The following is a 71,635-nucleotide window of genomic DNA, read 5'->3' on the forward strand; positions in this document are numbered from 1 at the left end:
GCATTGTACGAACATTGTGTAAAACATACATGTAGGTTCAAACATACACTCATACACATAAAAGAAATTTTAGGAAGAAAAACTTTTTAACAATACATGAGTCCGTAATGACGAGGAAAAAAAAAAAAAACCAAAAAATAACACTGCCTTAAAGGCAGACCAATATAGTTTGTAACTATTAGACACAATTACTGCACCAAAATCTTAGTCTGAAAATTGGTAAAAGTACCAGGCACGGTGGCATACACCTTTAATCCCAGTACTTAGGAGGCCAGATGCAGGTGGATCTATGTGAGTTTGAGGTTAGCCTGGTCTACAGATCAAGTTCCAGGACAGTCAGGGCTACACAGAAACCTTGTGGGGGGGGGGGGGGGCGGGGGGGCGGGGATTGATAAAGGAAGGAAAAATCCTTGAGATAGAGTTACAGCTCAGTGGTGGAGTGCCTATCTGCCATCTACAAGGCCCTAGGTTTGATTTCCAGAACTGAAAAAATGAACAAACACGGGCCTGGTGAAGTGTGCACATCTTTTACCGAAGCACAGGAGAAGCTAAAGCGGGAAGTATACTTTATTTCAAAAAATAATTTTAAAAAGTCAGCTGATTGCACACATCATTAATCCCAGCACTCAGGAGGCAGAGTCAGGAAGGTTTCTATAGTTCAAGGTCAACCTGGTCTACATAATGAGTCCTAGGACAGCCAGGACTACATAGAGAGACACTGTATCAAAAGAAAAAACAAAGTCATAGTCAATAACGTGAAACTTTATTTATTTATTTTTTTACAGAAGTTGCAATTAGTTGATAGGTAAGTATTGCTAGACTAGAGCCAGGCATCGTGGTACACACCCGGATCCCAGCACTTGGGAAATGAAGGCAGAGGATTAGAGGTTCAAGTCCAGCCTTGGCTACACACAGCAAGTGGGATACAGGAGACATCAAAAAGGAAAGAGGAGACATTTTGTAACTGCTAACTAGATCCGAGGTGAAGAGCGAGGCCCAATGGTGCAAACCTGTCATTCCAGCTGCTGAAGCAGGAGAATTTTGAGCAGGTTCATGGGGCTTCCTTGGGGAATTAGACACGTAGCTCACTAAGTAGCATTTGCCCAGAATGGCTTTAGGCTCCAGCACTAAAAAGAAATAGCTGATATCCAGCCTAACATCTCTGTAGCCTTTTAGCCAGGTATAGGCAGACATTTCTTTCCCGCCCAGCAGTTCCCAAATAACTGACACAGAGACTTAATATTAATTGTAAATGCTCGGTCGATAGCTCTGGCTTGTTACTAGCTAACTCTTATGCCCCGCCTGCAGGGCTTCAACGGGTTCTCGACCACCCTAAGGATGGAATGATAGGGACAGGAGATACAAGGAAACACACCAAGTCTGGATTCTGATCAAGGTGCAACTTTATTTTTCTCCAAGAGGGTTTATATAGTTTCTGCAGGATGGGGGGAGCAAGAAGCTGTCATCTGCATAAGGTGGGGCAAGCTAAGGATGTTTGCATAGGATGTTTACAGGGTGAAAGGGTCAAGGGCTCTGCCTCAATGTCCTGTTGCTAGGCAACCTGACTGTAAGATGATCTAGTTCCCTGTCTTATGGGGGGTCTGTATTTTTCCACTAACTAGAGATTCTATCCTTGTCCCTGACATCTCCCCCTTTTTAGTAATAAATCTAAGGGCCAACATAAACCAGGTTCGAATGGTCTAAAAGGAGGACTCTGAAAGAGGCTTTGCATGGAGGATTACAGAGGCCCTATCCCTCTAAAGGTTGTGAAAAAAGGTCCGAGAGGGAATGTCTCTCCAGACTCAAGCACCACAGGCGTCCCCATAGTGCAGGAATCAATGGACCGTGCAGTTTTTTGAGGGAGCGGAAATGGGTAAGCGCAAGGCTGTTACTGCACAACCGCTATGCAACAGGGCATATAATCCAGGCTCTCGGGATTTTGGGGTACCATGGTCCCCAGCCTGTGCAGTCCCAGCTGCACTCCAATCATGCCTTGAGCGAGCCTTTTTCCCACACACAGGTGCAGCCTCCCCCGAGTGAAGGGGTCTGTGTGGGGCATCTCTCATCAGGGGAAATTTCAACCCTGGAGTCCTGCATATCAAAGCAATGGTAATGAACCTGGATCTGCCTGGCTGGCAGGTCTGTTATTTGGCTTCGGATGAACCGAGTGAGCCAGGAAAGTGCCCATGGCCCAAAGACAAGGACCAGGAGCAGGCCTACAACAGGTCCTAGGAGGGAGGGAAAGAGGGTTGTTAGCTAAGGGAAGTTGGAAAACCAATTCTAGAACCACCCAAGCTCTTATTCTCCTTTTCTCTCTCTCTTTTTTTTTTTTTTCTGATCCTTTTCTAACCTTCCATACTGTCCCTTGACTATCTTGGTGTGGTCTGTAAAGAAGCAACATTCCTCTTTGAGCCCAGTACAAAGGCCACCCTGTTGTAGAAAGAGGAGATCCAGGCCTCTCCTGTTCTGTAAAACTACCTCAGCTAAGGAGGAAAGGGATGACTGGAGGGCTGAAATTCCCTCTTCAAATTGAGCAATATCCTCGTCTATGGACAGTCAAAGCTCAGATTAATGTTGGTTGGACAGGACCAGAGAGGCAATTCCTGTGCCTGTTCCCGTTGCTCCAACCCCCAGAAGGACTGCTAAGGTGATGGCAGTAACAGGCTCCCGTCAAGGCAGTCGTCTCAACACGGCTTCTCTTCCTAGAGATCTAGGAATTGATCTGAGGAATAAAAGGTTAGTCTAGGTGGAAGGGACCTAAATGCCCTGAGTGGCATCTCTGGTGCTACCCTGTTTGCTGTGCTACCTGCCAGCCACAGGCTATGTCAAGCTGGCCCAACACGGCTATGACCACCTGTGACACCAAGGCCAGCAGGTCCGACAAGTCTTTCTGACACCATGGATGAAAATTCAGCACTGCCCTTGGAAACATGACCCCTGCTGTCAGACTGGATTTGTGACAAGCAGTGTCACAGCCCAGAACATGATTGACTATGGGACTTGTATACTGTGTGAAAGGTCCCAAACACAGTTTGCTGTAAAGTTCCCACTGTCCCCCCCACAGGAACTCTGAGCAGAGTGATAACAGAGCTAAAGGGCTGGTGGGGGTTGCTGTGGGTGAGGACAATAGCCTGGAGGGCTTGCTGGAGGGACAGCATTTGAAACAGAAGAAGTTTCCTCAGGAGAGGGGCTATCTCTCCTGGGCAGATCAGGTATATTTACAGCTCTAACCAGGCGTTCTGGTAACCATCTGGGAGCAGAGTGTATCTGGTCAAGAATGCAGGCCGAACCTCGTCCCCAAATAAGGACCAGGTCGGGGCCCTTCCAATGCCCCGTGAGGGGATCTCGCCACATGGCTAGTGGCCGGGTGGCATCTGGAGAAGGGTGCCAGTGCCTGTCAGCGGCAGAGTGCCCTGCAGCATCTAAGGTGAGAAAGTTGAGAACAAACAGAGCATGGCTCAGTTGATTTCTGGGGGAGGAAAAATGAAGGTTAGAAGACTTGAGGCGAGCCAACCAGGTCTTTAGGGTCTGGTGGGCTCGTTCTATTATGCCCTGTCCCTGGGGATTGTAAGGTATCCCTGTGGTATGAATAATTTGTAGACTATCACAAAATTTTTTGAAGCCTGTGCTGGTATAAGCAGGGCCATTGTCTGTCTTTATCTTAGCTGGTTTTCCCAAGACAGAAAAGGCAACAATCAGGTGAGAAAGAACATCCTTTGTGGCTTCCCCAGCATGAGGAGAGGCAAAGATAAAGCCACTAAAAGTATCTATAGAGACATGGATAAATTTTTGTCTGCCGAATTCGGGGCAATGAGTAACATCTGTCTGCCAGATTTGGTTGGGAAGGAGGCCTCGAGGGTTGACTCCCAAGTGTGGGGCAGGGTGAGAAACAACACAAGAGGGACATTGTTTGACAATTTCTCGGGCCTGTTGTTTAGAGATCTTAAAAAGAAGACGGAGGGTCTGAGAATTTAAATGGTGGATCTTATGGGCAGTTTGGGCCTGTAGGACTGAGCCAACCATGACAGGGAAAGTTAGCCTGGTGGCGGCATCTGCCTGTGCATTGCCATCAGTTAATGGTCCAGGAAGATCACTATGGGCTCTAATATGGCCTATAAAAAATGGGTGTTGGCGAGTCAGGACAAGCTGTTGAATCTGGGAGAAAAGTGGGGTGGCGTTGGAGGTAGGCCTTATGGCTGGAGAGGTTTCTAACAAGGGGATGGAAAAGGCAATATAGGCACTATCTGTATAGATATTAATAGGTTGATCAGAATAGGTCTGAAAAACCTTTAAAATTGCTGAAAGTTCAACCAACTGTGCTGACCGGAAAGGCGTTAGGAAGGAGGTAGGGTGGCCTTGGGCCACAAAGGCTGCAACACCATTAGCGGAACCATCGGTAAAGACTGTAAGTGCACGAGAAATGGGACCAGTTTTTGTAATTTTTGGAAAGATGAAGGGATGTAGCCGGGCAAAATGGAGCAAGGGGTCATCTGGGATGTGATTATCCAAGGTCCCTGTAAACCCTGCCAAGGCAACACCCCACTTATCTAGGGTTTGGAACAAAAACTGGGTTTGATCCTTGGAATAGGGTGTGAGTATGATATCAGGGTCCTTACCAAAATATTGGCGAGAGGTCTGTCGTCCTTTCATAATGAGTGAGGCCACCTGTTCGGGGTAGACTGAAATGACTCTCGAAAGGGCAGCGGGCATGTGGACCCAGAGGAGTATCTTGCCTTTAAGTTTTGGTTCTTGAGCATGTTGCCAAAAGACTCCTGTGGGTGTGTGTGGTGTGGGCAGAACTATAAAATATAGAGGTATGGCATAGGAAATCTGAAAACAAGATTGTTGGTTAATGGCAATGGCTATCTGAATCAAAGCCTCGTTGGCTGCAGGGGAAAGCACACGGGGTGATGTGGGGTCAGGGTCGCCCCGGAGGATCTCATAGAGGGGAAGGAGAGAATCCGTAGAAAGTTTAAGATAAGGCCTAAGCCATTGGATATGGCCAAGCAATTGTTGGAAATCATTTAGGGTATGGAGATGGTCAGTGCGTAACTGGACGCGAGGAACGAGGACCCGGTTTGAATGGAGTTCCAACCCCAGGTAATTGAAAGGGTCCTGGGTTTGGACCTTATCTGGAGCAATCTGTAGTCCCAATCCATTAAGGGCTCTACTAAGTTCTGAAAAACATCGCTCTAGGGAGATGGGGTCAGGTGCAGCGAGGAGAAGGTCATCCATGTAATGTAAGATATATATCTGGGGCCAATTAAGTCTGACAGGGTCCACAGCCTGAGCCACGAATTTCTGGCAGAGAGTAGGACTGTTGACCATGCCCTGGGGTAATACCTTCCATTGGTAACGAAGCATGGGTCCCTGAAAATTGGAGCGGGGAAGGCTGAATGCAAAGTAGGCTCTGTCCTCGGGGTGCAAGGGAATAGTAAAGAAACAATCTTTAAGGTCAATGACCATCTTGTAAAATTTAGCAGGAATAGCCACAGGCGAGGGCAATCCAGGCTGAAGTGCCCCCATAGGCCTCATTACCTTATTTACTGCCCTTAAGTCTTGAAGGAGCCTCCATTTTCCTGACTTCTTTTTGATAACAAATATAGGTGTATTCCAAGGGGAATTGGAAGGCTCAATGTGGCCAGCCATAAGCTGCTCCTGTACAAGCATAGTGGCGGCCTGTAGCTTTTCTTGAGTAAGGGGCCACTGATCCACCCAGACAGGGGTCTGGGTCATCCAGGTAATTTTGTCTGCATGGGGTACAGGAGGGTCAGTGGCCACTACTAAAAACCCGAATATCCCAGCCCATGTCTATCCTCCTTGGGAACAGGCTGAATTGGTTGGACTCTCCCCTGAGCTGCCTTGCCCAAGCCTGTGCCAGGGATATAATTCATCCGTAGCATTTGTTGTGTGACTGTAGAGTTTGGGCTATATAAGATTACTTGCATTTGTGAAAGTATGTCCCTCCCCCAAAGATTAACAGGCAGGCCTGGAACCACAAAAGGAGTGACAGTCCCCTGGTTTCCTTCCTCGTCCTTCCAGGAAAGTGTCCTTGAACTAATTAAAGGATTATTAGACTGACCAATTCCTTTTAAATCGGTGAGGGATGGAACCAGTGGCCAAGCAGACGGCCAGTGAGACTGTGAAATGACTGTGGTGTCTGCCCCTGTATCCAAGATACCCTGAAACTTCTTTCCCTCTATAGTAAGGGTGAGAGTAGGGCGATCCTGAGTAACAGGCTGGACCCAGTAGGCGTCCGAGGAGCCCACTCCAGCTGACCCGCGAGGGGTGTTTGTAATTGAGGGATTATCACAGACAGAGGAGGGTAGAGGAACTAGCTGTGCCAGGCGCGTACCTTGAGGAATCGTGACCATGCCGTTTACAGCAGTGGCCAGAATCTTAATTTCACCTGTGAAATCACTATCTATTATGCCAGGGTAGACCTGGACCCCTCGGAGGGCCGCAGAAGCACGGCCAAGGACAAGCGCACAAACATTAGGAGGTAGGGGCCCTGTCACCCCTGTAGGGATGACCTGAGCCCCTTCAAGGGAGTTTAATACTGTTCGGCGGCGGCACACAAGTCCAATCCGGCACTGCCTGGAGTTGCTCTCCGGAGGGAGGAGAATGGAACTGGGGCGGGAGAATTTGTTGAGGCTGGGGAGTTAGGGGGTGAGCGGACCTCAAGGCCCCAGGGTGCGCTCTTGGAGGCATTGGGGCCAGGGGCTGGCCCCTTTGGAAGTTTCCCGGCACCCTCGGAGGAAGGGGCTGACCGAGATAATTGACTTTTGACCTGCATTCTGTAGCCCAATGACGGCCCTTGTTGCAGCGGGGGCAGAGAGTGGAAGGCAGGGGCCTCATAGAGGCGGCCTCCTGAGCTGGCTGGGCTAAGGGCGCGAGGCTGAGACCTTTCTGGGGACATTCCCTAGCGAAATGTCCGGGTTGTTTACAGAAGTAACAGGTGTGGGCTCCAGGCTGTTGTGAAGCCCTGAGGGCAGCACCTATAGCTAATCCCATGGCATGGGCGGCGCCAACACCTGAACAGAGTCTCACATATTCAGACAGGTCCGCTCTGTTTTTATGAGGGCGGAGGACTTCCTGGCAGGCAGGGTTTGCATTTTCAAAGGCCAAGTGTTTAACAAAGGTGCTTTCGTGTTCGTTCGGCCCAAAAAGTCTCTCAGCTGCATCATTTAAGCGAGAGACAAAATCGCTAAAAGGTTCATCAGGGCCCTGACGAATCTTTGCTAATGAGGTGGTAGCCGAACCCTTTTGGGGCAGGCGTTTCCAGGCCCGGACCCCCGCATTTTGAATCTGGGCCAGGAGGCCAGGAGGGAATTTTGCCTGTGCTGCATTTGTATCATAAGCGGGGTTGCCGAGGAGTTTCTTTAATGTCCAAGTTTTTGAGGACGGCTGTTCAGTATTTTTTTGAGCAACTTCTCGACAATTTTTTGTAAATTCTGTTTTCCAGAGGACAAAGTCACCCCCAGAAAGAGCCGCACGGGCAAGAAAATACCAGTCATTAGGGGTCAACCAATGTTCGCTCTGGTTTTCCATCAAGGCTAATGTAAAAGGAGCCGTAGGACCATACTGAGCACAGGCAGATTTCAGCTTTTCAACTAGGCGGAAATTTAATTTGTGATAAGTCTGACCTGGCGGGGGGTCCTCTGGTGATGGCTCTTCCTCCTCCTCCTCCTCCCCCTCAGTTTGATCTTCCAAACCCCCTGAGGGGCTGCTCTGGGCGGCCGCCTCGGATGAGTCCCCAGAGGTCTGGCTCCTGGTAACAGGAAATGCCAGGACAGGCTGAGGCTTACTCTTTTTGATTTACTAGATTTTTGAGATGGTTTTAGCGGACCGGGAGCCACCACTTCAAGGGCAAGATCTTTAAGTTCTTTGTCAAGAGTTTTCAATTCCCTTAAAAGCTCAACATGTTCCCTGCGAGTCTGGAGGGCCCGTCTCAGTGAGCCGAGATCTGGGACAGGGGGAGCCAACTCATCAAGAATAGGCCCGCAAAAAATGGGAAGACGGAGAAATATAGGGAGGGGGCATTGCGGAAGGGGGAACTGCCGGAGATTTTTGAGGTGGTATAAAAGGGCCCAAGGACTCCTGTGTTAAGGGGAGATTTTTGCAGGGGGGCCAGTCTGGATTATGGTAGCGGGCCGCCCCTTTCTCTAGAGAAGCCTCCTCGGTGGGGTCTAGAGGGGAGTTAGAGGTCAAATTATTAACAGAGGCATGAGGATGGGCAAAAGCAGACTCCTGGGGATTCCTAGGTTTAAAAGTTGTGAGCATCCCCTCTTCCATAGAGCGCAGGTCGTGAACCGAGGGACAGATTGAAGGCGGACCAGAAAGCGCTCGGGGGGGTCTTAGGGCAGGTAGAGGGGGAGCGAAAGGCTTCTTTGAAGATTTTTTCTCCTATATTAATAAGCTCTTGTATGTCAGGGGAATATTTATAGACCCTAAGAATATCAATAATCAACAAAGGCTTTAAGGTCTTTTTTCTTTACCCTAGTTCCTTGTATCTTGAGGGGCTCATTTAGGCCAGAAATAAATAACTCTCGTGACGAAGTTGCCTGTCCCATGGCTCGTCACTTTCTTACCTGCGTCGTCTCCGCCCTCCTCCGGGATCGCGTCCTGAACCGGGCGATTTCAGGGGGATCCAACAACTTCACCAAGGCCTTGGTCTTCCTCCGGGAGACGACGTTCCGAATCCTCAAGAGGTGGTTTCATCCACGTTGGGCGCCAGTTTGCCCCGCCTGCAGGGCTTCAACGGGTTCTCGACCACCCTAAGGACGGAATGATAGGGACAGGAGATACAAGGAAACACACCAAGTCTGGATTCTGATCAAGGTGCAACTTTATTTTTCTCCAAGAGGGTTTATATAGTTTCTGCAGGATGGGGGGAGCAAGAAGCTGTCATCTGCATAAGGTGGGGCAAGCTAAGGATGTTTGCATAGGATGTTTACAGGGTGAAAGGGTCAAGGGCTCTGCCTCAATGTCCTGTTGCTAGGCAACCTGACTGTAAGATGATCTAGTTCCCTGTCTTATGGGGGTCTGTATTTTTCCACTAACTAGAGATTCTATCCTTGTCCCTGACACTCTTACACATTAAATTAACCATATTTCTTATCTACTCTCTGCCATGTGACTCATGGGCTTGTTACCTCATTTTCTACATGTCCTGTTTCCTGTGTCTGCTGGCATCTCCTTCAGCTCCACCCTTCTTCATCCCAGCATCCTTAGTTTGGTTGTCCCACCTATACTTCCTGCCTGGCTACCAGCCAGTCAGGATTTTATTAAACCAATTCGAGTGACAAGTCCTTACAGTGTACAAAATGATTATTTCACAGTAGCCAGGCAAATGGCTCACATCTCTAATCTCAGTACTTAAGAGGTCAAGGCAGGAGGATGGCCGTGAGTTTGAGGTTAGCCTGGGCTACTTAGTGAGTTCAGGCTAGCTCACACAATTTATTAAAACTGTTGTCTTGCCAGGTGTGGTAGTGCAAGCCTTTAATCCAGCATTTTGGAGGCAGAGGCAGGTGGATCTCTGAGTTCAAAGCCAGCCTAGTCTACAAAGTGAGTTCCAGGACAGCCAGGGCTGTTACACAGAGAAACCCTGTTTTGAAGAATCAACAAAAACAAAACCAAAAAACTATTGTCTTAAATCATTTTTTTACTATATAGACCAGGCTGGCCCTGAATTCAGAGATCTGCCTGCCTTTTTGCCTCCCAAGGGCTGGTGTTAAAGGCATGCGCCACCATGCCTGGCAAGTCAATTTTTAAAAGGCTGGTTATACAGTTCAGGATTAGAGAGTTTGCCCAGCATTCATGAGGTTCAATCCTTGATACAATAAACAAAAATAGTTGATTGTGGCAAATCATTAGGAGTTCAAAAACCTTTGGATGAAATGTTGATGAGGGGTCCTTGAGATGGCTCAATGTGTCACCTGCCCTCAAGACTGGCAACCTGAGTTCAATCCCTGAGGCCTACATGGGGAAAGGAAGAATGGACTCCAGAAAGCTGTCCCCTGACTGTTGTATTTTACAAACGGTGGGAAGGAGTCACACCATACAGCAGGGCCCACATGGGAGGATTTTTGAGGGGAGGGGAGAGAAGGGGCAGAGAAGAGGGCAGAGACCAGTCCCGGGGGGAGGGGCACGGGGGAGCGAAGGAGGAGAAAGAGAAAGAGACAGGAGGTGGGCAAGGCCTGCCTTTTACAAGAAAACATATGGAATGCGCACAGGGGGTGCTCTTAGTGGCTGCAGCTGAGGTATATCCTGTCAGGACCCTAAGGGCAGGCCTGTACAGATGCCTAAATGCTAACGCTGACCTTCACATGTACTATAGTACATATGTGCCCAAACACACACACACAGAAAAAAGCAATTTTAAAAACTTAAACTGAGAAACTGAGCAGTGGTGGCATACATCTTTAATCCCAGCACTCCGGAGGCAGAGGCAGGTGGGTCTCTGTGAGTTCAAGGCCAGCCTGGTTGGTCTACAGAGCGAGTTCCAGGACAACCAGAACTACACAGAGAAACCCTGTCTTGAAAAACAAAGAGGAAACAACAGCAACAACAACAGAGCCGGCTGTGGTGGTCAATAGCGTTAATCCCAACACTCCTGAAGCAGAGGCAGGTGAGTCTCTGAGTTCAAAGCCAGACTGGTCTACACAGCCAGTTCTAGGAAAGCAAGGGCTACATAGTGAAGCTCTGTCTTAAAAAAAAAAAAAATTTTAATGTTGATGTGAAAGTGGATATTTGCATAGTGCTGAGGAAACAATCTGTCACGTCCCCAGATGCCCCCAGGTGGTGACGACTGCATAAACCCCCAGATGCCCCCAGGTGGTGACTGCATAAACGAAGTGGCTACACAAGAGAGCATTTTGACTTTCGAGAGGAATGAGCTAGTAAGTACAACGGCATGGGCAAGTTTGGGAGTAGAAGATAAAGTAGACTCCCTATACTGTGATAGGAGCAGTTCACACAGATGGCGCAGCACAGGCACTTGCTTTTTGACTCTGGAAACCCATGTAAACAGCAGGATGTCGTAGCAACCATTTATAATCCCAGCCCTCTTAAGGGGAGGTGGGGACAGAAGAACTGTCCAGAAGCTCTGGGGACAGCGAGGCTGGAGGACAGCACAGCGGCATAAACGAGAGATGGCTGCTTCAACCAGCAGCAGAACTGACCCCTGCAAGCTGTCCCCTGACCTCCACACATGGATGCACTGTGGTACACAATGCTCCCCTTTGTATGCACATCACAACAACAATATAATAAAAAGAATACATGAGAGCCAACCCTTTGAAGTGTTGTTGTACAACCGTGCTAACTACAGATCCCATGCTGTACGTATTCATCTTGGGCAACTGAAACTTTCTCCCTACTAACAACTTCCTCTCCCTCCTTTCTACAACCATTCTACTCACCTCTTTTGTGTGTTTGATTAATTTAGATGCCCCATATAAATGGGATCTCAGTGTTTGTCCTTCTGTGACTGATCTACCACTTAGCATAACGTCCTTAAGAGTATCTGTGCTGCTGCCTGTGGTAGGCAGTGAATAATATTCCACTCTGCTTATATCCCATGTGCTACATTTCTTAAGATTTATCTTTATAATCTGTGTGTGTGCACATGCACACACGTGCTCGGCAGTTCATGTTCTCACATGTGAGTACAACTGCCTGATGAGACCAGAGGTTTCAGATGCCCTTGGAGCTAGTGGCGAGCTGCCAGATGTGGGTGCTGAGAACCAAACTTGGTCAGGGTCTTAGGAAGACCACTACCATTGGCTGAGTATGGAAGGAGTGCTTTAACCACTGAGCTCTCTCTCCAGCCCAGTATATATGCCACGTTTTACAAATCTGTGTATCCACAGATAGCTATTAACGTGGTTTCCTCTCTGAGGCTGCTGTATGTATGCTTTCATGGGTATTATCTCCCAAGTGTGGGGAGCAGCTGTATAATTAGGTGTATTTGTCACACTCAGCCAGGTGTGGTAGCGTGCACCTTTAATCCCAGCAGAGGCAGGTGGATCTCTGTGAGTTTGAGGCCAGCCTAGTCTACACAGCGAGTTTCAGGTCAGCTAGGGCTATATAGTGAGACCCTGTCTCAAAAACACAAAACAAAACAAAACAAAACAAAACGCAAAACCCCCTCCTACTTCAGGGATAGAGATGATACAGCAGATAAAAGTACTTGCTGCTCTTTCAGAGGCCCCAGTTCTGGTTCCCAGCACCCTCTGGTGGAATACAATCATCTATAATTCTAATTCCAGCGATCTGATGCCTTCTTCTGGCCTCAGAGTGCACCAGACAGGCACATGGAGCACATACATACATGTAGGCAAACACTTACATAATTAAAAACAAAATAAACCTTTTTAAAAACTCATAGTCAAGCCAGGCCTAGTGGATGTCTTAGTTACTTTCCTATTGCTGTGACAAAACACCATGACCAAGGAAGGCAACCTACAGAAGAGTTGGGTGGGGGCCACAGTTTCAGAGGGTGAGTCCACGGCCATCGTGGCCAGGAGCATGGCGTCTGGAAGGCAGGCATGGCACTGGACGGGAGCTGAGAGCTTACATGTTAAGACACAAGCAGGAGGCAGAGCGGGGGGGGGGCTGCCTGGAAAGGGTGTGAGCTTTTGAAACCTCAAAACCCACCCCCCAGATCTACACCTTCTACAATGCTTCCCAAACAGTTCCTTCAAGTGGGAACCGAGTATTGAAAAACTAAGCCTACGGGGGTCATTCTCATTCAAACCACCACAGTGGGCCATACCTATAACCCCAGTTCTTACTGGGGAGGCAGAGGAAGGAGGATTAGAATAAATTGGAGGCCAGTTTGAGTTCCAGGCCAATCACGAATACATAGCAAGACCCTCTCTTTAACCTTCCTCACCGCCCCCCCCCCCAAAAAAGCAAGAAGTAAATAAAAAGAAGGGCAACCCTGGCTGTTGGGCAGCACAGGGAAAATGCAAAGCACCCTGCAGAGGCTTTCTTTCTTTTACACTTTTTAAGCCTTCTACCTCCACCTCCCAGGGCTTCTTGAGGCTCAGCCCTAACAGAACTTCCCCCTTCTCTTGTCCTCAACCTAGCCCACCCCCCACAGCCCACCACACAGCACTTCCTCAGGTTCTGTTCCTGCACTTTGCATTGATCCGTTGTGCCTGGCAATACAGTATCTTGTCTACACCTTTTTGTGTCTGCGGTTGTGACAGTCAGACTAAGCAAGCTTTTGTGTCTAAATCCTGCCTTTACCTAAGGCCGCCACAGAGCCCCTCCCCCACAGAAGCCTCTAAAGCGGATTCAATTTTAAAAGCCCCTGTTGTTGCCTGATTCACTTTCCGCTCCGCGGGCCGTGATGATGTTGTTTACATGTTATATCTGACTGCATTCACATTTACGGTCATCTTGGGTCCCCAGGGGTTGATTATCATGCACCTGTGTGTGTGTCTTGCACACAGCTGCAGGTGGCTCTACCCAGTCCTTGCCGTTTCCGGCTGCGGGTGTCAACCCTGGTCAGACTAACTGGTAACCTCAACTGCAGACAGCTGCGACTCCGGGCACCAGTTCTGACTGCGGCTCCGCTCACCGTAAGACGGGTTCTTTCGCCACCTCCGGGCCACGCGACTGCCCCAAAGCTTGCCCAACACCCGGGATCCCCATAACTGAAGAACTCCATTCCATTCTGCGCCGCCTGCCTGAGGAACTACACTTCCCAGCAGGGGCCAGGGCGGCTACGTCCTCTCCCAGCGTGCTGTGAGGTTCGGCAGGACGCTGTGATTTACCCATTAGTGGCTGCAACCTCGTTGGAGCCTCAACCAGAGCAGGTATCCAGTTTGGATGGATGGGTTCGATACGGGTCCTCAGTGGAACTGAAAATCTAAAGTATCTGGGAGCCTGGGCAGGCAGGGAACCCAAGATATTGTGTGTGTGTGTGTGTGTGTGTGTGTGTGTGTGTGTGTGTGTGTGTGTGTTTGGAGGGGGGTGCCATAGGGAGCTCTGCCTCCTCGTAAAACTAGGACTCTGAAGGTTTTCTGCTATCTGAAGGTTTTCTGCTAACCGAATCCGTTTTGGTGCCGAGGTGTCTGCCCTAGCTAAACCCGTCTTCCGGACAAGTACCTTCACCTCCAATCCTACAAGTAGCAAAGAGGATGTGAGGGTGTGAGGGCAAAGAACCAGATCCCGGTCCCTCCTGGCACCCCCACTATACCTACCTGGGGTCTGTGAGAACAGGGCTGTACACAAATGGAGCATCCCCTCCTCCGGGTTCTGCTCCCTGCCCTGGCTACAGGGCAGCTGAGAGGGGACGGAGCCTCTCTGTCCTGGCTTTGTGGTGATAGCAGGCTAGATCTATTGCTGCTGGCCCAACACTCAGTTGAGTTTCTACCTCCATGGATGCTAGAGAGATTCAGGGCCAGTCTAAGCTGTGGTTGATGAATGATCAGATCTTTGTCTTTGGGGTGCCAGCAGGGAGAGGCTGGAACAGATAGGCTGAGAACCTTTGAACTTTGGGAGCTCCGAAGTCAAGATGTGGATGGGGAGAAAGAAAGCCTCCCTCAAATGTCCTACTGTGTGTGGTGGGGGGACAGTAGGGGCAAAGGCTTGGAGATGGGAGGAACAGGTTTGTGGGTGGGTGGGGGAGCTCGGAGGACACAAGGTATCAGACTCCAGCAAAGATCTGAACTGTGTTCTAAAACTAGGTGTGGGAGCCCACGGAGGGAAGGCATTAGTGAGCAAGACAGCCAGCCCGCCTCCCAGCTTCAGCCTCCCGGTACCCTGTCCTTGCCAGCACTTTGGATGGGAAACGGGGGCTGTGTCTAGGTCAGCATTTTCCTGCCTATCCTAGACGGCCGTGTGCCTCTCTGCCTTTTACTCTGTAAAGCTTTGGTGACAATTTCTACTTAACAGGCATCTTCTGGCACATCCTGTTGTCTTCTTCCCTCTACAGGGGCCGCCATTCCTCCTTCAGAATGCCGGAGGGCCCAGAGCTGCACCTTGCCAGCTGTTTTGTGAATGAGACGTGTAAAGGGCTCGTATTTGGCGGGTGTGTGGAGAAGTCCTCTGTCAGCCGCAACCCTGAGGTGCCCTTTGAGAGCAGTGCCTACCATATCTCAGCCTTAGCCCGAGGCAAGGAGCTGTGCCTGACCTTGAGCCCCCTGCCTGGTGCCCAGCCCCCTCAGAAGCCACTGTCCCTTGTCTTCCGCTTTGGTATGTCTGGATCCTTCCAGCTGGCACCTGCAGATGCCCTGCCGCCCCATGCCCATCTACGTTTTTACACGGCCCCACCTACCCCCCGGCTTGCCCTTTGTTTCGTGGACATCCGACGCTTTGGCCACTGGGACCCTGGGGGTGAATGGCAGCCAGGCCGTGGACCCTGTGTCTTGCTGGAGTATGAACGGTTCAGGTAGGACGGGGTATGTAGAGTACCATCCAGGCCCGCAAGAAACAAATCCTAACCCCTCCTGAGCCTCAGTCCCCCATCTGTGGATTGAGGTGGTGTCAGGGCAGCAAACGTGTGAGAGAGGGCAGTCCAGAGGAGGGAGGACAGTCAGAGGTCCCAGACACGGAACAGCGTCAGAGTTGGGCTGGGGCCCAGCACCCCACTTTGCTTCCTGTGGCCCCGGGCCATTAAGGACAGTAGAGGGACCTTACAAGACAAGCCTGCACAGTGGGGAGAGGGTGGTCTAGTGACCGTAAGTCAGGTCTTGGTGGTCCTCACATTCTGCCTGCCCACCTGTCTCTGTCCTGGGGGCTCCTGGGACTGTCCCTGTTATCACTACTTTCCTCTAAAGAGAGTCACTGCTCCAAGGCAGGCCCTGTAGGGAGCAGCAGGGGACAGGGTGAGTGCGGTCCCTTCGTTCACTGCACTGACGATGTGCAGGTAAGGCAGGTGGCCAGGACACACAAAATAAATTCACAGACCTTTGCCCACTGGTGGGGAGCACATCAGGCATGGCCTCCTGAAGGAAGTGACCTTTGAGCTGAGATCATCTTCTGCCAGTGCGGAGGGAACCAGCTGTGTAAATCTCGGAGGGGAGTCTTGCCTAGCTGGACGTTTTTGATTCTTTAACCATAAACGACCCCATGTTGTTCCCATGTCACAAATGGGGGAACAGTGGCTCCAGCTGCCCAAACAGCACTGAGACCAGAGGAAGCTGGGACCGTGTCCCCTTGCACTCAGAACTGCTTCCCCAGCCCTGCATCCCTATCCCGGGGTGTGGGATGAGTCTCATGCATCCAGCCTGTGTCCTTCCAGGGACAACGTACTTCGGAACCTGTCAGACAAAGCCTTTGACCGGCCCATCTGCGAGGCCTTGTTGGACCAGAGATTCTTCAATGGCATTGGCAATTATCTTCGGGCAGAGATCTTGTACCGGTCAGCAGGCAGGCTGTGGGTACAACGGCTGGGGTGGGGCATGGGGTGATCACATCCACTACTTAGCCTGGGCCCGTTCCACCATCCCAGGCTGAAGATCCCCCCTTTCGAGAAGGCCCGGACAGTTCTAGAGGCCGTGCAGCAGTCCCGGCTGGTGAGGACAGTGTACAAGCGTGTGTGTGTGTGTGTGTGTGTGTGTGTATGTGTGTGTGTGTGTGCGCGCTGGTGTGGGTGGCAAGGGTATGTGTAGAGTCAGGTATCTCTTACCTTAACTCATCAAGTATGTGGAAGGGATGTGAACCACATTAAAGGTCTTGCCAAGCTTAGAGCAGAAGTCCATTGTCTTCAGTGTGAAGTGGGGTGAGTACCCTTTGTTAATACCTTGGTTCTGCCCACGCCCCCTTCAGAGCCCAGAGCTGACCCTGAGCCAGAAGATCAAGGTCAAACTGCAGAACCCAGACCTGCTGGAACTGTGTCACTTGGTGCCCAAGGAAGTGGTTCAGCTGGGTGAGGCCTGGGGAAGCCAAGATGGCCAGTGATCTGCTTCAGCCTCTGTGCGATGCTGGGCAGCTGTCATCCTGGCCCTAGGGAATGGGAGTTTGCTAAACAGACCAGGTCTCTTGGCAAGTTTCCCAGCCTCCCATGGTACAGGAGGGGCAGGATTCACCTTGCTGATGGAGAGAGACCAGGACCCAGAGTGTGGGGGGAGGTAGTGTGGCCCTGACTCAGTCCATCAGCTTCTTTAGCTGAGGTCTGAGCCATGTTGAACCAGACTCATTCCCCCCACTCCACAATACCCTCTCACCTCTGACTGGTTCCTCTGTCCCTCAGGGGGCAAAGGCTATGGGCCAGACCGTGGAGAGGAGGATTTTGCTGCCTTTCGAGCCTGGCTGCAGTGCTATGGCGTGCCAGGCATGAGTTCCCTGCGAGACCGGCATGGCCGTACCATCTGGTTCCAGGTTCGAGCCCTACTGCTCACATGAGCAAATGGAGACCCTAGGAAAGCTGGTGGGGTAACAAGATAGGAGACAGAGGTCTGAGCCAGGCAGAGATGACCTTAGCCTGTGGAGGCCTGCCAAAGATCGCATTGTTCCTGAGTGTATAGTTCTCCATGTGATGCTCTTCTCCTTGGAACCCCAGGGTCCAAACCAGTAGAACAGCTCAAAGCAGCTAATGTGTGTGTGTATGTGTGTGTGTGTGTGTGTGTGTGTGTGTGTGTGTGTGTATAGGGGTTGGAGGAAATCAGAGACTTCCTAGAGAGGGAACTATATTGATCTGAAAGGATATGGCCTTGCCACTCCAAGGAAAACTGCCCCTTCACCAGACCAGGTTGACTCCAGAATTGTTCTCATTCCATTTTAGGGTGATCCCGGACCCTTGGCACCCAAAGGTAAGCAGCTCTTGATGTAAGAGATAGAGAGCTGGAAGGACCATGGGCTGGCCTTGCACACCCATCCTCCCATCCCTCTCCAACCTTGGAGTCACCCAGCACTAAGAGTCTAGAGAGGGGCGGAAGCCCTAGGGCTAAGTCCAGTACATCCTCCTCCAGGGGGCAGGTCCCGAAAAAAAAAGCCACGGGAGACACAGCCGGGGGCTGGAGACACAGAAGAGGTATGAACCCAGCCCCTGCCTCCCCTGCACTTACTCCTGTCTACCCCACTTCTCAGGCCAGGCTCCTGGCCAGCTGACTCCCTCTCAAGGGGGTGTGGGTGCTTGGTGGGGAATGTCAGTGGTAGATCCTAACTGCTGGGAAGAAAAGCTAGTAAGGACCATCTTCTCTATCCAGGACCATCCGCTCTCAGGCAAGTCCATTTCCAGGACTCGGAGGGCCAGGAAACACCCTCCTAAGAGTATAGCTCAACAGTCTGAAGGGAGCAGCCTCCAACGAAACCGGGAAACCCCCACAGCCCCCAAGAAAGGAAAGAGAAGGGGGCGACCGGAAACCACAGGTGGACCTTCTTCAACATCCTCCTGGAGCTGGAAAGGGACCCCGGGGAGTGGCTCTTCAGGGAGGCTGGGAGGTAACAGGGTGGGCAGAGGGAGGAAGGCCTAATACAGGACACACAGTCACTGCCTCCCCTGCTCTCCCTACAGGTGGCCCTGCCTCCCCTGCTCTGCCCAAAGGTGGCCGCAGACCCAGGAAGAGCAAGGCTGATACCTGACCCCGGGAGGCTGGGGGAACTTCAGCCTCCTAGAGGGAGGTTTTCTTTCTTGGTCCTTCTTTCCCTGCTGCCTTGCTGTGAATCTCGGGGCGTCTGATCCCTGGAGGCTGTGTTGGTAGGGTGGTGTGCCCTAGGCCCTGGGACTTGTCCTGCGCAACCTTTTTGAAGCAGGGTCTCACATATCCTAGGCTGGCCTTGAGCTCATGTGTACCTGAGGATGACAAGGAACTCCCGATTGATCTTCCTGCCTTCATTTGTATAATTGCTGGGATTACAGCTGTGAGCCACACATACCCTGCTGATTTTTGTTGTCTTTTCAAGACAGGGTTTCTCTTTGTAGCCCTGGCTATCCTGGAACTTGATCTGTAGACCAGGCTGGCCTTGAACTCAGAGATCTGCCTGCCTCTGCCTCCTGAGTGCTGGGATTAAAGGCATGGGCCACCACCTCCTGGCTTGTGATGTTTATAAATATTACATATAAATATTATAAACATTAACAAACTAATGAATTTGAACTTCTTGGGCTGGCTGCATGAGGTATGAGAAGGCCAGGTTGGAAAGGCCTGCTGCATGGCTCCACCTATTTATGAATGTAATCCCTGCCTTCCACCCCGACCCCAACAAGACTCAATCAGAGGACAGTCTGCCTCTGCAGGGCCAGCCCCTCTGCAGACCTGGGCTCAGGACATCCAGGAGTCATAGCTCTTGCAGTCCAGGATTCTTCAGGGCCTATGGTTGGCTGCACCCCCAGCCTAACACTTGCCTATAGCTTTCCTCCCAGTTGAGGGTGGTGGATGGGAAGATGTGTGTGTGTGTGTGCGTGTGTGCGTGTGTGTGTGTGTGTGTGCAGGGTGGTGGATGGGAAGATGTGTGTGTGTGTGCGTGTGTGTGCGTGTGTGTGCGTGTGTGTGTGTGTGCAGGGTGGTGGATGGGAAGGGGTGTGTGTGTGTGTGTGTGTGTGCAGGGTGGTGGATGGGAAGGTGTGTGTGTGTGTGTGCGTGTGCGCGTGTGTGCGTGTGTGCGTGTGTGTGTGTGTGTGTGTGCAGGGTGGTGGCAGCCTCCAGGCCTCCTGTCCAGCCCTAGCCCTTCTGCTGCTAACACAGGAGGAACCCTTTATCTCGGGGCCTCCAGTCTCTGAGATGGGGCCACAAGCCGGACCCTGCACACACAGGTAACCTCAGATCTTGCCCCTGGAAAGTAGCTCTCTCCATCCTCCTTTCAGCCGGAAGAGTGGCCCTAAGGGGAGCAGCGAGGCTCAAGCACAGGGCTGCCAGTCTAAGCATTTATTGCACAGATGCTTGTTCCGGGCTGGGCAGGTGGAAAGGAGGAGTTCCCAAAGCTTTCCACAGACACGATTCAGTTTGGTGGAGGCTGCAGCGTGAGCAACAGGGACCTCACTTGAAAGGGAGAAAAGGCGAGCTTCAGGCGGTTGTCCCGCAGGGACAGGTGACCAGTAGGGTCTCGCTGCTCCAGGAGGTCACAACTGGATGGAGGAAAGGGGAGGTCGTAAGGGCTGACACGGGCAGGGCTCCCACCCCCACCTCTCTCGTCTCCACTCACAGGATGGCCTCCTGAACGGGCAAAGATGTGTACAGCCAGCAGTCCACGTGGCTGCCGTGGGCCTCATACAGCCTTAGAACCAGCGTGCGGTGCTGAGCGCTCTTCTCGGCCTGCGAAAGGAAGGCAGGGCGGTAGGCGGGGCCAAGAACCTGCGCATCCCGGGGACCTCCCCAGCCTCTCCCGCCCCTTGCCTGCTTGATGGTCTCCAACACGACTGCTGGGGAAGACACAGAAAAGGCACTCCAGGTGGTGGCAGGTGCCGGGCCTGGAGCTGGCAGAGCCAGCAGGGGGAAGTTGAGGTTGTAGGCAGCATTGATAACACCAGCTTCTTGGAAGGAGCCTAGGGAATGACCGGAAGGAAACACATGTGGACACGCGAGTTCCCCACAGTGCCTCTGGAGGAGCTATGGGGCTAGGCTGCCTCAGTTTACCCCAGTGCCTGCTGGAGGTTCAGGAAAGGGCAAGGAGATGTCAAGAGCAACTGAAGGGCCCGTCACCCTGGTACTTACCCTTGTGTGGCATCAAGGCATAAGTGAATTCATGGCGCCCCATGTCAGCAGTAACATCTGGGGCCTTGGGTGCACGCAAGCTGGAATGGGGAAGGGAAGGGCTGGAGCTCTCACACAGGAAGCCCCACACCACGCCAGCCCTGGGCCCGGCAGGCACTGCACTCACAGGGAGAGGCTGAGGACATTGCCTCGGACCGACGCTCCATACTTGCAGTTGTTGAGCAGGGCCAGCCCAAAGCCACACTCAGACAGATCTATCCAGCGGTGCGCCCACACCTGAAGGGCAGACCCAAGGCCTATGGGTGGCTCCACCCCAACGCTCTTTGCAGTAGGAGCCCACGGCTGAATCCTAGCTGACCCTCAAGGAGCTTTGGGCACGCCATACCACCCGTCTGCCTGCTTCCTCGTCTGTGAAATGCTAACAGTGGCTATGGGGTCACAGCGGAGAGAAGCATTTAGCAAACGCCTGGCCCGTGGTAGAAAGCACAGTGTCCGGCATTTTCTTCCTCTTGCCCACAAACCACAAAAGCTAGTCTCTCCTCAGTCAGGGATGAGTCCAAGTCCCACCCTTTCCCGCGTCCCCATGTCTGACCTCATACCGAGCCCAGTCCCAAGAGGTGTTATAGTGGGTGGGTCTCTGAAGGTGCCCAAACTGGATCTCATAGGTAGCCTGGGGGCTCCGTACGCGAGCAGGGAACTCCACCTTCAGGAACTTGTGGGCCTCATGCCAGTGCACCTGGGGGTGGAATGGAGCGCAGGGACAAGGGAAGGGCATTAGGTCTCCTCACAGCCCCATCTGGGAAAGAAGGCCACTACCCTGCCCCTTCTACCTCAGTGTGGAAGCGGACATAGGGGCAACCAATGTCGAGCACAACCTCCTGGCTGAGCCGACTAGTGGGGCTGATCTGCAGCAGAAACCAGGCACTGCCCCGAAGGCCACCTTCAGTGCCTACCGCCAGGGTCCCTGCCTGGCCCCGCACAGGCTTCCTGTGGGATGAAGGTGGGAAGCACTGAGCCAGAGCAGCATGTATCTACCAGCACCCCCAGGACCTGCCCAGTACGTACCGTGTCTCTAGATGATAATCCATGACATCCCACGCATCCCAGTACAGTGGTACATCATCGAACAGCACGAACTGGTTCCCCAGGGCACCCTCAGCAATGGCCTCCCTGGAAGGACATAGGGATGGGTGCGTCACAAGAGGATGACCTTGCTCTCTCCAGTCGTACTTGGTGGGGGCAGGTTAAACGGGGCCAGGGGCTAAGGGACTGTTAGCCCAGGCTGCCCTGCCCATGTGAGTCCCAGCCTAGACGCACTTGTAGACTACTTGGACAGTGTGGTGGCTAGGGCACAGAGGGAAGAGGGCAGAGTTCGGGATCTACTTGCCAGAATGGAGTTAAGAACAATGAAGGGTTGGCACCTGCCAGAAGCCACCAGGACCAGGGAAGTAAGGCAGCCAGTTGGATCCAGTCTCACCCGGATGATGCCATTGTCCAGAGTCACAGAACCATCAGTCTTGGGTGGAAGAGTCCTTAAGCTGAGTTAGCTGTGTTCCCCGCCCCCAGCCCAGCCCTCTTAAAACTGCGCATTACCCCAGCACCTCGGTCAAGACCAAGGAAGGAGCATCCCAGAGTAGGCCCCACCCCATTGGAGGCTGCTGGGACTTACCTCCTGCACCACAAACACAGGCTGCTGGGGCAGCACAGGCTGCGGAGATGTAGGGCTGGGGGCAGGAGCATAGCCCACACTGGGCACTGTCACCAGGGCTGGGGACAAGGCCCGAGCATCAGTGTACTCTCTCTGACCTTCTAGAAACCTCACTCGGGTTAAGGACAGGTTGAATGGGACAGGATGCAGCTACTTCTCTTTTTAGATGGGGGTACTCCAAGATAGAGATCCCTGGGGGAGTATCCCTGCCACGTTGCCTAGCCTTGGTTCCTCCTGCTGCAGGACCAGCCCTCCCCTCCAGCTCATACCTAGGCTGTGAGCCCCACCAGGCTTGGGCAGGGTCAACACTTCAGTGCGCTTCCAGGGCAATGTGTTGATAATGAGGAGGCCCTCGGGACCTGGCTCCCCAGCACACAAGGCCGCGGCTGCAGTGCTGAGCAGTGTATTGCCATGGGAACGGATGTCTGAGGAGAGATGGGTTTGATCATGGGTAGGCAATGGGTTCCCTTGGCCCTGGGTGGAGAACAGTGGGACTGTTATGAATTCAGGTTGGCCTCACCTTCATAGTAGTTCATGGCATCTTCCGCCACCAGCTGAATACAGCTTCCGGTCAGCACATCATGGAACTGGTTGAGGAGCAGGAGCCTGCAGACACCAAAGGCAGAGACAGGAAAGGCTGGGAGGGGCAGCCAACGAGAGGGTGAGAAGTCAGGTGAGCAGCAGGAAGGGACACCGGACTGACCTCCAGAGGTGCTCCAGCTGGGCCGCTGGGTATAGGAACTGGGCACTGCGGGCTAGGGCCAGGCTGCTCAGCAGCTCCACGTCATGAAGGATTTGCTCACATTCCCGATTCATCTTCTTGAGCTGTGCCCAGAGAGGGAGGACCAGCTTGGAGTTTGCTGTGACCAGGACACCTTCCAAAGCTCTCTCTTGCTCAGAACCCCTGACAGCCTCCCAAGGCCTCTTGGACATGGTCTTTCATAGGAAACTTACAAGTGGCCCCCCACCAGAACCCTCGAGAGGTTCTGTCCCACCCCCGGCCTGTGTGTGGGATTAGCCCAGCTCTCTTTTTCAAGCACCTGCTTGGAGAAGGAGCCCACTGCGCCCCACCTCCGCACCCCCCCCCCCTTTCCCCACAGCCCTGTGCAGACCAAGGCCCTCTGTTTGCTAGGCTGGTAGCCTGGCCCTGACCTGGGCATGGGTAGTGTAGGTGCCATTGTGCAGTTCCAGGAAGAGTTCCCCAACCCATGTGCACAGCTGCCCCGATTCTCTCTCCAGTGCTGTGAAGAGCTGTCCAGGAGAAGACAGCTGCACCCTGAGGAAGACCACAAGCCTGGGCTCCCAGCTGGGAGAGTCTTCCCTTCGTCTGCAGTGCAGACCAGAGGGCCCCAACAGAGAAGACACTCCCTAGAAAATTCCCTGTAGATAGTGCTGCACTCTGGCGGGGTCAAGCCCCTTCCTACATCAGAATTTCCCTCCACCCTATCCCCAGAATGGAAGTCTGGAAGAATGATAGGCCAGGACTTGAGACACAAGGTCCAGTGGAGGGGCTGAGCTTCCTACGTAAACAAAGGGCAGACTCAAGGCAAGGGCTTGAGGGTGGGGCTACATGAAGGTGGCTTGAGAGCCAAGGGCTGATGTTGGCTCAGGCCTGACCTGGGCAGCCCATCAGTATTGCCCAACCGCTTCAAGCGGTCCAGCATGGTCTGTGTGGGGCCACCACCGCCATCCCCAAAGCCGAAGAGGAAGCCACTGTGGTTGGTCCGCCCCTTGTCTCGGTTGTTGGTCACAGTCTTCAGCACCTAGATGGGGAGGGACAGGTCAGCCTAGGACAGGATACCCAGCCCTCTCTGAATCCCCAGCATTATATATCCCCTCACCTCCTCCACACGGCCCTGCATTCCATATGAGTCTCCAGGTGGGAAGTGTACCAGCACTCGGGAGCCATCCAGCCCCTCCCAGAAAAAGGTATGGTGCTGCCGGCAGAGATAGGCAGGAGGAGGTCAGTCAGGCCTGAGGCAGTGTGGGCCACCCACATCCATATTAGCTGTAATCCAGGCAGAGGCCCACCACAATCTGGATAGGGTTTTGGTGGTCTGTCCAGGCACCCTCAAGAGCCTGGAAAGGGATGAAGGGCCAAGTGGGATCCAAACCCTGTGACCCTGACCCCTGGGGCTTGCTTACTGGGAAGGAGTTGACCAAGTTCCAGCTCAGTTTCTGTGTCAGGAAGCGTTTGATGCCACAGCCACGCATGATCTGGGGGAGCTGTGCTGAGTAACCAAATGTATCTGGCAGCCAGAACTGCAGGGAGAAGGCTGTGAGCGCTCAGTGGAATCACCTCAGTCTCAGACCCTGTGGGCCAAGTCCCAGTGGCCCCTGTGTACAGCCCGCTGTGGCAGCCCCCAGCCTACCTCAGAGCACATCTTCCCAAACTCTTGCAGAAAGAAGTTCTGGCCCTGTAGGAACTGCCTCACCATGGACTCTCCACTGGGAAGGTTCCCGTCCTGACAGGGGGACAGCAGTAAGAGCTGGGGTTAGCACCAGATTGGACACAGGTAGGAGCTTGGGCCAACTTCACTCTGTTGGGAAGGCGCAAGGGGTGCTCTAACACAGGGTTATAGGCCAGCAAGAGTCCACTCTGCTCATTTCAGGCCCAGCTGACTAGCTGCTAGAGGATGGTGCTAGGAATAGGCACTTACCATTTCTACCCAGGTGCCCCCCACAGGCACAAACTGTCCACGGCAGGCAAACTCCTGGAGCCGGGTGTGCAGGCCAGGGTAGTGGCTCTTTACCCACTCGAGCTGTTGTGCCTGTGGAGAACATGGGGTAGGAGCTGGGCCAGGAGTGAAAAGGACCCTCCTCATGGTCCAGCGTCTGGCAGCCCTATGGGGAGCTGAGTAAGGAACACTCTTGGCCTTTGAAGTCCCCAGACCTTAGGGAACCTCAGGCCCACCCTGCTCCACGTCGCTGCCCTCTGACCTGAGAGCAGACGAAGACGAACTCAGTGTTCTGCTCCATGAGCTTGACTGTTGTCGACCAGCTCCGGGCACATTTCCGGACAGTCTCCTTGAAGGGCCAAAGCCAGGCTAGGGAGGGAGGGGGCCAGAGTAGAGAGACAACAAGGCCCCTGTGCTTCACAGTTCTCCAGCCCACCCCCTCTTTCCTCACCCCCAAGCCTTTTCAGACCCAGTCTAGGGTTCTAGAGGGTCAGCCTAGCCCTCTTCCCAGCCAGGTCTACTCTGCTAACCCTTGTTGTATCATCCTGCAAGGTAGGAGGAGAGGGTGGGGGAAGATGGGCTGAGATCAACTGTCAGGACACAGACACCAGGCCCTGGAAGAACATTACTTTAAGGCTCAGATTCCCCAGAGACAGAGGTACTAGAACATGACAGAGGATGGACTTGTTTGAGCAGGCTGTACTATGGGAGGTACCTCCAGTGCCTCCTGATCTCCAGGCCTCAGGTCCAACCTCATTAGCCCAGGACACCACATGGGGCTCAGCAGACAGAGCCCATGTCTGTTGCATGTTCAGAAACCTTAGCTGAGTCAGAATGAACACAGCAAGGATCTTGTTTAAAATATGGATGTTAGGGTGTGGTGGCTCACACCTGTAATCCAGCATTCAGGAGGCTGAGGCTGGAGGACTGCTACCAATACCACGATACACAGCAAACACCTGAACTTAAACACAGTAACAATGGGCAAATAAACAAAAGCCCAAAGCTCTGAGATACCACAAGCTCATCAGGTTCAAAGCCGAACACTTGACCCTTCCTGGAAACCCGCCCCTGTGCTTGGGGGTCCCTGTCTCAACTAATTCCAGTTTTGTCATCCTCACTAATTCAAATGTCACTTTGCCCAGGAAACCTCTCTGGACTTCCTAATCTAGCTAGGTTAAACACCTCTTCGGGCCCCAAGTTCCATATGCAACATCACCGTGCCTGGACACTCTGGGGTCATCAGTCTCCACAATCTATCCAGTGTCTGTCACGGGCCTCTCAAGGCATCAGCTTTTGTTGGAAGAATAAGCAAGCCATTGCTAGAAGAGCCCATGATCCAATATCCCTAACTCATTATACACATGGGGAAAAATAAAGTCTAAAGAGGGCAAAAAATTACCAAGGATCATGTGCTTTTCAGGCACAGCCAGGGCTTAAAGGGTACCCCTGACACCCTAACAACCAGTGGTTGGTGTCCTACCTGTATCGATGTGGCAGTGACCCATGGCATGGATGGTATGTTGACTTTCACCTCCATGTTGGCCAAAGAACTTGGAGGCCAGGGCCTTGGCTGCTAAGTAGGTCTCGGGCTGGGCGGGGTCACACACATTCACGATCTGATTGGCTGTATACAAGGCCTGGAAACTGCGCTGGTTGTCCTCCCCGAGGCCCTGTGGCAGGGTTCTGTACTTCAATGCCTCCCCAAGCACTGCTACAGAACTAGGCTCCAGCTGGTCTCTCAGGGGTTCTCCGCAAAGCTCCCCCATTTCCAATCCTTTATTCCCATTGGTGTCCCAACTCAATACCATTCCTGTTTACACAGGAACACTCTACTCTGACTCTGGATTCCCAGAGTTCTAGTGATTTGACCCAAGAAACAATCTGCCTGGAACAGGGCTCGAGATGGGGGTGGGGGCTGGAGGGTGGGGGTGCTCCAGTACCTTGGCCACACCCAGCAGCAGCTCCAGGTCCACCAGGAGCTTGTGGACATCACGATGGAACACAGCCAGCTCAGCTTTGCTCAGTTGGAACATCTTCTCGGGGTCAGGGGCTGCAATCATGCTTCCCTTCCCGGCCCCCAGAAGCCCATTGCAGGCCACTTCCACGTAGAGGGTCAAGCTATAATGTAGAGAGGCAGTCTCAGGTCAGTGGATGGGCGGGGATTCTGGGAGCTTGAGAAGAGAGCAAGTCGGAGGCATTCAGCTGACTCCTCCCTATTTACTTCCAGGACCCACTTCCCAGGGGAACCATGGGTATCAGGTGTATTTGTGGGAGAATCACAGTAGAAATACCAGTTCAAACCCATGTCCTCCTGAGGAGTGTTCTGCTATGGGCAGAGAGGACAGTGGCTAAGTTTGGATTCCTACAAGCTGCACTGCCGTTTAGCTTCATCTTTCCGAAGCTGTCTGTGTAAAGTATTCTTGGTCTCAGAGCTCTCAGTGCACAGGAAACAAGTTCGGCTCTTCCCAGGCTGACTTTCAGCATCGAGCTCCACCAGGCAGCATAGCACAGCTGTTCCTGGAAGCAGCACCTGGGCAGCAGAGTGCTCTGCTGGAGCTAAACTCAGCGGCATGGGGGAAGCCCTTCTGCCGCTTCTTCCGGCCCTTCCTAGTCTGGCGATTCTCATATGGAGTTCTGAGTATGTTCTTCCAGACTCTTCAGCAGTGTCATAATTCTATGAATATTTCTGTCTCCCCTTGTTGTCAAGGGCACTTTACCATATTCCCAGTGTTTGGAATAATCTGAAACCATGTACAGTTAAATATAAAATACAATAATGTCATCACGCATGGTGGCATCCAATTTTAATCTCAGCACTTGGGAGGCAAGAAGCATGTAGATCTATATGAGTTCAAGGCCAGCCTGGTCTACATAGTGAGTTCTAGGACAGCCAGGACTATATAGTGGGACCCTGTCTCAAAACAAAAAAACAATGCTGGGCCTGGTGGTGCATGCCTTTAATCCCAGCACTCAGGAGGCATAGCCAGGTAGATCTCTGTGAGTTCGAGGCCAGCCTGGTCTTCAGAGCGAGATCCAGCACAGGCACCAAAACTACACAGAGAAACCCTGTCTTGAAAAACAAAAACAAACACAAACAAACAAACAACAAAAAAAAAACACAAAAAAACCAACCAAACCAATAATGTCTTATTTTTTGATGGCATCAAAGATGCCCTCTCAATATGAAAAAAAAATGGAATGTAAAATGTCTGAGTGAAACTATCAAAGAGGTAGATTCTCAACTGGTAAACAGAGTTTTTACTAACAGAAATTTTGAGACTATGAATGATGAGATGTGAAGAATGGCTATCCCAGCGTGGAAGGATAACAGGAGTGATTTATTTCTTTGTGTTCTTTTATATGTGCCACAAGAAAGGAAATACTATTTTAAGATTTAATTTATGTATATATGTCTGTGTAAATGAATGCCACATGCATGCAGGTACCCTCAGAATTCAGCTGGAGCTGTAAGAAGTTATGAACTGCCCGATGTGGATGCTGAGAACCAAACTCAGGTCCTCTAGAAGAGCAGTAAGTGCTTCTAACTGTTGAGCCCTGTCTGTCTCTAGCCCTAGACAGTAAATGGTTTTATATTCAGGAAAAAAATTAAGCTTCCTATAACCAAAGTATGTGAGGGTAGATGTGCTGGGAGGTACTTCCGAGGTCACTCAGGCCTCAGCTCCTACCGGTCTATTAGTCCCCGGGGCCTCGCTCACCTCCGGGGGTCTCCTTCTCCAAGCTTATTGGTCAGGACATAACTGGTCTTTTCACCCTCTTTGGTCAAACCCTGGTAAAGAAAAGAAGACAGGGTTTGAGGACTTTGGAAAATTCAAAGGAGGTGTAAAGCCAAAGGAGGCCAGGATCTGCCACCTAGTTGCCCAACCCTGAGTCTTCTCCACCAGGAAAGGCTGGGATAAACTAATCAGGGACACTTGGTAGCAAGTGCCCTACCAACTGATGACCAGCCTACAGCATGTTTGCTAGCAGATGATCTAACAGGAAGGACCCTGGGCAGGGGTTAGGAGGCCTGGAGCAGCTTCTGATGGCCTCTCTCCTGTGAATATATACAGGGAAATCGCATGGAATGAGCCAGATATGGTGATACAGGCCCATACTTCTAGCTACTTGGGAGGTCGATGCAGGAGGATAACAAGGTCAAGGCTAGTAGCATGGAAACTTCTCAAATTACATGGCGAGGGTAAGGGGTGGATTAACAAAGTGGTAAGAACACTTGCCTAGCATTTATGAGATCCTGTGTTTAGTTAATTAAAGAAAAAGTCCAAGGAGTTGGAGACAGATTTGCTCATCCCCAGTGTTTAATAAGGTGGGTCCCAGGGAGCATCTGTTCAGCCAGTGAAGGGAGGAAGGATGAGTAGGGCTCTGCCTCCCTTCAGGACAATTCTCACCCCAGATACTGGAATTTGGAATGGAAGTTGTATGAACCATAGAAGAAATCTCTATTTTAGTTTTTTTTAATCTATAAATGGACATAAAGTCCGATCATACAGGACTACAAAGATTAAACTTGGTATGACATTTAACATACAGAAGCGGTTACAGATCTGGAAAATGAGATGTGGAGATAAGAGATTCATTACTCATGGGAAGATAATTTAATGCCTTACTTAATGCTATTCTAGAATGATCTGAAGTTTCTCCATTAAGTGTGTACTAAATACAATAAAAATAGTTTATGAAAACTGGGGGCTTATAACACTGGCGTCCAAAAGGCAATTCCCTCAGTCCTGAAATCATGAAACCACTCTGGAGGGCCAGTCATTCAGTTGTGGCTTCTCCAAAAACCAGGGCTAATCTGTGGCTGTGACTGGGTTTAGGGGTTGTACTTCACCTGGACAGGTTCTCCATCACGCCAGACAAGGCTTTCTCCATCACTTTCCCAGCAAAGATGGACTTCCTGGCCCACCCATGCTTCGGGGATGACCAGTTCTACCCGGAACCAGCAGGTCCACCATCTGTAAGAGAGCTATCATGATGGGCCTAGGAGTGGAAACCCTGTTCTTGAATTAAATGTCAACAGGGCCTTAAGACTTTCTCCATGCATCTGCAGCATCACAAGGTACTCAGCTTTGAGCCACAGGAACGGAGAATTGGAGAAGAACAAAGACCCAAGGTAAAGATCATTCACCTGAAGAGGGAAAGGGACAGAAGCGGCAGGGATGAAAATACTCAGGTGAAGACATCAAAGGATGAAGGCGATTCTCCCAGCAGAGGGCGCTACTCTCTGCCATACAGCAGTCTAGGGCCCAAGACAATGAGGCGTGGCTTTGGTGAGGAGGAATGAGAGGGGCGGGGCTTCTCCAAGCTGGGTGTTACCCACGTGGGTCCGAAGCTGTCGCCGATCTGCGCAGGGCTGAAGTTCTTCTGCACCGCCTCCTCATAGGGAAGCCTCTCCCGCGTTAGGAAACTGGACAGTGTCACCGGACAGCTGTCCCCGAAGAGCCTGGGCAGAAAGAGCCAATGGGCGCGTGCTTGAAGCCGCCCCCTTTTGACCCGTGAGCCAGCCGACGGGTCGGAAAACTCTCTTCTCTCTTCTCTTAACACCTTGAGGACTGCCTGGCAGCTCAGCAGCACAAACCACCCTCTACCCACGGCTCCCCAGCCCCTGCCTTGTCCGCGGCGGGCACTTTGTTCCGCGGCCCGGGTGGCCACAAGCCTGGGTTTCCCTCCGGAAGGGAAGGGATGAGCGCGCGGATGCGGTTTGCGGCTACGCAGCCCAGGGGCCACACCTGCCGCGGAGGTTACAGTCGGTGAAGTAGATCGGAGACACGAACTTCTCCACCCGCTCAAAAGTGGTCCGCCAATGCTTCAAGAACGGCGCTGCGGCCATGGCGGTGCACCCACTTCTCTCCCCGGAAGATCCTTGGTGCTGCCGGCTCGCTGCACTGCCTGGAACCAAAGGTTCCGGCTTTCGACCAGCGCGTTCCTAACCCGAGCAGCTTTTCTTGGGACACCAGCGGCTTTTTGCAAGATACTGGCTTTGGGGAGCCATCCTGGTGAAACCCGGAAGCTGCACCTTCGCGGTTTTCATCTCATCCCAGCTGTCAAGACAGCTGGGTAAATTATCCTTAAATAAAATGGTAGGTTTGAGCTGGTGATGTGGTTCGGTATGGAGAGTGCTTGCCTAGGATGCACGAAGCTCTGGGTGCGTGGAGGCGGGGAGTGTACATTGAAGGATATTCGCAGCAACATAGCCATTTGAGGACAGCCTGGGCTACTTAAGATTCTGAAGGGCGAGGATATGGATGGGACCTCTGGAAGGTCCTGGAAAAGATTTAGGGCCAAGCAAGAATTAATTTGCTTTCCAGTCGCTTCATGTAACACAAGCACTAGTGTCTCTGTGTCCAGCTCAGCTCTTCCATGCGCTGGGTAGGACCATATTGCCTCCTCTGAACCTGGGGCACTCTGCCCTGGGTCTGCGTCTATATCTCTTTACCCAGGACAGTTCATCGATGCACTGGGCAAGACCACTCTGCCTCTTCTGATCCCAGGGCACTCCGTTCTGTGCCTGAACGTGTGTCTCTTTTCCCTGTTTAGTTCTTGGTGGCATAGGGCAAGACCATGCTACCTCCTTGGAGCCCAGGGCACTTCACCCCTGGCCTGCATATGTGTCTCTTTGCTCCATTAGTCCGTTGTGGTGATGGGCAGGATCATGCTTCCTCCCCGATGCCTGTGGCACACCACTTGGGCCTGCATGTGCACCTCCTTGTCCAGATCATTCTGTCCATGTGCTGAGTAGGACCATACTGCCTCCTCTGAGCCTGGAACACTCAGCTCTGGGCCTGCATATGTGTCTCCTTTCCATGTTCAGTCTTTCGTGGCACGAGGAAGCACCATGCTTCCTCCTTGGAACCCGGGGCACTGAGCCCCAGATCTGTGTTTCTCTTTTCCCTGCTCAGTCCACTGTGGAGCTGAGCAGGACCTTGATTCCTCCTGGGAGCCCAGGTCATTCTGCCCAGTCTTGTATGTGTCTCTTTTCCCTGTTCAGTCCTTGGTGACACAGGCCTGTAGGTGGACATTTCTTTCCCGCCTACCAGTTTCCAAATCATCAACACAGAAACTATGTATGAATTACAAATGCTTGTCCAATAGCTCAGGCTTGTTACTAGCTAACTCTTACACTTAAATTAACCTGTATTTCTTATCTATGCTTTGCCTTGTGGCTTATGGCTTGTTTTTTTTTGGGGGGGGGTTGTTTTTGTTTTTGTTTTTGTTTTTTTAACACATCCTGCTTTCTATGCAGCTGGTGGCAGCTCTCTCTGACTCTGCCCTTCTTCGTCCCATCATTCTCAGTTTGGCTTTCCTGCCTAACTTTATCCTGTTCAGCTATTGGCCAGTCAGCTTCTTTATTAAACTAATCATAGAGACATATATTCCCACAGTGTACAGCATTTCCCCATTTTTGTCTAATTAAAAAAGAAGGTTTTAGCCAGGCGGTGGTGGGGCATGCCTTTAATCCCAGCACTTGGGGAGGTAGAGGTACCTGGATCTCTGTGAGTTAGAGGCCAGCCTGGTCTACAGAGCAAGATCCAGAACAGGCATGAAAACAACACGGAGAAACCCTGTCTCAAAAAAAACCTAAAAAAGAAAAAAGAAAAAGGTTTTAACTTTAACATAGTAAAATTGTATACAAAAAAAATAAGAATTACAATATTCAATTAATTTGTATTTGGCAAAATCAGAGAAAATATTCTACTATCTATCTTATCTTTATGACTCTAAAATTTTATAATTAATTTACCTTTTATCATAACTAAGGAAAACTTTATATCTATCTTGTCTTTCCTTCAAAGACCCCAAAAGGGTGAAATATTATCTAGTGACAGGAACATCCAGCTGCCTCGACAGTCAACCAAAGGTCTTCTGTAACGTTGGGGCATCCATCTTTGGCCTACAGGCCTAGAATATCTGACAGACATTTCTGAGAAGCAGGGAATTTTTAAGGACTGTCTTACCTTGTATTGGCAAAGTCTAACAGTCACTTTCTTCTGCATCCTGTTGGTCCAGTTTGGACAGTATATGTCAGTAATTGAAGCAAAGGCAGTTTTTTGCCCAAATGGCTAACCTTTGACACAAAGAAAGCAAACTCCATATGGAGTTTCTTTAGTGCTTATCATCTTCCATGAAGCAGATTGGTGTTGCCAGGAGCAGAATGTCTCACTGTCATAAAAAGCCTTAGATTATTAAACACATTTAACGCCTACTCTGTAGGTCTAAGGAGTGTTTTAAGATTACCTGTCTATCTAAAATATATCTCTGTATGACCTTGAAAACATAACTAACATGACTATAAGTTTGTTAGTTAAGTGTGACTAACTCATAACCTATGTATAATCTTAATTATACATTACTTTTTAAATGAGCTGTATAAACATAATACCCTAACAAGAGTAGAAACATACATACAGCATAACAAAATTAACTTTAAATTTGTATCAATAAACCAAAATCCATACCAATGTAAAATATTTAGGACTAGTAGCTATTGAAGATTCAATAATTTACCCTTTTATTGTGTCATTTCTATATCATATCCCCTTTTTCTTTTAGAAAGAGATCTTTGAATTTAATATTTGTTTAGCTTATTTTAGCATTACCAATAACAACTTGTAAACAACCCCCCTTAAATGATAACAAACATTTATAACCAAATTTGGGGGGTGGGGTGGGCATTGTTTTCTCTAAACTGCTTTCTGCTTTTTATAGGCATTGATATCTTCGGGGAAACTCTGAAAAAAATCAGAATAATTTTTCAGGTCTTGGCTGAAATAGTTTGTTAGACTGGATCATCTTAGCTAGCAGCCTTGAAGCTGTTCTGGATACAGAACTCTGAGGAAACTGTAACAGAGGCACTCTGAAAGGCTGGATCACCTGGTCCCCTCATTTCATTGGTGTCTGGCCCCTTGTTCTAAAAAATATATAAACTTTTAAAGGAAATATATATATATATATATATATATATATATGTGTGTGTGTGTGTGTGTGTGTGTGTGTGTGTGTGTGTATTATACAAGTATAGACTGTGCATTGTATACAAGTCAGCCAAAGATGATTTTTTTTGTTTAATGTTGGAGCAGGTACATTACATGCCCCATAGTTTGTTCATGTTTGTCATCAAAATTTTTCAGGGGGGTTGTCCTCAATCATACCATATTAACCTGGAAAGTAATCCACAGCTTCTCGTTTCCTGTGGAAATAACAGCATAACCTCTTCTCCAAAGTAATGTATCTTTTGACTTAAATTCTGAATTCAAGACGTTTTAAAAATATATAGCATTCTTCCAGCTGGAAAGTCCAGTCTCTAGGCACTAGGCCCCAGGGTATACCCTGCCCCCCCCCCCCCACTCATCCAGCACAGCCTCTGAGCCAGCCAGCAGGCAAGGCTCCTGAAGGCAGGCCTTTCCATTACTCCCATCAGACCCTATAATCTACAAGCCCCACTCTGCCCCCTAAGCCTACCCATCCCCCATGACCTCAGCAGCTCCCTAAGACAAAAACATTGCCAGCACCGATTGGACTAAGAGGTGAGTGACTATTCTCCCAGCTGGACAGCCTAGTCTCTAGCTCCTAGGCCCCCCCTACATCCACTCAGTGCAGACCCACAAGCTGCCAGCAGGCAAGGCTCCTGCAGAAAGGCCTGTAATTTATAAGCCCCACCCTGCCCCCCAAGCCCACCCATCCCACATGAACTCAGCAACCTCAGAGACACAGATACCACCAGCACTGATTGGATAAAGAGTGGCTCCCTGAACCACAACTGCTGCCTGCACCAATCACATGGTAAGTGCCTCCTTCCCCGCCCCCCAATGCGCTGGCATCACCTGCACCAATTGGACATAGAGCAGCAACTGAAAGCACAGGCACCACCTGCACCAACTGGAGGAAGAGATGGGTAGATTTCAGTGTAAGAATGTCTTTAACAACATAAAGAACAATATGGCACCACCAGAAACTAACGCTTCTACAACAGCAAGATCTGAACATCCCAATGTAGAAGAAACAGAAGAAAATGACCATAAAATGTCTTTACGAAAATGATAGAAGCCTTTAAAGAAGAAATGAAAAATTCCCTTAAAGAAATTGAGGAAAAAACAAACAAACAATTGGAAGAAATCAATAAATCCCTTAAATAAAGCCAAGAAAACCAAGAAAAAGCAATCAAACAGGTGAAGGAGACAGTTCAAGACTTGAAAATTTGAAATAGAGGCAATAAAGAAAACACAAATTGAGGGAATCCTGGAAATAGAAATTCTGAGTAAACAAACAGGAACTGCAGATGCAAGCATAACCAACAGAATACAAGAGATGACATTGAAAATATGATACAGGAAATAAATTCATTGGTCAAAGAAAACATTAAAGTCAACAAAGTCATAACACAAAACATCCAGGAAATCTGGGCGACCATGAAAAGACCAAACCTCAGAATAATAGGGATAGAAGGAGAAGAATACCAGCTCAAAGGCACAGAAAATATATTCAGCAAAATTATAGAAGAAAACTTCCCAAACTAAAGAAGAAAATGCCTATGAAGATACAAGAAGCTTACAGAACGCCAAATAGATTGGACCCCCCAAAAAGCCTCCTCGCCACATAATAATCAAAACCACTAAACATACAGAATAAAGAAAAAAATTAAGAGCTGCAAAGGAAAATGGCCAAGTAACATATAAAGGCAGACCCATCAGAATAACACCTGACTTCTCAATGGAGACTGAAAGCAGGAAGGTCCTAGATAGACGTTATGCAGACACTAAGAGACCATGGATGCCATCCCAGACTACTATACCCAGCAAAACTTTCAATCACCATAGATGAAATAAACAAGATATTCCATGACAAAACCAAATTTAAACAATACCTATCCACAAATCCAGCCCAAAGAAAGCACTAGAAGTAAAACTCCAAGCCAAGGAAGTTAGATGTGCCCACAAAAACATGGGCAATAGAGAATCCCACACTAGCAAATCCCAAAGAAGGGAAACACACACACACAACCTCCAAAAAGCAACAAGAATTAGCAATCACTGGTCATTAATATCCCTTAATATCAATGAACTCAATTTGCCTATAAAAAGATACAGGCTAACAGAATGGATACGAAAACAGGATCCATCCTTCTGCTGTATACAGGAAACACACCTCAAAATCAGACACTACCTCAGAGTAAAGGGTTGGGAAAAAAGTTTCCAATCAAATGGACCTAAGAAACAAGCTGGTGTAGCTATCCTAATATCTAACAAAATGGACTTCAAACTAAAATTAATCAAAAGAGATGGAGAAGGACATTTCATATTCATCACAGGAAAAATCCATCAAGATGAAGTCTCAATTCTGAACATTTATGCCCCAAATACAAGAGCATCTACACATGCAAAAGAAATGTTACTAAAGCTTAAATCGCACACCAAACTCCACACACTAGTAGTGAGAGACTTCAACGCTCCACTCTCACCACTGGACAGGTCTACCAGACAGAAACTTAACAAAGAAATAAAGGAACTAACAGGTATTATGACTTAATAGATATATATCTACAAATGGACTTAATAGATATCTACAGAACATTCTACCCTAATACAAAAGAATATACCTTCTTCTCAGCACCCAATGGAACCCTCTCTAAAATCGACCACATGCTCAGTCACAAAGCAAATCTCAACAGATACAAAAAAAAAATTGGAATAACCTTCTGTATCTTATTGGACCACCATGGCTTAAAGCTAGATTTCAACAACAACGAAAATTACAGAAACCCTACAATCTCATAGAAACTGAATAATGCTCAACTGAATCATCAATGGGTCAAGGAAGAAATAAAGAAATTAAGCACTTCCTAGAATTCAATGAAAATGAATGTACAACATACCCAAACTTATGGGATACTATGAAAGCAGTGCTAAGAAGAAAATTCATAGCACTAAATGCCTACATAAAGAAGTTGGAGAAATCTCAAACTAGCGACTTAACAGCACACCTGAAAGCTCTAGAACAAAAAGAAACAAACTCACCCAGGAGGAATAGATGCCAGGAACTAATCAAATTGAAATCAATAATATAGAAACAAAGAGAGCAATACAAAGAATCAATAAAACAAAGAGTTGGTTCTTTGAGAAAATCAACAAGATAGACAAGTCCTTAGCCAAACTGACCAAAAAGGAACATCCAAATTAACAAAATAAAAAATGAAAAGGGAGACACAACAAGAGACACTGAGGAAATCCAGAGAATCATCAAGTCATACTTCAGAAACCTGTACTCCACAAAATTGGAAAATCTAAAAGAAATGGACAATTTTCTGGATAGGTAACACATACCAAAATTAAATCAAGACCAGACAAGCAGTTTAAATAGACCTATAACCCCTAAGGAAATAGAAAGTCATTAAAAGTCTCCCAACCAAAAAAAGCCCAGGACCAGATGGTTTCAATGCAGAATTCTACCAGATTTTCACAGAAGAGCTAATTCCAATACTCTTCAAATTGTTCCACACAATAGAAACAGAAGGAACATTACCAAACTCTTTTTATGAGGCTACAGTTACCCTGATACCCAAACCACACAAAGATGCAACAAAGAGAATTACAGACCAATCTCCCTCATGAACATTGATGCAAAAATATTCAACAAAATATTGGCAAACTGAATCCAAGAACACATCAAAAAATTATTCACCATAACCAAGTAGGCCTCATCCCAGGAATGCAAGGATGGTTCAACACATGAAAATCTGTCAATGTAATACACCATATGAACAAACTGAAAAAAAAAAACACATAATCATCTCATTAGATGCTGAAAAAGCCTTTGACAAAATCCCACACCCCTTCATGATAAAGGTCCTGGAGAGATCAGGAATGCAAGGAACATACCTAAACACAAGAAAGGCAATTTACAGCAACCTGACAGTCAACATCAAATTAAATGGAGAGAAACTCAAAGTGATTCCACTAAAATCAGGAACAAGACAAGGCTGTCCACTCTCCCTATATTTATTCAGTGTAGTACTTGAAGTTCTAGCTAGAGCAATACGACAACAAAAGGAGATAAAGGGGATACAAATTGGAAAGGAAGAAGTCAAACTTTCACTATTTGCAGATGATATGATAGTATACATAAGTAACCCAAAAAATTCTACCAGGGAACTCCTACAACTGATAAACAACTTCAGTAACGTGGCAGGATACAAGATTAACTCAAAAAATCAGTAGCCCTCCTATATACAAATGATAAACAGGTTGAGAAAGATATCAGAGAAACATTACCCTCTACAATAATTTCCATCTTTACATGGCCATTTCTTTTATATTATTTTTATTATCTCTGTAAAGACTTTATTTTTTTAAAACTATTTAATTTCTTTATATAACCACCTGTATTCATTTTCCTCTCTCTTCCAAGCCTATGTACATTTTTACATACACTGTAAGCTGTTTAGAGGTTTATTCCATCTGAATCTGTCTTTTTGGTTTTTTGTTTTTTGGGTTTTTTTGTTTTTGTTTTTTTGTTTGTTTGTTTTGTTTTTCGAGACAGGGCTTCTCTGTAGCTTTGGAGCCTGTCCTGGAACTCGCTCTGTAGCCCAGGCTGGCCTCGAACTCACAAAGATCCGCCTGGCTCTGCCTCCCGAGTGCTGGGATTAAAGGCGTGCACCACCACCGGCCAGCCTGAATCTGTCTTCTTATGTATCTATGATCCTTTTCCGACCAGGAGAGATTTTAACCTGCTAAGCTGCATGGCTAGGATGAAAGGGGCAGCAGCCCTGGCTGCTGGTTCCACCCTGCTCCCCTTTCCAACACGGTGCAGGTACCAAGGTGTCTTGCTTACCTCCCCAATTCTGGGAAGCAGTATTAAGTAGTATGCCTGTGTTTTTAAACCTGAGGCTGTGCTCCCAAGCCCACAGGCAGCAGCTGGAAGAAGCCTCTTTGTATTGTGGTCCATGAGAGACTGCAGGATCCCACCGTATAGCTGCTGAAGCCCGCCATGACCAAGGGACATGTTTCTGTACCACTGCCAGTATTGAGATACACAAACTAGGAAGCTGTTCTTAGCTCAATTTAGAATCCCTTTTTAAGTTCTCTCAGGTTTTAGGTGGAAACTCTTGCCCCATGTTGGGTGTCATTTGTAGGCAGAAGTTTCTTGGTCCCGCCTGGCCCTGATTTTTTGACAAATCTCCCCTATCCGCAGTCCCGCAGCTGCTTAAAAAATAATTACACAGAGGCATATATTAATTACAAACTGTATGGCCTATGGCTTCAGCTTATATTAGCTAGCTCTTGTAACTTATTCAGTCCATTCCTATTGATCAATGTCTTGCCACAAGGCTTCATGGTTTACTGGTACTTTTACATCTTTCTTCTTGGTGACTGGATCACTTCTCTCCTCATTTCACCTTTCTTCTTTCTCTATCTCTCTTTGATTTCCCACCTGGCTATAAGTTTTCTTGTCATAGGCCAAAACAGCCTTATTTATTAGCCAATGAGAGGAACACATATTCACAGCATACAGAAAGAAATCCCACAGTATGAGTGCAAATTTGTACAGCTACTTTGGAAATCAGTATGGTGACTTCTCAGAAAATTAGGAATCGATCTATCTCAGAACCCAGAAATACCACTCTTGGGCATATACCCAAGGGATGCTCAATCATACCACAAAGACACTTGCTCAACTATGTTCATAGCAGCATTATTCATAATAGCCAGAACCTGGAAACAACCTAGATGCCTATCCACTGAAGAATGGGTAAAGAAAATGTGGTACATATACACAATAGAGTATTACTCAGCTGTAAAAAACCAATGGCATCATGAAATTTGCAGGCAAATGAATGGGACTATAAAATATCATCCTGATGAGGTAACCCAGACTAAGAAAGACAAACATGATATGTACTCACTCATAAGTGGAGATGTAAAGCAAAGGTAACCAGATTACAACCCACAGCTCCAGAGAAACTAAGTAACAGGAGGACCCTGAGAGGGACACATGGATCATCCTGGGAAGGGTAAATAGGATAAACTGGGAGTGGAGGTTGGTACACCCATGATGGGGGATGAGAACATGAGGGAATGAATGGTTAAGCTGGGGGAGGGACAGAGGGAGAAAGCAATGAAAGAGATATCTTGATAGAGGGAGCCATTATGGGGCTAGAGAGAAACCTGGTGCTAGGAAAACTCCCAGGAATCCACAAGGATGACCCCAGCTAAGACTCCTAGCAATAGTGGAGAGGGTGCCTGAACTGGCCTTCCCCTGTAATCATAGTGGTGAATACCCCAACTGTTATCACAGAGCCTTCATCCAATAACTGGTGGAAGCAGACGCAGGCGAACACCAGGCTGAGCTCTGGGAATCCAGTTGAAGAGAGGGAGTAGGGGTTATTTTGAGCAAGGAGGGTCAAGATCATGATGGGGAGGTCTGCAGAGACAACTGAACCAAGCTCATGGGAATTCACAAACTCTAGAGGGACAACTGTGGAGGCTGGGTGGGACCTAACTGGGCCTGCTGCATGTGGGAGACAGTTGTGTAGCTTGGTCTGTTTGAGGGGCCCCTGGCAGTGGGATCAGGGGCTATTCCTGGTGCATGAGCTGGCTTTCTGAAGCCCATTCCCTATGCTGGGATGCCTTGCTCATCCTTGATGAAGCAGGGAGGGGCTTGGTCTTGCCTCAGCTGAATGTACCAGGCTTTGTAGACTCCCCATGGGAGGCTTTACCCTTTTGGAGTAGTGGATGGTGGTGGGTCAGGGGTTGGGAGGTGGCAGGCAGAGCAGGAGGAGTGATGAGGGGGGGAATTGTGGCTTGTATGTAAAATGAATAAAAAAAATTTAAAAATATATAACTTGGTAAAATCCATCAGCACTCACAATCCATCCAGTGTATCTTAGTAGATACTGCTCCCTTCTCAGCAGTCAAAAAGTTCCAAGACAACCCAAAATACAGTATCCACACACTCTGGGTATTTTTTCATCTTTATGTGGCTTATTATATAATACTATGTGTTATATATATTTATTTATTACTCTGTTCCATTTTTAAAGGCTTTATTTTAAAACTATATTTTTTTTTAATCTAAGACTGTATATATATTTTTCTCTTCTCATTCCTGAGCACATTTTAAAAAACACAGTGTGACCCTTTTAGCGGCTCTTTTTGTCTGAATTTATCCTTACTGTGCATCTGTAACCTTTTTTGTTTACATGAGCAAAACCCAAACTGTTGTGTAACTTAGATCAAGGTGTGCTGGTGGCTGGCTGCTCGCCCCCTTGGTTCCCTGAGAACTTAGCCTCATTGTGGAGGCACCTGTGGGAGCCGTGTTTACTGCACCATCTCTGGGGAGTTTTTGGGTCCACGCTGCCACTGAGCAGTGAGCTGGCCACTGCTCATAAACCCCATTTAAGTGGTTGGTAGCAGGGCCTCAGAAGAGCTGCACAGTTTTTGCCACTAAAGCTGAGTCAGGAAGCCATCTCTTAAAGGAGCTGTGCCCCTGCTCACTGCTAGAAAGCAGAGCCTACCCAAGAAAAAGCAGTCACCAAGAAGCCGAGTTTAACTCCATTCATATATACCTAGAATTCTTTTCCAAGCTCTCTCAGGTTTCTCTGGGAAATTCAGGCCCCACATTGGATGCCGGTTGTAGGCAGAAGATTCTTTCCCACCCACCAATTCCCAAATAATCAACACAGAAACTTTATTTGTTTTTTATTATAAAGACATTTTCTATTCATTTTACATACCAACCACAGATCCCCTTCTCTTCCCTCGTCCCGCCCCCCCCCAGCCTTTTTCCTTAACCCAACCCCCTATTCCCACCTCCTCCAAGGCAAGGTCTCCCATGGGGAGTCAGCAGAGCCTGCTACATTCAGTTGATGCAGGTCCAAGCAACTCCCCTCTGCACCTGGCTGTGCAAGGTGTCCCACCATAGGCACTGGGCTCCAAAAAGCCCACTCATGCACCAGGGATGGATCCCAATCTCACTGCCTAGGGGCCCCCTAAACAGTTCAAGCTAAACAAACTATCTTGCCTATCCAGAGGGCCTAGTCCAGTCCCATGGGGGCTCCACAGCTATTGGTCCACAGTTCATGAGTTTCCACTAGTTTGGCTGGCCATCTCTGTATGTTTTCCCACCATGATCAACACAGAAACTTAATATGAATTACAAATACTCGGTCAATAGCTCAGGCTTGATACTAGCTAACTCTTACTCTTAAATAAACCAACATTTCTTATCTATGCTTTGCCTCATGGCTTGTTACCTTATTTTTTATATGCCCTGCTTTCTCTGCATCTAGCAGCAGCTCTCCCTGACTCCACCCTTCTTCATCTCATCATTCTCAATTTGGCTTTCCTGCCTAATTTTATCCTGTTCAGCTATTGGTCAGTCAGCTTGTTTATTAAACCAATCATAGCTATATATATTCCCACAGTGTACAGGTTATTTCTCAGCACAGGCTAGGACCATACTGACTCCTCAGTGCCTGGGGCACTCTGCTCTGGGTGTGTGTGTGTGTGTGTGTGTGTGTGTGTGTGTGTGTGTCTTTTCATGGCTCATTCCTCCCATGCAGCCTGTGGAGGTCCAACAGGGGCTGCTTCCAGCTTAACTGGATCTGGAAACAGAATGAGTTTAGTGAGGAGACATGGATGAGGTTTTGACCAAGTTTTTTTTTTTTTACAATGTTTAATAGTCCCCAGACAGATCCAGGTGATCACCCTAGGTCCCTGCCCTGCTACCCCATGTTCGGGGAAAGTTTCTGCTGCTTTTGATTCTCTTTCTGTGTCTTGTCTCAGGCTGGGAACATCCCTTCTTAGGGCACTGAGCTCTTCCCTCTTGGGGCAGTTCTCCTGCTTGAGCAGCTGGTCCCCAGCAACCTTCACATCTGCTCCCCAGTAAAAGGACCAAATCAGATGGTGTTCTGAGTCTCACATGACTGTCTTTCTAAGACTGTTCCTAAGAAGAGCTCAGTTATTTCTTTTCACCACTGGGCTTAAGTCTGTGGGAGCAGCTTTGTGAGGGACTCAAATAGGGCTAGGACTCATGAGAAAGGGACAAGGTACTCGGACAGAGACACAGCAGATAAATAAAGAGCTATTAATAAAACACTCAGTTCTGAGGCTGGGGAATCACAACAGAAGTTTAGGTCAGGTCATGTGGGCAATGAGACCAGGGACACGAAGTCAGGAGCAAGTAGATCCCAAAGCCTACCTGGACTGCCAGGTACAGAATTCAGTGCCAAAATGGCCTGGGGTAACCGGAGGAGGAGGGGAGCAGGCTCTGGGTAAGAGGTAATCAGAGAAAGTGACCGAAGGATGTGGCCAGGCAGGTGGGCTCTTGATGCTCTAGGCAGGACACACAGGACAATCTCAATGCATGGACAACGAGAGAATGTGGTCATCACATCTGGTGATGAGCAAAGACTATGACATCACTGCAGAGGATCCTGGGAAGACAACTAGAGGAGAGAATACTTAGCCTACAAACTAGTGCCTGCAGAAGAGGAGAAAGAGCTCAGAGCTCATTGACTGGAACACACAGGAGTCCCCAGACCTCAAGGGGCAAACAGAGGTGGCAGGAAGCAATGACAATATGATAGTACAAGATGGGGCAGGGAAGTGAGGCTTGGACATGTGTGAGTCTGTGGCCCAAGAGTTCTAAGGAGAGGTGATGTCCAAGTGTCCAGGCCTTTTAGCCCTATGAATGTCTACCATAGTCATAGGGAGGACTGCAAGGCCCAACCTCTGCATCTGGAGTACTCATGCAAGAATATTTGAAAAGTAGCACAAAACCGGATCAAAAGCCCATATTGCTCATTACTCTCGAGTCTGAGGCTCCCAGATGGACAGACAGTGCTCTGACCTCCCTTGCCTGGTACCCCTGAGAGCCCCTCAAATGTCAGGAGCACAGGCCGCAAAGGAGGTGAAAGTAAGTTCTGTGCTCACCTCCCAGCTCCACGGTGAGCAGAGCAGAGGCAGAGTCACTCTGTTCTTGCCCAGGTGTGCCCTTTAAAGTAGGATAGACAGACAGAAACCTGCATGTGGTTGCACATGTATGCACAGACCAGAAAGAGATCTCTTTCTCCTGCACTGATGGGCCCAATTTATAAGATTCATGTCTGCAGGTTTGTGCCACGGGCCCATGAGAGAGTTGTGCCCCACCAAGTAGATCCCTCTATCACAGCTCAGCATTCCAAAGCCAAACTTTGACGGACACAGTTGACTAGAGTGAGCACAACAAAGGAGACAGGAGGAAGTCGATGTTCTGGCAAAGACCCATTTGAATGGCGGAGCCTCCAGCACGCACAGCAGCGTCCACAGACAGCGCTGCTCACCCTAATGCACTGAAAGGAAAAGCATGCATACCCACACGTCTCAACCTCTTCTCTGCTCCCTCAGCCTCTGAAGCACAAGGTGACCTGGCTGCTCCTGGTCCCACTCACTGCATCCCACAAGGATGTGTTACTTTACCCCATTCACCTCCTTCCTCTTCAGGGTCCTTAGATCCCAACATCCCTTGGCTGCTGTATTTGTCAAGAAGAGACGCTGGCCCCATCATTCCTGCCTGCGCCAGGTGAAGCCATCCTGCCTCTCACAAGATCCACTTCAGATTTCCTCTGGTTCATAACCTATCAATGGAGTTTTCATATTACCAACATACAAGAGTTTAGAAAACCAGTTATGAGGCTAGAGAGCTGGCTCAGCAGTGTAGACCTGAGCTGAGGTCTCCGCATCCATTTCAGGTATTTCATGACCACCTGTGATCTCAGCTCCAGGGATGGGATCCAACATACAGTTCTGACCTCCACAAGCACCGCACACATGTGGCAGGCACTCACAGGGATGCACACACACAGAGGTACAATTTTAAAAAAGTGAAACATCAAAAATGTACTCAGGTATTTCTCACATCATTTTGTCTGCACACCCTTTTGTTTCCCTATGAGGAGGAGTCAGGGGTTTTGGTCACACTCCCTAGAGTTGCTACCCTTGAGGTCTGGCTCCATTCACAGAGGTCAAAATCATGGGGCTTCTGCACTTCCTGATGCTGGTATTATAAACTGGTGCCCACTAGATTTACATGAAATTTTAGGGCTGAACTCCAGTCCTCACAAGCACGTTCCTAGCTCCTATCTTCTGGATGTGAAAAAGGACATCCGGAGGTTTGGTGAAACCTGATTTATAAAAAGACTAACGCTTTTGCATCCCATGTCTATGCCCTCAGACATACAAAATGGTTTTTAGGGCTTCACAGGTTTTTGATTCAGTGATACATGTTCATTGTCTTTCTCCAATGTCAAAATATATTCCCTATGCATGAGACTCTCCACCAAAGACAACATGTAATAAATAACTAAAATTCTAATAAATGCAAGAACAGAGAGGACCAGGACACAGGAAAGCAAACTTGACTGGGTTTGACTGTTTAGATATTAACAAACTATTATAAAATCTTGGGCAGATAACACAGACATTACTTTCTCCCTGGAGTCCACGATCTTCCTGTGTGAAGGATGACAAGGAACAAAGTATTAAAGAGAAATTGAATCCTGTCTTGATGCTTAGACAACACAGTATGTGATGTGGAATGTCACTCCAGACGAGCACGGAACCACAGCACTCTGCTCCAGTGATGCAGGCGGAGCACTGCTTCTGCACACCTCGAAAACCACCGACCTGACTCTCCCAGCCCTTTGCCGCCCCTAACGGAGATGCAAACTCTCCATTCCTGGGTCCTTTTCCATTGAATCTGATCGAGGATGCGTTACTTACCAGGAGTGCATTCAGCATTTCTCATGCTTATTATGCTGACCACGTTGTTCTTTGAGTCAGTGGTGTCTCAAATAAAGCGAATACAGAAAATAACTTATACACGCCTTATTGCCTCTAGCAGGGGAAGCCACACTGCTTCATTAAAGGACCACCTCAGCTTTCCTTTGAGTCATATCATTCAATAGAATTAAAATGGGTGTTAAAATACATTTGTAAATCCTGTGGTTGTAGTTGTACTGATGACTACATAACATACACTTCATATAGTAAAAAATATTATAAAAACATCATATACTAATGAAGTGTAAAATAATGTATGACTACCCTAAATAACTCAAGTATTTATAGAAACAATCTCTCTTAGATCAGGAAAATACTGAAATAAGTGTTATAATTAAAAGAGATTTCTATCACTTCATCAGGCCATTTTCAAAACAGGAAAATGGACACTATTTTTAAATATCAGTGAAACTGTTTTTCTCTACCACAGATCAAATTATACATATGCATTACGTTTATTAACCACATATGACTTTAATTTCAATTGCTTCTATATTATTATTAGTAATACAATTATTATTACACCTGTGTATGTACTACAAGAAGGTGGGCTTTTTTGTGTGTGTGGTGGTGGTAATTGTTGTTTTCAGTCAGGGTCTGTTAAAACCCGGGCTATTCAGAAAATGCCTGAGACTGAAGACGACATTAAGTTCCTACCACCCCAGATCTCCTTCTTGAATGCTAGGATACAAACCTATGTGCCAACACCCTAGTTTCTGTAGTGCTGAGTATCAGACTCAGGGCCTCATCCATGGCAGCCTGGTATTCCAATAACTGAGCTTTAAAAAAATAACTATGACAGTACACCTGAGCTATCTCTTACACAGTTGTGAACATCTGCAGCCTCAAGCATAGAAGGTACCTTCAGCCTTTGACCACTGGAACAGCCAAGTTACTGTTTAGGATCTCTGGAGGTAAGGCTTGTTTTGGGTATATGCTAGAAGGCTGAGATTTCTACATAGTTTCTACACACATCTTGATAGGGTGAGAGGCAGAAGTTATAATCTGAAATGTCATGTTTATCCCATATGTCTGGGAACACATTTTGCTCTTGAACTCTCTAGCTACCCACCTTGATCACTTACCCTCCCTGTCCTGGTTGGGTCTTCTATAGCAGGGTTTGCTAAGAAATTAATCCATCGAACATAGTTGTGATGAGCTCTGACTTAATTTAGCAAGAGTGTGAACTCTGCTTTCATTGACAAAATGGACACTGGAAATTGGTTTGGAAAGAAGAACACACATACAGACATTCCATGATACACAAAATCCCAAGGCAGCTAAGGTGGACTGAGGTAACTCTAGACCCATGACCATGATGTGTCATCTAGAATATCAGTTGTGATTTTAAACTCTACTCTAAATCCTCATTGCCAGCAAGTTGCTGTGAAAACACTGGGAAATAGGACAAAGACAAGGAATATGTGCACAGTTCTTATCTACGGTGTGTCCTAAGAAAGTAATTCCAGAATACATACTGCATCTGCTTTTCTTCAATTGGACACTGAAATGTGAAATGACGGGTTTCTAGCCAGGTGTAGTGGCCCATCCCTTTAATCCCAGCACCTGGGAACCAGAGGAAGATGGATCTCCAAGTTCGAGAGCAGCCTGGTCTACAGAGTTCTAGGACAGTCAGGACTACACAGAACTCTGTCTCAAAAAAAAAAAAAAAAAAGAGAAAAAAAATAAATTTCTGTTTTCTCTTACTTCTTCAGAACATTTTAAAGTCAGGACAATTGGCACTTCTTTCTAGATATCGGTCAAATCTCTAACCCCATAGGCCAGCATCTATCTAGATGCACTAACCACATATGATTTTCTAATTTTTGTATGAATATTGTGTGTATTTGTGCATACCATGTCATGTGTGTGGGTTTAGAGGATAGCTTTGTGGAATTTCTTCTCTCTTTCATGGTTTACATGTAATCTGGGAATCAAACACGGGTAGTTTTGTTGGGTTTGTCTGTCGATCAGTGTCTGTATGGATGTATGTGCACCACTTCCATGCCTGACAATATCACAGGTTAGCAGAGGGCATTTGATGCCCGGGAACTGAAGTAACAAATGGTTGTGAGCATCTGATGTAGGCGCTAGGAACTGAACCTGGGTCTTCTGGAAGAGTAGCAAACACTGGACTGATGTGCAGTTCCTCCAGCCCCTGAAGCATTTGTTTTATATACAACGATGGCTTATTTCAAAAGCAGAAGATACGGATAGTATTACATTTTACAAGCAGCCACTCTAGCTGCTAAAACACCCCCCATGTCTTTGGCACTGTGGTAGAATGACCCCTTTGGACTCTAAGTCAGGATCCTACCGAGCTTTTTGTTAGGTATTTATGGCGGCAATAGGAAAGCAACTAATACACCCTGATTTGGTGACAGAGTCTCATCATTGCTTCTGCCCACTTGGAAGACCTTGAAATTGACTTTCTCTCTTCCTTAACCACCCAAGTAAAGAAATAACCCAGTTGCTCCTAGATCTCCTCGTTGCATCTGACCAGAATGCCAGTACCATTACCGTGATCATTGCTTTGAAGCCTGCTCTCCATATCCAAGTCATCCTCAGAGATGCCCTCCTCCTGATTGTTAGTTGGAAGAAAGTCAGTGGAGTGACTTACACATTGGTGTCTGTAGCAGGTGAAGCCACACTGCCTCACACAAGAGCCAGATCAGCTTTCCTTTGGTTTATATCACGTAATCAGAACCAAAATAAGTGTTTAAATAGGTTTTTACACTGTGTGGTTGAACTTCTACTGATAAGCTAGAAAAATACTGTAAGACACCTCTTCTCACAAAGATGCAGTATTATCACAAGTATTATAACTAATTACAGAATTGCTATAGTATCAGTAGTGCTGCACGACTTTTCTGTGGCATTTCACTGTCACACCCGTGTCCTTGGGGGCCAGGGGTAGAATACGGTGCTTTGAATAACAAACTGACTCAAAGGCCCATGTACTTGAATATTTGATTCTATGGGTGGGGGCAATGTTTTGGGGAGGTTATGTAACGTGTAGGACTTGAAGCCTTGCTTGGGGAAGTAAATCACAGGGAGTGGGCTTTGCAAATTTGTAGCCTCACCTCACTTCCTGAGCAACCTCTCTGCTTTCTGAATGTAGCTGAAAATATAATCTCAAGGCTTTTCTCTGTGGCCCACCTACTCCATGCCTTGGCCAAAATCCACCATATCACTGCAACAGAAGCCAAAGTTATTTCTTCCATTGTGATTCTGGTGTTTTATTATAGTAACAAAAAAACAACACAGAAAACAGTGCCAGAAAGATGGGTTATTGCTGTGATGGACCTGATCATGTTGCTTGGGGGAGGATTATGGAAATGTGGCGTTTTGACATAGAAGATCCATTGAGTACTCCAAACTGAATAAGCTTGCGTGTAGAAATTTTTTTTTTATATATCACCACACTTTTTTTCTTTTCTTTTTTTTATTAAGAGATTTTCTATTCATTTTACATACCAACCACAGATTCCCCTGTCCTCCCTTCCTCCTGCCCACCCCCCAGCTTTACCTCCCAACCCACCCACCCCCATTTCCACCTCCTCCAAGGCAAGTCATGGGGAGTCAGCAGATCCTGCTACATTCAGTTGAGGCAGGTCCAAGCCCCTCCTCCCGGCACCAAGGCTGCATAAAGTGTCTCACCACAGGCACTGGGCTCCAAAAAGCTGGCTCATGCACTAGGGACAGGTCCCGATCCCACTGCCTGGGGGTCCCCTAACAGTACGAGCTAAACAACTGTCTCGCTTATCCAGAGGGCCTAGTCCAGTACCATGGGGGCTCCACAGCTATTGATCCACAGTTTATGCATTTCCACTAGTTTGGCTGGTCATCTTGGAACATTTTCCCATCATAATCTCGATGTCCCTTGCTCATAGAATCCCTCCTCTCTCATCGATTGGACTTGGGAGCTCCACCTGGGACCCAGCCATGGATCTCTGCATCTGCTCCATCAGTCCCTGGATGAGGGTTCTATGATGACAGTTAAGGTATTCACTAGTCCGGTCACCAGAGTAGGTCAGCTCAGGCACCCTCTGGAATTTGGAAAACAAGAATGGTGAAAGGAGAGCAGACAAGGGGGTCCTGGCTTGTGGAGTGGGAGAGGGCAGCAACGTCTCTTTGGAGTTGCCTGTGTGAAGTTTGGGTCAAGGACCTGTGAAGAGAAACCTTCTCTCCTTTATTGGAACAATGGCTATTGGGTAGCCAGGACTGGCAAATCAGATGACTAGGAGACCAGCATCACAGACACAAGCTCTTCTGAGAACTATTTCCTACTCATCCGCACACAGCTCTGGCTCAGAGCGGGGCAAGGCCGCATCTCAAGCTGGCACCCAAACTTGGTGATGTGTCAGAGTCTCTGTGTGCTCCTTGCTATGGTGGCATAAAAGCTTCAGGACTGAGGGGTTGTGGAAAGAAGCTGAGGCTTGGCACCATGGGCCAGAGTTCCCAGAGAGAGGCTAGGCGAGGCCCCTGATGGATGTCCAGGCTCGGTTACTAGGAGACCTCAGCATATTAGAGATGGCAGGATGTGGAAGGCAGTGATTTTGGAGTGGAGCTGGCATGAGCCTCCAAGACAAGGCATGTATGCTGTGGGTGGTTGTCTGAGAACTGCAACTCTGCAAGCCTTTGTGTCCAGAAGATGATGAGTGATTCCTGGACGTCGGACATCGCGCTTCTTACATTATTTTAGTTTCGTTTTTCTTTCCTTTCGTGACAGCTTTCTTCTTGCTTCTTTGAACAAAAGAGCACATTAAACTTGTTTTTTTGACAGGACCCTGTAGTTAAGAGACTTGATTTTAAAAGAGAACTTGGACTTTTAAATTATTTGAAGACTGTGGGACTTTTAATGTTGTACACTGTTTTATATAATATCAACATGAGATCTTGGAGAAAAACAGGAAATGCTATGATCTACCAGTGGCCTGCTTATGTGTCAAGTTGACAAGAGGTGACTGTGCTGTTTGATCTTCACTGTCAACCTCACACCCCTAGGAGGGAATCTACGCTGGGGAACTGCTTCCAGGAGATCAGCTTGTAGGAATGACTGGGAATATTCTTGACTGCCAGTTGATACAGGAGGGCCCAGACCACTGTGGGTGGTGTTACGCCTTAGGCAGGTGGTGTGCACTGTCTAAGAAAAATAACTGAGCAAAGTAGAGAGAGCAAATCAGTAAGCAACATTCCTTCATGGTCTCTGCTTAGCTTCCTGACTCCAGGTTACTACTTTGAGTTACTGCCTTTGCTTCCTTTGAGGGTAGACTATAACCTGATAGATGAAATAAGCCCTTTCCTCCCCAGCTTGCTTTTGATCAATATGATTGTCATACCAATGGAAAGCAAATTATAATATGTGCATTTGACAAAATGTAGGAACACAATATAATTAAAATATTTATTAATGACTGCACCAGCAGGATGACAACACAGGAAAGGAAGTATCTTTGTTTTAACCACTAGACGATGACAACAACCTACATTAAACTCTGGACCAGATGCCATGGTCACTTCTTTGTCTAAGGAGTACAAAAATAAAATATTGAGTCATAACATTGAGAAGAACAACTAAAGGATGATTCACTAATAGACTCTTATCATTGCTTCTGCCTACTAGGAAGACCCGGAAATAGACTTTCTCTGTCATCCAAGGAGAAGGAATAACATGACTGCTCCTAGACCGTCTCATTGGATATGACCAGGGATGCTATTACATACCACTAACACCTTGTTCTGTTTCTAGGGTGTCATTAGACATATTGACCATGTGCTTGCTGCCATCTATACCATCGATATCTGGAAAGAAGGAAGTGGAGAGAGTGACTCACGTATTGGTACCTCTAGTAGGTTAAACACACATCACGAAATAACAATCTCAGCTTTCTTCTTGGTCACAGCATTCAGTGAGGACTACAACAGTAGATTAAATGTGGTGGGTTTTTTTGTTTTGTTTTGGTTTGGTTTTTGGTTTTTAGAGATAGGGTTTCTCTGTGTAGTTTTGGTGCCTGTCCTGGATCTCACTCTGTAGACCAGGCTGGCCTCGAACTCACAGAGATCTGCCTGGCTCTGCCTCCCGAGTGCTGGGATTAAAGGCGTGCGCCACCACCGTCCGGCTAAATGTGTTTTTAAGTCTCATGTTTGTACTTCTTTTCAGGAGCTAGGGAAATTAACACTTCACATACTGAAAGATTTTGTAGACATCTTCATTTTATTCACAGAGTAGACACAGTAAAATATATAACTCCTGTTAATACAATATAAATAATGGATTACCACATTATCATTGGTAGAGTGACAGGACTTTTATGCTTTGTTTAATGTCACTTGGCCATATGTCTAAGGGGCCCGAGCATAATATGGTGGTTTCAATAGGAAAAGCTCATGTATCTGAACATTTGGGTCCCCAGTTGGTGGTGGTATTTGGAGAGGTCATAGAACATTAAGGTCCTGGAGTCTTGCCGACCAAAGTGCATCACTGGGAGTAGATGTTGAAAGTGTACAGCCTCTCCCCACTTGCAGCCTCCACTCTACTTTCTGAATATGGTTGGATATTTGATCTCTCAGCTTCCTGCTCTGGCTCTTATGCTCCTGGGCTTCTCCTACCATTACGGGTTCTATCTCTGGAAATACAAGCCATGACACACTTTGTCCCTTAAGTACCTTTTGCTGATGACGTTTTATTACTGCAACAGAAAGGAAACTAACACAGAAGTCAGCAGCAGGAAAAGTGAGATATTGCTGTGATAGACCTGACCAGTTTATTTTGAGGAGGATTGCGGGAGCATGCGGAACTTAACTTGAGCCATTGAGTGCTCAGAGCTTAATAGGTTGGTTTGTCAGAGTTTCAAAAATAATGCTGAAAGGCAGACAGTACAGGGCTGAGCTGTGGAGTTTTACACAGCAGTAGAGGCTCTGCTGAGGTTATTAGCAGGTGTGAAGTGGAACTGGCGTGAGTCTACAAGACAAGGTGTGTACGCTGCTGCTGCTAGAACCAGAGAACTATGAGCCGCCCAGGACACAGGATTGAGTGGGTCGCAGATACTTGGCATTGAGTGTCTTAAACTATGGGATTTCAATTGTGTTTTCATGTAACTATGCCCTGATTCTTCCTTCTAAAGAAAACAAGGTATACAACATCTTTTATATTTGACAAGAGCCTATAGTTAAGAGACTTTGGATTCTTAAAGAGAATTTGGACTTTTACATGGTTGGAATTATTTCAAGATCATGGGACTTTTAAGATTGAACAGTATTTTATATATAATATTAATGTGAGATCTTGGGGACAAAAAATAAAGAAAAGGTTGTGATTTGAATTTAACAGCAATGGTTTGTGTGTTGAGTTGATAGGGGGTTATTTGTGATGTCAGTCTCCACTGTCAACTTCACACATCTGGAAAGAGGGACCTAGATTGGAGAATTGCCACCATCAGATTGGCCTGTGGAAATTGATGTGGGGCATATTCTTGCTTGCTAATTGATAAAAGATGAGCCTAGCCAACTGTGGGTGGTGCTATTCTCCCACAGGATGGCCGGAGATGTGTATTAAATGTAGCTTAGCAAGCCAGAGAGGTCAAGTCGGTAAGCATTCCTCCACGGTCTCTACCTCCCTGCCTCCAGGTTTCTGCCTTAATTTCTCTCCATGATGGACTATAACTTTAAGATGAAATCAATCCTTTCTTCCCCAAGTTACCCTTAGTTAAGTGTTTATCAGTGCAGCAGAAAGAAACCAGAACAGTATGACAGAGGGCAGAACACAGAAAAGAACGAATGAGAGCATGAGCAGGTCAACAATGCAGGGAAGGAACATCTTTAACTACCCAGATGAGGACCACCTACATCAAATGCTGGACCACATGAAATGGCCACTTCTTTGTCCTTAGAGTATATTGTCTTCCTTGAAGAATGGTTACAAAGAGTGAAAGAATAAGAAGCTGAGTCCCTGTCTTTCCACCTAGAGTCCAGATTATATGACATGAGATGGTCAATCTATGCAAGACCTTACACCATACTGTGTATTTTGACTTGAGTGTTAAATGTCTCCATAGCTTCATCTGTTTGAATTCTTGGTCCCCAGCTGGTGGTGCTGCTTGAAAAGGGATTGGCTCCAGCAGGAGGTGGATCTTCCCTGGAGGAAGTGAGTCTCTGGGAAATCTTTTAGACCTTGGAGCCCAGCCACACTTCTGCTAACTCACTGCCTCCTGATGGTGGATGCAATGTGACCAACTGGCTGCCTGCACTGGCTAAGACACCTTCCATGCCAGCTGCCATGTCTTCCCCACAATAATGGAACCATCTCTTTAACTATTAGCCACAATAAATCCTTTCTCAATTAAAATCCTTGTCAGGAGTTTGGTTATAACATGAGAACAACAATTAAATATAATGATTAAATAATAAAGTTTTATCATTGTTTCTTGCCCACTTGGAAGACCCTTCAAACTAACATTCTCTCCTAGATATCCAAGGAGAAGGAATAACCCCAATGCTCCTAGACCCTCCCATTGGATCTGACCAGGAATGCCATTACTACCTACCACTACTACCAAGATAACCGCTCTTCTCACCATCCATGTCCTTCTCAGAGTCAACTTGTTTGAGATCATCAGTATCTGGAAGGAAGTCAGTGAAGAGATGGATCAGACCCGGAATGACCTACCACCACCAAGTTCATTGCTTTGAAGGCTGTTCTTGCTACCCAAGTCATCTTCAGTGTGTCACCATCTATATTGTTTGTATCTGGAAGAAACCAGTGGAGAATTGGATGTGACCAGAAATGACCTACCACTACCAAGATCATCGCTTTGAAGGTTGCTCTCCTTACCCAAGTCATTGGCATCATTGTTCTCATCCATATCTGGAAGGAGGAAAGTGGAGAGTGAGTGACTCATACCTTGGTGACTGTAGTAGGCGAAGCCATATTGCCTCACCCAAGAACAAACAGCTTTTCTTTGGTTCATTTTATTCTCTGAGAACCACAATAGAAGTTTAAGTGTGTTTTTACATTCTGTGGTTGTAGTTCTACTGATGAACTAGGGAGATTAATATTTCACATATTAAAAGAACAGTGCAAGAAATCCTCATTCTTTTCATAAAGAAAAGGCAGCATAATCTACAACTACTCTTGATAACAAAGTAATTATTGAATTTTCATAGTACCATCAGCAGTGCCGCAGGATGCTACAGTACACATAGTCTCCATTTCTGATATTTTGCTGTCTTTATGGAATTCAGTGTTTATAAAATCCACTGTTTTTACCACAAGAGCAACTGGAATGCATTCACAATGAAAGGATGTCAGTTGAATAGCAAACAAAACAGGCAAACGAATTGTCGTTCTGTGTTTTAACGTTTATCTCATTACTTATTTCCAAGCACACTCATTTGATTCAGGATGTTATTTCTGGAAGATCACAGACATCATTGTAAACTAACTGCAGGTGTGACATGGTCAATATGGGTAAGGTCTCAATTCATGTGGATCAGACAGTATTGACAGAAGAGCAATGTGACTGAGGCTAAAGATGGACAGCATCCAAGTCACTTTCAAACCCACATGAACACAGTGAAATTTGTGTAGCCCCTCACTTAACTATTCTTGGCACTATGACACTAAAATTTCCTAAGAACCCACATTAAGCCTGATGAATCTACAAAAGCAAATACTAGCAAATCCTTTAAAAAAACACACACACACACTTGTCTACAAAGTGCTCTATAGTGTTTAATAAGTGCCAGAAGAACTAGCTAGATAGCAGTAGTTAGATCTGCTGTGATTTGTATGTGTCTGAGGACAGTGGACAATGTTTCTTCTCATTCTTTACCTAACCAAGGTATTTTACATTCACAGGAAATACATGATACCATCTTCAGGGACAGGACTATCTACACCTCTTACTTCGAACCTGCAGATACTGTATTAGTTACTAATTTTATTCCATGTGAGCAAATTACTTGACAGGAAAGAAAACAGATAGGGATGGATGGACTACTTTTCAATCCCTGACACAAAAAGAGTTACCTCCAAAAGAACAGGAATGAGGGACGCTGGTTAGCTCAAATATGTAGCCTTCTCCTACCAATGCCTTCACATTGTCAGCTTTCCCCTCAGTGAGTGTTTCTAACCATGTTAGCGAATACAGCTAGGTATCAGTGTTGTCTACAGGTGGGATACAATGTCCTTGACCATGGCTGTGAATAACTCACTAGTTCCTGAGTTCCCACAGTACCTTCAGTGGTGCTGCCAGAGCTTCCTGCGTCTCCGTGAGGCTCTGCTGTAGATCTCCCACGTCGTGTGAGGGCTTAACGCTCCTCAGACTTCTTTTGGTCATACCTGAAAAAGGATGAAAGTTCAACAAAAAGAGTTCAATCTTGAGGGCAAACAAACGAACAAAGCAGAGGACAACCAATTACTGCTCTGAGTTTAAATATTTTTAAAATGCTTTATCTCATTTGTTTGCTTCTGGAACATTATTATTGAGAGCTGCTGGAAGCCAAAGGCCATGGGAGTATACAGCAGGTGACAACTAGTGTTTAGAAGGTCAACACTAAAGGGTTCTGTTGGAGGAAACCATCACTCAAGGTGTTTTGGAATTACTGCCTTTTGAATGAATTGGCTGTCTCTTGTAAACTTCTTGTGAAACAACAGCTATGATTCTCCCCATTTACTGTGCATTTCCATGTTATGTGTACATGTAATCTCATGATAGCATCTCAATCATATGGGCACATCTATATGTGGGTGGTCAGGAAGATGGCTTTTCATTTAGCTGTATAATTTTCATATGTAGAAAGTATACTAGGATATGCTTCATAGCCAGATCCATTTTCCCACGAGACTGTGGACACTTAAAGCCTGCTCTGTTCCTTTTGCTCAGACTAACACAGAAAATAATAATCTCCCCTCAGTCTAACACAAACTGTACACATTTAGCTCATTTTTACCTCAGAGCAAGTTCAAACTAGACTGAAAGCGTTTGTATATAGATCATAAGTTTAAAACTTTACAGTTACGCACAAGGTCAGAGTTGCAGGTGTCTACCAAGGTTACTAATACAAAACACCCTAAGAAAAGCCTGCCAATTCTTCACTTGGCAAGTGAAGAATTATCTGTTGATAAAAAGCTATGTCTCAGAGTTTGTGGCACTGGACACTGCGCCCCCTCCCTCTCATCCTGAGACCTTGGAACCTTGTATTACTATGGTAATGGCTCTGCTCCTTACTGTTTATTGCAAGGAGTCTCTGGTTAGAAATGTGAGAAGTCAGGCAAGAGAGAGGATGAGAGAGAAAACTAAGAACAAAGAGAGAACAGCAGAAAAAAGGTACAGAGAACCAGGAAAGAGAGGAGCTAAGTATGAGAGCAGAAAAGAGGCTGTGTAGGTAGAATTGACTCAGAAGAATACAATGAATGGACTGAAAGAGCTCTGCATGCATAGATTCATTTGATATCCCTCAGATTAGAATCCTAGCCTTTGTAAGCATCTTCCCCAGGACTCTGGGAGAAATCTCCTCAGGGTAGGTACGGGGAGGTGGGGGTGGGGGCGGGAGGTTCTCACTTCGTGGAGGTTAGTGCACAATTAATGTAGGCACTACATGGTCAAGAGAAGTAAGTTCTCTTATGGCTATGGCACAGTAGCAACAGAAAAGCAGTGTGAAATTTGTACAATTCCTTGCTTCTCTACTCTTTGCACTGGGACACCGAAAATTAAGAACCCTTCATGAACCTCATGAGTGTGAAAATAATTAACGATAAAGGCTTAGTTAAAAGCACCGGACTACAGAAATGTCATGACATTTGTTAAGTGCAGAAAGACCCCAGCTCGATTAGAGTGGCTACTTGCCTGGCCTTGGGGCAATGGACAGTTATGCTTACTTTTCATTCTTTACACAGCACGGTGTTTTACAGGTCACCTTCAGTGGACCATAGCCAGAGAAAATGACACTGCCTACGTTTCACCCAAGGCTACTGGAGTATTTAATTTTATGTCATTGTGACCAAATTGCCTGACAGAAAAAAATAAGATAGAGATGAATGTTCTACTTTTGAATCCCTGACACAAAACGTGAGTTTGCAAAAGAAGTCATTCAGAGACCTCAGAGGTGTAATTATGTACCTGTGTCTGCCACCGCCTTCACGATGCCTCCCTGTAGTTTCTAATAGCTAAGTCCATAGACATGGGACCCCTTCTGTCTGTCTACCACAATGACTCAGAGGCCAGATCATGCTAACGCAGTTGTCACTTGTTGGTGGGGAGGAAAACAACACTGTCTTTCAACTGATCAGCCCCAAATAAACCTTCAACATAAAGTGACAGGACAAGATGCCTAGATCATTGTGACTTAATGGACTGAGTGTGTGCACTCCACTTTCTCACGGACAATTACCCTTGGCAACAGTCTCTACAGCCAGACCAGGCCCGCCTCTGAGAAGAGGGAGGGCTACATTATCACTGATGAGTATGTGTCTTCCCTACTCACTCCTTCCTCAATGAAGTCCAGTTTTTACTAAACAAATTTGGTTTCCGTTCACTGGCTACCCAGGGGCAGAACACACAGTCCTGCTTCCTCTGAACTAAAGCCCTCCTTAGCAAATGCCTGAACATACAGACACATCCTGGTATGACACACAGTCATACTATTCAGTGCTGACTGTTTACATACGCTGAATGGATAGGCTCTATGTTCTCACCAGTCAACGTGGAGACTGACCATCAGTAAGAGCAAATATTTTTAGAGCATAGTCTAACTCATCTTTAAATGGGGTTGGTTAAAAGAATGAGACCATATTGATTGGAGGCTTCTCTTTCTTTCTTCCTTTCTTATGCCCTAAATTGTGTGGTGCTTTGAGCTCCTGAGAATGAGCTAAAGCACTTCACCAGTTCTTCCTAGCATTTTGTTATTTCTAGAAATTCAGTCTTGACACATATTCAATTTGTTTTTCTCTGCTGTGACTTTCACTGTTAGAATCAATGCTCTCACTAGGGGGAGGTCAGCTCTTTTCCCGCATGTCATTTTTGGTTCCCATTTTGTTATTGTCGTCAGACATAGCCTCATTGTACAGCCCAGGAGGACCAGAAACTGTCAGAGGAGGAGAATAAACACGAACTCCTTACAGATTTGTGTGTTACCACTCAGGTTTATGTGGTACAAAAGCTCAAACTGAGGGCCTCCTATTTCATAGGTAGACATTTTACCAAGGGAGCTCTTTTCCCAGAACATGTGGGCTTTCTCTGGCTTTCACTCTTGTGGAAGTCTGCACCCAGGTACATGGATGCTAAAATGGGTTTTGATTGTTGCTGTTATTTTCTATCTCTGGAGATTTGATTTGTTTGAGGTATAGCTAGGGGCTGGAAGCCTTCTACAGTGACTAATGGTATCTTGACAGGGAAGTAAGTAGAAGTTTCATCTCATAGCACTGATACTGGACCCTAAGTTTATGTATGCAATGGTAGTCTTGGCCCATGTAGTCACACATCTCAACCACTTACCTCTGTGTCTTGGTTGATTCTTCTACGACAGGGTACACAAAGAAATAATGCCAGCATGCATGGCTGTGATGAGTTCTGAACTTATATAGGGAAAATGTTCACTTTAATTTTTTTCTCATTGGAGAAATTGATATTGGGTTTAAATGATTGGGATTTCTACATAGGAGAAATACAGATATAGACACATCCTGGTGCATAAAATCTCAAACTAAAATGATCACAACTAAATGCATGCAAAGTAAACATGCTTACAATTTGTTATTTGGGATATCACTTTGTGTGTGTGTGTGTGTGTGTGTGTGTGTGTGTGTTTCTTTATCTAAAAGTCTCAAGCATTACTGTGAGCAGGTAATAGAAATTGTAGTAGTGTACCTGAAAAAAGACAGGCAGTACTTGTAAATTTCTAATCTAAAATGTGTCTTAAGAAAGTGGCTTCACAACACATACAATATGGTTTTTCCTCAGCACCACCTACAATTTGGAGAAAAGAAACACTCTTAGGTACAGAACAAGGTGAGTTTTATTTCCACAGATTTTTTTCCTCTCCTAGTACTTAGGGTAATTATAATTAGGATGGGGAAGAATAGCCAAGACAAAGATTCTTTATTAGTCTGTCATATGGTGCTGTCTCAAATCAGGTCTCCCTATCACTCTACTAAGGGTTTTTAGGATGCACTGTCACATGGCAGAGAAATCTTTTTAAAACCTGCTCTTATGAGTCCCCTTTGAGAAGTGCCTCCATGCCCCAATTAGCTACATTAAATTTCATGCTTTACAGGTCTGGTGACTTCAATGTTCCTATAGTTGATACAGCAAACTTCTGCCACAACAGTTTCAAAAACCTACTTACACTATCTAAAACATAGAACCCTGCAAGAGAAAGTGGAGATAACACAGAAATACACACTCTTCATAAACAACAAGTCAGCTACCTTTGAAAACATTGATCTGTTGTGTGTGTGCTCAAGTACATGTATGTGCACCACATGTGTGCAGGAGTCCAGGGAGGCTAGAAAAGGGTGTAGGGTGTCAGATCCTCTGGGAATGGAGTTACAGATGGTTGTGAACCACTGTGAGAGTGCTTGGAACTGAACCTGAGTCTTTTGGAAAAGCAGCAAGTGCTCTTAACCACTGAGACATTGCTACAACGCCATCTATTACCTTTTGAGTGTAAATCACACAACTTTAAATATAAAAAGGAATACTTGTTCAAGAAGAACACACCTGACAGTGACATTTTGAGTCAGGGATGACTTGGTACAATTTCATTTCATTCACTTCCTAAGTAAACAACTTAACATGTGTAGTGTACATGATCTTTTTTATTATTAAAATATAGTATCTATTAAAAATTAAGGGATCAGGAAAGTAGCCTTTCTATCTTAGAAAATGTGATGTCCATCTTACCTTCGATGACCTTGCTGACTCTTCTTGTGGGGCTGTCAACAGGCTGTCCTCTGGAAAAACTAGAACACAAAATAACAGCTCAATGTACAATTTGTAATTGCCCAGAAATCTTTGCTTTATATGGACAAATATCTATGGCTTTAGTCCATATGGCTGGAATGAATGGATGTAGTTCATTAATAAGCATGATTGGGCTACTGCTGGACAAATCTTTTCAAGAGGAAAAGGAAGGGAGGAGAATACAAGAAGAGAAATGAGGGACAATAATTTTGGCCTCTCTAAGTGATGGGAATCTAAGACAATGTGCAATAATCCATGTTTGACTGTGTGAACACTAAAATGAATCTTAACATTATACAGGAGCTCTACCATGTCTTCAAACCATTCTGAAGCCCAAGAAGATTGACTTTCCTTTCTAAGAATCTCTCAAATCCATGTCAATGCCCACAAACTGAAATACACAGAATTTGCATTTGTCATTAAGCAAATGAGATTTAAACTCAATAGTCTATATACTGTACTGGGGAAATAGATTTGGTAGCAGGCACAAGATGTAATTTTATTCATCCACTCAACCGTTGATACACAATAAGATTACTGAACAGTAGAAGATGCTGATGTTAATACATTTTCTAAGTAGTAACTATATATAATGCAGTTCTTCTGATCTTCCTTTAGTATGCTATCCATTTGTTTTTGTGGTGTTGTGTAGCTGCCCATATTCGGATCAGTGGACCCACAGTGTAGTGGGTTAGAATGAGGATCTGGCCTCTGTTGACCACTCCATATCAGAATTTTCACTAGAATGCTATATAACATTATAATTGGAATGCTATTCTGAGTTCTTATACATCCCTGTCTCAGGTGTGCAGCTCATATGGTCTCAGCACTTAACAAATATCACTAAAAGATATGCCCATTTTTAACTGACTTTATGGCAGGGTTGGAGACTGATTAAGGACTCTCAGAATGTGCATGCCCAAACCCTCAGTATCAGTGAACTAATCAAAACCATCAGTTCCTTGTGTTTTGCACATAATAACTAGAATGAAATCTGATATTCTTGTAGTAATATCTGCCCTGGGGTTTGTAAGCATGGGTATGAAGTGGATAATGTATATAATTTATGTAGGCCAGCAGAAATCCATACACAGATAATGGCTCTCTTCTATGGTAGCTAATAACGCCACAGCTGAATGATGAGCACAGGTCAACAATTAGCGTGTCACATGAGGGCCACACATCTGTTTCTACGTTAGCCCTAAGAGTAGAGGAGTTTGAATACTTTCATTGCTCTCTCTCTTTGATTCTCCCCATGAGGGCATACATCTGTGCTGTTGGGGAGTGAGTTCATGAACACAAGGCATGTGGTTTAAATCCTCAGGCATGTTAAGTTATTGGCAAAATAAACTGCCCAGTTCCGCCAGCTTAGCTTGACCACAGACTCATGAAAGTCTTGGGTTCTAAATTCCAAAGCCATTATTCTTCTATGACATACTCCTACTTAGCTTGAAAGCAACCATTTTTCTTTCATGCATACTTGGGTAGACAAAACGAGTTAACAGTTTAAAACTTACGCCTATGTTGGCCTAAGTACACATTCACTGTCCACTCCTAAAGCTAGGTCAGCATTGTTCTTCAGAATGTCCCAGTTCCAATATCTGTTTCAATAAGGTAGCCCCAGAATGCTGGGTGCACGAACATTATGTATTAAAACATGTAATATTTTAAGACCTGAAAAACCCACCATCTTACAATACTAATGTGTCACAAATTTGAGAGTATCTCCATTTAGCTATTGAGAAAGTCATAGGAAAGTCTAGAGCTCAACTTTTGGAAGAGCTCAAAATGAAAGGTCAGGAGAGCTAAGCCACACAACACTCTGAAACAGTTTTAGCCATTAACATCTTTTCAAATCTACAGGCAACCACAATTTTCTCTGTGAATAATTCTAATCACATTATATGTATACATTATATACTAATTGCTGAATGTAAGACAGTATTAAGTTTCTATGTTCCTATTCATCTGTCTTTACGATTGACCCTAGTCCTCTATTTTTGTGTATTAAAACTGACTCCACACTGAAAAAGTAATTACCACATTTGACAGTGCTTAGCTCTGCAGGGAAGTAGGTTGAAAAATTACTTCTAATTGATACCTCTGGCAATTCAGATAGCTCAAAAAATAAATGTTTTCAGAGTAATGAAATATAGAAAGTGCATGTTCCTATGACCCATCACATAAATGAAAAAGGCGTATTCATAATTACCTGAATAAAATGAACCTTTCAGAGAAAAAAGGGAATGTGTGTTAAAAATAAAGATATATACACATTACTATACAAAATGCCTCAAAACATCTTCAAAATTTTTGATTCACTCCAATTTTTTGAGATTAATAATTTAAATACATATAACCTAAATCTTACCAAAATAACAAAAGTTATTACATTTGCACCACAGAGCATCTAGTAAGGAAGAGTTTAACAACATGTTATAATAGAAATTTACACACACACACACACACACACACACACACACAAATCTTACACACACACAATGGCTAATATTGGTTGTCAATTTGACTACATCTTGAAACAGTTATAACCCAAGCTGCTGGGCATTCCTATGAGGGATTTTCTTGATTTGATCATTTGAATCAGTAAGATCCAGCCTACGTCTGGGCTGCACCTTCTGGTGGTGGCCCAGGTACAAGGACGTGGAATAAGGAAAGTCTGTTGTTTGCCTGCTTGCCTCACTCTCACTGGTGAGCTCAGCGACCCTGTTGCTAAGGCATTCCTTTGCCAGTCTTAGCACCAATTTCCTTGGGACTCCAATGTAGACTGAGGATCAGCAGCTCTCCAGGAATCCTCCAGGACTCCAGTGCCAGACTGAGAATGCTAAGACATCCAGCCTTTGGACCCAACAACTGCCGGATTCTCAGTCTTTTAAGCATGAGACAGCCTTTGTTGAACTACCCAGACAGCATTCCATAAGCCAATCTAATAAGTCCCCTTGATATATACATATATATTCTCTCTATTCTGTTCCTTTAGAGAGCCCTATTTATAACATATAGAGAAAGGTTGAAGTCAAATTGCTTTACAGGACAATCAAATATATATATATATATATATATATATATATATATATATATATATATATATAAATATTTGGACAAAATATTTTGAAAACTATTAACCAACTAAAGGCACAGCATCCAGTGGTGAATATCATACCTTGGCAGGTACAGTTATTGCCCATTTTAAACGTTTACCACAATCAAAATACAACAGTTTATATTATCCCAGGTGCTAGTTGAGAAGTCTCAATGACACTGAAATTCAAAACTGAGACACAAACATATATAATCACATAACTATGGCAACAGTGTGTTACAGTTGAAAGAGTGTTACACTTGAAAGAGTGATGTCACAATCTATACTGTGACATATATCAGCTGCTACATAGGCAAGATTATAATACAAGTTCAAGACGACATTTATCAATAAGTTAATGGTTTGGCAAGATGGCTCAGCTCTAAGTGTCGTTCAAGGCTGACAACCTGAGTTCAATCACCAGAACCGATGATGAAACTCCCAAAAGTCATCTTCTAGTGTGCTATGTGCTTTATGTACATATATTCACTCATGTACTATGGCATACTTGTACCTGTACTCAACACAAACACATACATACAAGTGCATGCACACATGCACATACCACATAATAATAATACGTTTTTAAAGAGGTTATTATACATGTTCTTTTTTGTTCCATAGTCTTTCCTAATAATGTAATTACCAAACTGCATGTTTTGTCTCATCTGTTGTTATCACTGTGTGTAGCTAGAGTTTTCTCCTGTCCTGCCTGGCCCACAGTCAGGGCAAATCTCTATCACCTGCCAGTCCCACAGCCGCTTAGACCCAACCAAATAAACACACAGAGACTTATATTGCTTACAAACTGTATGGCCACAGCAGGCTTCTTGTTATCTAGTTCTTATATCTTAAATTAACCCATTTCTATTAGTCTATAAGTTGCCACGTGGCTCATGGCTTACTGTTACCTTACATCTTGCTTGTCATGGTGGCGGCTGGCAGTGTCTCTCTGCCTCAGCCTTCCACTTCCCAGAATTCTCTTCTCTCCTTGTCCCGCCTATACTTCCTGTCTGGCTACTGGACAATCAGGGTTTTATTTATTAACCAATCAGAGCAACACATTTGACATGCAGAACGTCCCACAGCAACTGTGAGCTTCTTTGTCTAAATTTCTGAATTCACAGAGGAATTTTTCTATCAGTGTATTTAAAGGCTGAGCTACTGCTCCCTGAGGGAATAATAGGAAAAGTCATTTCCTGAGATAATTCTTCTGACAGGTTAAGGGTCAAGGGCATGACCATAATTATTATATTACTCAATATATTACCTCAAATAATCTTCACCATGTAGAATTAACTGTATAGCCTAGCTATAAAGGCCACATAGTCATGCATGCATTTGCATAAAGGCCATCCAATCCCAAACATTCATGTTATCTGCTCATGAAAACAAGCTATGTAAATAAATGTAACTTTTCTGAAAATAAATGTAAGTGAAAAAGTAAGGTATATGTGCTGCTGGTTTATAATTCTGAGAAGGTTTTCTTCCTGGTATTTCATATCACAGGACTAAATGGCATCAATGCTAATAGCTCACATATGTCTGGAAAAATAACAGAGTTCATCTAAGGAGCTATCTTAGGGTATCTGTTGCTGCAAACAAAACACCATGACCAAAAAGCAACTTGGGGAGGAAAGGGTTTTTCAGGTTTACACTTCAGCATTGCTGTTCATCACTGAAGGAAGTCAGGACAGGAACTTAAACAGGGCAGGATCCCGTAGGCAGGATCTGATGCAGAAGCCGTGGAGGAGTGCTGCTTACTGGCTTGCTTCCCCGGTCACTCAGCCTACCTTCTTATAGAACCCAGGACCAGCAGCCCAATGATGGCACCACCCACCATAGTCTGGACCCTCCCACATTGATCACTAATTGAGAAAATGCCTTAGAGCTTGATCTCATCAAGTCATATCCTCAACTAAGGCTCCTTCCTCTCTGATGACTCTAGCTTGTATCAAGTTGACGCACAAAATCAGCCAGTACAGGGGCCTATTAAAATTCCACTATAAAAACCAAATCCATGACTTATAAATACTGTGTTAACATAGATGTGCCATAATAACTCTAGCAATCATTGTACAAGGGTAATAACACTATAGGTGCAGGGGAAAGAAGACAGTTCTGTCTTTCTTGTGTGTATACACAGAGAGTTAAAGGCCTGATGCTTGAAAAAATGTATATTTTTATGAATATGTGTACACATGTTCCCATACAAGTACTATGTATTTTATATACTGCTGCAAGCTGCAGGAAAACATAATGGAATTCAGCTACTATCACAAAAGCTACTACTTGGAAAAGTCAAGAACTTCTCCAAAGGTCAAGCCATGGCTTAAGGAGTCTTGGTGATATTTTAGCTTTTGTATATATATATTAGCTGGTTCCTAAAATGATTTTCTTGTGTGCTTCCAAGAACTCCTAAAAGTGTATTTATCTAAAATGCCTAACAAGTATCCAAGGCCATACGAAACAACACCTGTCTCCTAGGTCAGACGGATAGCTTTATTTCTTTTGCAATTTAGGGTGAGACCCTCCTTTCTTATACAACCTTACTAATAGACTCCTAACTTCTTACCTAACCACTAGGAATGTAGACTGAGCACATAAATCCCCTTTTTCACATACTGACGGGTCATTAGCACTCAGTTGACCTCCTCCTTTACCACTCCCATTTTGGGTTGTAAAAGAAAGCCTGGTGGTCACTGCCTGAGGAAAATTCTTACCTGCCTTTATTTATTTATTTATTTATTTATTTATTTATTTATTTATTTATTTATTTTTTTGGTTTTTCGAGACAGGGTTTCTCTGTGTAGCTTTGCGCCTTTTCCTGGAACTCACTTGGTAGCCCAGGCTGGCCTCGAACTCACAGAGATCCGCCTGGCTCTGCCTCCCGAGTGCTGGGATTAAAGGCGTGCGCCACCACCGCCCAGCTCCTACCTGCCTTTATGACCCTGTAGAATTCAAGCCTGGTGACCTTGCTCGACCAGGGGCTTGCTATTGCTTGGGTTTAAAACTGAATTCCTGGGAGACTTAGGTGGAACATGGAGAACAAAGAGAGACAGAGAACGGAGAGGGATAAGGAGGATTTTGACCAAAGAGTACGTGTGGATAAGATGGAAGATGAAGAGTCAAATGGGGAAGTACTAGCTGGGTCAGAACAAGATGGAAAGGACCTAGATGAGGCAGAGTTAAGACGAGAGAATTAAGCTAGAATTTAGAGGGAGCAGTAGATAAATATAGAGAGAAATTAGGCAAGAAAGGAGCTAGACACGAGAACAGAACTGAAGCTGTGTATATAGGATGTTATGCCAGAGGAATTAAAGCAAGTGGACTATAGACCTCGGTGTGCTGAGATTCTGTTTCCCGAAAATAGTCCTCGCCGTTAGTAGTTCTCTCTCCTGAGCCCCTGGAATGTATAATATTGAGGCTGGTCCCTCTAATATTATACAAGATGTGACCTTGATGGAGGTGTTTGTCACTGGGAGCAGGCTTTGGGTTTCAAGAGACTCCCACCATTCCCAGTAAGCTCTCTGCATCCTGTTTGTGAGCCAGGATATGAGTTCTCAGGTGCTGCTCCAGTGCCATGCATGCCTCTCTGCCGTCACGCCCCCCACCATGATGTGGGTGCTCTTCTACCCCTCTGAACTGTAAGCACCAAATAAACCCTGCTTTCTGTAAGTTGCCTTGCTCATGTTTTTGTCACAGCAATATAAAAGTAACTAAGGTGCTCGCTTCGGCAGCACATATACTAAAATTGGAACGATACAGAGAAGATTAACATGGCCCCTGCGCAAGGATGACACGCAAATGTGTGAGGTGTTCCATATTTAAAGAAAAAGTAACTAAGAAGTGACTAAGATAGAAGTAAATCCAAGGGTCTCCAACATCAGGAAATTTCAAGGAGTGCAGTGATATGGGGCATGCAGAGATAGTCCTTCTTAGTCAAAGGATAAGTTACTGCACTTGGACCCTCCCACCACCAAGAAAGAAGAACACTTGGTGGGCCTACTTGGATTTTGGAGGAAGCATGCTCCTCATTTGGGTATTTCCAGCCCACATGACAAGTATGATGGCTCTTCTTGGTTGTCAACTTTACTATATCTGGAATCAACTAAAACCCAGGCTGTCCCAATCCCTCAGGCCCCTCCCTAGCACTGCAACAGAACACCAGCTGCAGCTCCCTTTCCCCCTCTCCACACCTCCTGTGGATCCCACAGACTGTCTCCTCCTGACGGGCCCCCCCACCCCCGTCCCCCACTTGTCTCTGCATCCCACCCTCCAACACCAGCAGGCATTCCCTGTGAACACTCCAGCCTATTTTCCTAACCTAAAGAAGGAGATGCCTATCAAGGTACAAGAACACCAGTAGATTGGACCAGAAAAGAAAATCCCCTTGCCACATAATAATCAAAACACTAAATGTACAGAACAGAAAAAGCATATTAAAAGGGGGAAAAAGCAAGTAACATATAAAAGAAGACCTATTAGAATTATACCTAACTTCTCAAAGAGACTCTAAAAGCCAGAAAGGCCGAGACAGATATCCTGTAGATTCTAAGAGACCACAGATGCCAGCACAGACTACTATACCCTGCAAAACTTTCAGTCACCGTAAAAGGAGAAAATAAGATATTCCATGATAAAGTCAACTTTAAACATCTATTTACAAATCCAACCCTTACAGAAGGCACTAGAAGAAAAACTCCAGCCTAAATAGGATAACTCCATCCATGAAAACACAGGAAAGAAATAATCTTGCACCAGCAACAAAAGAAGGGAAGCAAGCACGTGCTTACACACACACACACACACACACACACACACACACACACACACACACCATCACCACCACTATCAACAACAACAAAATAACAGGAATTAACAATCATTGATCATTGATATCTCTCAATAGACTAATAGAATGGATTTAAAAACAGGAGCCACCCTTTTGCTGCATACCAGAAACACACTTCAGCATCAAAGATAGACATTATCTCAGGACAAATGGTTGGAAAAAAATATTCCAAGCAAATGGACATAAGAAGCAACCTGGTGTAGCCATTTTAATATTTAAAAAAAATAGACTTCAAATCAAAATTAATCAAAGAGATAGGGAAGGACACTTCACACTCATCAAAGGAAAAGTCCACCAAGATGACATTTTAATTCTTAACATCCATGCCCCAAACGCAAGGGTACCCACTTTTGTAAAATAAACACGACTACAGCTTAAACCACATACTGACCCTCACACGCTGATAGTGGGAGACTTCAGTACCCCACTCTCACCAATGGACAGGTCATCCAAGCAAAACTCAACAGAAAATGCTGGAGCTAACTGACATTATAAGCCAAATGAACCTACAGATATTTACAGAACATTCCACCCAAACACAAAAGAATATAACTTGTTCTCAGCACCACAGGGAACTTTATCCAAAACTGACCACATATTAAGACACAAAGTAAGTCTCAACAGATACAAGAAAATTGAAATAACTCCCTGTGTCCTGTCATATCACCAGGAATTAAAGCTGGATGTCAACAACAACAACAGAAAGCTTATAAACTCATGGAAACTGAACAATTCTCTACTGAATGAAAAATGGGTCAAGACAAAAATAAAAAAGAAATTAAAGACTTTCTAGAATTCAGTGAAAATGAATACACAACATACCAAACCGCATGCCTTTAATCCAGCACTCGGGAGGCAGAGCCAGGCAGATCTCTGTGAGTTCGAGGCCAGCCTGGTCTACAGAGCAAGATCCAGGACAGGCATCAAAACTACATGGAGAAACCTTGTCTCGAAAAACCAGAAAAAAGAAGAAGAAGAAGAAGAAGAAGAAGAAGAAGAAGAAGAAGAAGAAGAAGAAGAAGAAGAAGAAGGAGAAGAAGAAGCAAGTTCATCCTACCAACTTAACAGTACACCTGAAAGCCCTAAAACAAAAAGAAGTAATCACACCCAAGAGGAGTAGATGGCAAGACAATTCAACTGAGGACTTAAATCAATAAAATAGAAAAAAAGGGTACAATACAAAGAATCAATGAAGCAAAGAGTTGGTTCTTTGAGAAAATCAACAAGACAGACAAATCCTTATCCAAACTAACGAAAAGATGGAGAGAGAATATCCAAATTAATAAAATCAGAGATGAAAACACCAGACATCAAGGAAATCCAGAGAATCATAAGGATACACTTTAAAAACCTATACTCAGCCGGGTGGTGATGGCGCACGCCTTTAATCCCAGCACTCGGGAGGCAGAGCCAGGCGGATCTCTGTGAGTTCGAGGCCAGCCTGGGCTACCAAGTGAGTCCCAGGAAAGGCGCAAAGCTACACAGAGAAACCCTGTCTCGAAAAACCAAAAACAAACAAACAAACAAACAAAAAAAAAAAACCTATACTCCACAAAATTGGAAAATCTAAAAGAAATGAATAATTTTCTTGATGGATACCACTTGCCAAAGTTAAATCAAGATCAGATAAACAATTTAAATAGGCTTGTAACCCCTAGTGAAATAGAAGCAATCATTAAGTTTCCTAACCAAAAAAAGCCCAGGGCCAGATGATTTTAGCAAAGAGTTCTATGGGACTTTCAACGAAGAGCTAGTACCAAATCTTCTCAAATTATTCCACAAAATGGGAACAGAAGGAACATGGCCTAATTCATTTTATGAAGCCACAGTCACTGTGATACCAAAACCACAAAAAGACACAACGAAGAAGAGAATTACAGCCCAATTTCCCTTATGAACATAAATGCAAAAGTACTCAATAAAATGCTTGCAAACCAAATTTAACAACACATCAAAAATATCATCCACCGTGGTGAAATAGGCCTCATCCCAGAAGTATAGCAATGGTTCAACATATGAAAATCAGTAAATGTAATCCACCATAAAAATAAACTGAAGGAAAAATTACATAATTATCTTTAGACATCAAAAAGGCTTTGACAAAATCCAACATCCCTTTATGATAAAAGTCCTGGAGAGATTAGGAATACCGGAGACATTCCTGAATATAATAAAGGCAATGTACAGCAAACCTATAATCAATATCAAATTAAATGGGGAAAAATTCAAAGAAATTCCACTAAAATCAGTAATAAGACAAGATTGTCCATTCGCTATATACCTATTCAATATAGTACTTGGGGTTTTAGCTAGAACAATAAGACAATTGAAGGAGATCAAGGTGGTACAGATTGAAAAGGAAGAATTCAAAGTATCATTATTTGCAGATGATATGATAGTATACATAAGGGACCCTAAAAATTCCACCAGGGAATTCTTACAGCTGATAAATACCTTCAGTGAAGTGGCTGGGTACAAGATTAACAAATAAAATCAATAGCTCTTCTATATATGAATGACAAATGGACTGAGAAAGAAATCAGGGAAGGGCTGGAGAGATGGCTCAGAGGTTAAGAGCACCGACTACTCTTCCAGAGGTCCTGAGTTCAATTCCCAGCAACCACATGGTGGCTCAACAACCATCTGTAATGAGATCTGGCACCCTCTTCTGTACACATAATAAATAAATAAAATCTTTAAAAAAAAAAAAAAAAAAAAAAAAAAAGAAATCAGGGAAACAACATCCTTCTCAATAGCCTCAAATAATACAAAATATCTTGGGGTAACTCTAACCAAACAAGTCAAAGACTTGTATGACAAAAACTTTAAGTCTTTAAAAAAAGAAATGGAAGAAGATATCAGAAGATGGAAATATCTCCCATGCTCAC

General features: G+C 46.0%; 2 protein-coding genes and 1 non-coding gene across 3 annotated transcripts; 2 read left to right on the top strand and 1 right to left on the bottom strand.

Moving 5' to 3' along the window:
* The first annotated feature begins 14,963 nt into the window (after positions 1-14,963).
* Positions 14,964-18,573, top strand: LOC131914329 (endonuclease 8-like 1). The gene is given in 9 exon segments (XM_059266923.1): positions 14,964-15,406; positions 16,259-16,378; positions 16,469-16,532; positions 16,786-16,885; positions 17,210-17,337; positions 17,741-17,768; positions 17,928-17,989; positions 18,165-18,327; positions 18,503-18,573. Coding segments are annotated over 9 exon segments (1,170 nt in total). The 5' UTR covers positions 14,964-14,972.
* Positions 18,574-19,808: 1,235 nt separating this feature from the next.
* On the bottom strand, positions 19,809-30,888 carry LOC131915028 (alpha-mannosidase 2C1). Its single transcript, XM_059267926.1, has 26 exons — positions 30,746-30,888; positions 30,337-30,459; positions 29,848-29,971; positions 28,715-28,785; positions 26,939-27,116; positions 26,479-26,668; positions 25,258-25,364; positions 24,978-25,088; positions 24,690-24,782; positions 24,463-24,579; positions 24,159-24,254; positions 23,935-24,080; positions 23,470-23,593; positions 23,021-23,142; positions 22,838-22,923; positions 22,587-22,742; positions 22,279-22,376; positions 22,031-22,125; positions 21,675-21,779; positions 21,440-21,596; positions 21,202-21,345; positions 20,776-20,885; positions 20,610-20,689; positions 20,292-20,440; positions 20,101-20,210; positions 19,809-20,023 (listed from the first exon to the last, which is right to left on the bottom strand). The coding sequence occupies exons 1-26, from the start codon at positions 30,844-30,846 to the stop codon at positions 19,897-19,899; spliced, it is 3,120 nt and encodes a 1,039-aa protein (XP_059123909.1). The 5' UTR covers positions 30,847-30,888; the 3' UTR covers positions 19,809-19,896.
* Positions 30,889-67,616: 36,728 nt separating this feature from the next.
* Positions 67,617-67,723, top strand: LOC131915803 (U6 spliceosomal RNA). The gene has a single exon (XR_009380444.1). It is a non-coding gene; the product is annotated as a U6 spliceosomal RNA (small nuclear RNA).
* The last annotated feature ends 3,912 nt before the right edge of the window (positions 67,724-71,635 follow it).

This window comes from Peromyscus eremicus, chromosome 7 (genome assembly GCF_949786415.1).
Source record: "Peromyscus eremicus chromosome 7, PerEre_H2_v1, whole genome shotgun sequence".
NCBI classification, from domain to species: Eukaryota; Metazoa; Chordata; class Mammalia; order Rodentia; family Cricetidae; genus Peromyscus; species Peromyscus eremicus.

Bases quoted from the DNA above. Each gene is read 5' to 3' on its own strand.
- LOC131915028 (XM_059267926.1), bottom strand. From the start codon at position 30,846: ATGGCCGCAGCGCCGTTCTTGAAGCATTGGCGGACCACTTTTGAGCGG. The intron at 27,117-28,714 runs GTGAGCGAGGCC...TCTACATTATAG, and splicing joins GGAGAAGGAGACCCCCGGAG to CTTGACCCTCTACGTGGAAG. The intron at 22,924-23,020 runs GTCAGTCCGGTG...TGGTGTCTGCAG, and splicing joins CAGCTGGAGCACCTCTGGAG to GCTCCTGCTCCTCAACCAGT.